The sequence below is a fragment of the Lolium perenne genome, chromosome 3 (genome assembly GCF_019359855.2).
Source record: "Lolium perenne isolate Kyuss_39 chromosome 3, Kyuss_2.0, whole genome shotgun sequence".
NCBI lineage: Eukaryota > Viridiplantae > Streptophyta > Magnoliopsida > Poales > Poaceae > Lolium > Lolium perenne.
In genome coordinates, this window is record NC_067246.2 from 145,677,281 (window position 1) to 145,748,509 (window position 71,229).

The window sequence follows — 71,229 nt, forward strand, 5'->3', positions numbered from 1 at the left end:
GTTTGTGCCTGCGTAGCCCTGGTGGTTGTAGTCGACAGATCTTCTGTGCTTACTTGTTCTCAACTGGAAACGCGCTCTTATCATGCTAGTAAAAAACTCAAAAACCTTGCAACACCTTTATTTAGGGGATTAATGGAACATACCTAGGATGATGGTCTATTTGTACAAAGCAACAAATTCCCTCAAATTCGATCCTCGCTCTCATGCACACTCGAAATAAGATAGGCAAGATTCACCAGCTTCCTAATTCCACTGACTTATGAACTCTTTTCTTTTCGAGGGTACGTACCACATTTTTATAGAAGGCAGATGTTTATGTACAAAAAACTACCATTACTAACGCGAACTTCACACCGTCTAGTCCGAGACAGCCACTATAGACAAAACAACAACACGAAAGAGCATATTCTAAGCTAAGCAACAAAAACACATCTCGAACGACGTTGAACGCCTCCGGAGAACAACAACTCCTAAAGGACTATCCTTGTCGACGCACCATCAAAGGGAGCCATGGCCTCCGACACGACTGGGAGAACCTCCAACTCCAATCTCGACATAGAACAACAACTTTTCAACACCACTGGCAAGGACCAGGACGTCTGCGTTGGTACACTTCTCCAGACAACAACCATCAGATGGCACAACCCTCAAAAGTCCATATTTGGCCCGAGAAGGCCCGAATTGAGCCGCCCAACCTCCAGCTCTCATGTCAGCACCATCGGGAAGCTCGGGAAGAGCACGTGGAAGGCCTGATACTGACGTATAAACTCAATGCATAAAGCCAAACCAACTTTCATGTGAAGATCCTCTCGTCAAGACAATATACACTATATAAGAGGCAAACAAGTTACCCATCCCATATTAATTTGAGCACTGTAGATGACATATTTATCATATTGTTCCTCTGTTCATTTGTCGACGGGTTGCTATATTTTTTATCGACTCATTTGTTCCCTATGTCGATTGGTTTGCCTTTCTTTTTTTTAGGCTGATGGGTAACCGGCAAACGGTTTGTTAGGTTTCCTTGCTCTCTCCCACTTAGGATAGGCTTCCTTCGGAAATATCTAGTAAATAACTTAAACAGTGGCAAACTAGATTTTTTACCCCGCATATGCCACATTTTGCATACACAATTGTATTGTTGTGTATGAACATTGCCAATATAATATAAGTTTTATATTATTCAAATTTACTACAATGTAGATGTTCTAATATTTTTGAGTACTAAACCTTTCTATCCTCGCTTAGATAAATGATTTTTTTTGAAAGTTTTATATTGCTTCTTACAAAATTTGACCAAGTTTCCATTATTTTTTTCACCTTAATAGGTAGTTTAAACCTATAATCCACACCATTTAGCGAATTGCTAAAAAAGTATTTGCAACGTTGCGTCGTGGGTATAAGTTAGAACCTATCTACATGACTGGACATATAGATCTAGTAAAATTGCAATCGAAGAATAAGTGTTTGATAGTATCATCCTAATTAAAGAAGATACACTTATTACTTCCATACGACTTGAGTTTCGCAAGGTTGTCCTTAGCAAGGATTACTTCCTGACGAAGATACCACGCAAACACTTTATCTTTCAATGGAATCTTCATCTTCCATATTTTTTGTTACTATCCACGGCACATCTGGTTGAATTAAACCTTTATACATGAAAGAATTTAACATTCTCATTCAACTTAGATCGAAACTCGTCGGACCCTTGCGCAAATGGACCAAAGCCAAGCGCGGGGGCCAATGAGATCTCTCCTGAACGTCACATTTGGTGGGGAAGTCTCCAACACCTTAGCTAGTGTATCTCCTTTATGACGGACAATATTGTACAAAGCTGGATATTGTTTTCGGTTTGTGGCGTTTCCTAGCCATTTATCCTCAAACCTTATTTCCGAACCACCCCTGATAGAGAAAGAACGATATGGAAGAAGAATTTTGCTGTCGCCATTAGGCTAGCCCAAAAGTGTGAGTCTCCGGTTTCTAATAAACTTGTCATAATGCACATGAGTCTATGTACCTTCTCCTTACGAGAGCTTGCCACACTCCATCTTCGGTACGAAGTTTAAAAAGTCATTTACCTAGAAAGGCTTTATTCTTGACCTCTAGGTCGTGAATCCCTATCTCTCCTTGATCTTTAGGGCGGCACACTACATTCCATCTAGCTAGTCAATATTTATTTTTCTCATTATATCCTTGCTAAAAGAATCTTGATCAGAAATAATTCAATCGATGTAAGACTTCTTTGGGTAACTAGAAGAAAGAAATCATATACAATATAGGGCTCAATTAATGAAAACAAATCTTCCACCCAAGGATAAGAATTTTCCTTTCCAGGTACTTAATCTCTTTTGTATCATTTTCTCAACATATTTCCGTTCAGCGTTCGTGTGTTTTCGATAATGAATCAGAATGCCTAAATAACTGATTGGAAATTGGCCTTTCCCGCAACCAAATAACTCAACATAAGGGTAGCTCATCTTGAGCCCCAGTGAAGCAAAATAATTCCCTTTTATAAAAAAAACCTAAGAGTTGTTGGAAAGCTGATAATATTAATTTTAGATTTCTTGCTTTCTCAAGGTCGTGTTCCATAAGAGAACCGTGACATCGGCATATTGAAGAATAGATAGTACACCATCCATGAGGTGCGGGACTATCCTTTCAATTTGACCATTTCTTCGTGCACGCTGTATTATAAAGAACGCTCTATTGTTATTGCTAACATATCAGCCAATATAGTAAATACCATTGATGATAGAGGATTGTCTTGCCTTAATCATTTTTCCATTTGGAAATATCTAACGATGTCATCATTGACTTTGATAGTTACACTTTCTCTGAAAACAAATTTTTTTCATTCCGAGAGTTTGATGAAGGAAAGACCACCTAACTTTATCATAAACCTTCTCAAAGTCAATCTTTAATATAACTCCATTCAGCTTTTTCGATGCTACTTATGACTTTTTTCATGCAGGGTCAAATACTAATAAAATGGCTTAATAAATATATAATGTAATTAGGAGGGTGTATCCTAAAGCATCAATGCCGAATTCAGATAAAAATAAAGTTATTTTTTTATTTAAGATACGATAAGCTTAATTTGAATGAGCCTCCTCAAAATAAACTTTATGTAATGAAAATGTAGAGTTTGGTTGGGGAAAGTTGCCGAGAGCAGAACAATGTCACTCGCAATCATAATCCTATTTGCATTCGATGGAAAATCCTTATAATGCCGAGCTCTAGAGGAATAACCAAGATAATACCAACACTTGTACCGGTTTACTGATTTTGCTTACCATATTCCCAGTTACAAATGCTGAATATGCATGTATATCATTAAATATTGTGGTATGAGCCAATTAGATTCAGTATTAACAGAACAAAAGGGTCTACTATATCTAAGATGTAATGCACGGTGATGGTTATTCCTAAAAATCTAACTTGCACTAAGACTAGTACCAGTGGTGCTTTGGTCAATTTCGAAGGTAGAGAACGTCAATTTTCATCAGGCTTGTGTAAGTTCGCATATGGAGTATTCGTGTATGTAAAGAAGTGGCAACATGGATAATGAAGCAGCGGATCCAAAGGTTCCGGTGGGTGAAGACGAGGTCCGCTCCAGCTGCTCCTTGGATTGCCGTCCTGGATTAGTTTAGTCTTTGTTTAACTAGCCGGAGCATGTTGACAGGTTATTGGCAGATCGAGCCAAGCATCGGTATTTTCATAGCCGAAAAAGGGGTAAAGTCGGTGTCGTTCTCTGTTCAAGAACGTGCACCATCCACAAACGGAAACTTCTTTCTTTCTTCTCTCTTGTCCATGTTCTGTTCTATTGACTTTAATTAGTGTACTTATTATTTTTAAAGGATTTTTTATTTTCAAGAGTTTTATTCCATCGAGGATACTTCTTTTTCTAGGAGAATTTATCTAACTCGGATGTGTACATGCGGTTGCTAAGAGCAAGTACAATAAGTCCTAGTCAGCTGACTATAAAGATTAAAATAATATATTGTTGTCTAGTTAGAGGAGAGAGATGAGGAGAGAGAAGAGGAGTGGGCTCTTATGCAAAAGTCAGCTCTAGCACGTGCTCCTAGACACTTTGTGAGAGTGAATGGTGGGCCATGCACTATTATACATGTTGGCTATATGTTAGCTACAGATGATATGGCACATAACCGTTGGCTCTACTATTGGATTTGCTCTAAAAAGGGTCGATTGGCCCAAACATGTGATTCCATAACTTTATTGATGGGCTTGTGCAACGAGATGTAATTAGGAAGAATTTGCATCTAAATTTCAGTCCAAGCTAGAGAAAATAAAACTAGACTGAGCTACAACAATTTGGCAACTGCCACCAAGATAGGCTTTAGCTAGATTGTAATGCTTTACAAACATATATGTGGAACAGTTGTGTTCAAAATTTAGTAAGTGTCGACGAGATTAATCGTGAGATAATGAAGTGCGCATGCATGTAGGTTTGACGGGGTTTACAATTGCTATATTACCATATCCATCGCCGCAATTTTTTGTACACCACTTCTAATTAAGTATTGAAGGAAGGATGACTTGGAAACAACGTTGGTGTTTGTGCTACAATAACTAATGTTTCTTGTCTATGTTAGTTCCAAATATATGCTTAATTTGTGTGATGGTACATTGTCCCTAGAGGCTTTCAACTAGGTAAGCCGACCTGAACATAGAAATCTGCAATAAGCCTTGTTTTCTGAGAGACACAGGTATGCATGAGCCTGTTTCCGCTTAACTTAAATAGACGTTGAAACAACTGAGTGAGTACAATAGTACATGTATGTTAAACTCACGACTCAAAGCACACATCTTACGAACACGCCAAGACAAGTTTGGAACCGGCGAAGAGAAACAAGAGTATATTCCACATTTTACTATTGTGATTGCTTTGTCCTATTAAAATGTTTGCAACTTTAACTGTTCCTTTTTAGGGCCATTTTTTAATGTTCCGTTAGTGACTTTGTGATCACTTTTACCCCATTTATTTGTTTTTTTCCTCGGACTAACAGGTTGGATCCAATACTTGTACAGTGTTGCGGCTGACTGGTCTAAAAACCTAGACATGTATCATCCGGATCGTATCGAAGTATTTCAAATTCGCCAAAATTCTACCAGAATCTCCGATATGATTAGCTGCACCACTCTATTCTAGCGCCACATGGATAATGAGTCAGCTCCCGTGTCATTCTGACATTGTGTGGGTGGACTTGTCCGAATAATAATGAAATAGGGCAAATATAGTTTCAAAGTCACTAAAGGATAGTAAAACATAGTATCACGGTTCTTTTAATAATGTGGAAGTTCTCGCAAGGTCACAGTTGGGAGATAAAAGGTTAAATATACTTAAAATAAAATTAGCTTGGAACTTAACAAGATGTCAAATGCCCCATCTTGGCGAGAGCAAAAGATTTAAAGTCTTCCATTTTTGTTACTACCTTTGTCCACAAAAGAATGTCGCAAGTTTGTCTAAATCTAGATATATCTAACACTCTTTAGTGTCGATACATCCAAATTTAGATAAATTTCCGACATTTTTTATAGGCGAAGGAAGTAAAATAGTTATTTAAGGTTGACATAGCGATGTACGCTGATAACAGCAAGATCTACTAAGTACTCACACTAACAAGAAGGAGAGGAGGCTACACACCACTGGTAGAAAAATGGCCTTTAGTCGCGGTTCGCAACTGCCATTAGTCGCGGTTGCGCAACCGCGACCAATTAAGCGCGACTAAAGGCCCCCCATTTAGTCGCGGTTGCTTACGAACCGCGACTAAAGGCCCGTCCACGTGGGCGGCTACCGTGCGCCTGGGCGAAGGACCTTTAGTCGCGGTTGGTGTCCCCAACCGGGACTAAAAGCTATTTCGTTAATTTTTTTTAATTCATTTGGATTTCTAATTTTTTTTCACTCCGTTTTTTTTTCTTTTTTTTTCAGAATTTCTCTTATTTCAGTTATTTGCATAGCTTAGTCTCTATCTACACTTATCTCTAACTACACTTATCTCTAACTACACTTATCTCTAGTCAAATTACTTACTCGTGGTCAAACTTCCCGCTCGGTCACCCATCCTCCCACTACTCCACCTCTAGCACGCTTAACTTCAGAGTTCCATTCCGTTCCGCATCCAAGTGCTTCGCGCGCATGTATGTGATAGTACTATCATATCAATCCTATTAACATGTTGATCGATGTCACATTTCTTTATTGTTTGAATTTCAAATAATTATTTTAATAAACAAAAGTAATGATGTAATAATAATATTGAATAAATAAATAAACATTAACTTTTTAATTTGTATTATTTTTAATTTTATTAATTAATTAAATATTTTTTTTGCCAAACCTAAAATCTAAAAATTTAAAAATCTAAAAATTGGGTAAAAATGATAGTAATGTTTATGCAGAATGAAATTATTAATTTTAGGTTTTAAAAAATTTAAAAAATATAAATTCCATAATTTATAGAAAAAACTAAAATCTTCCTGCTTTTGTATTTCCATTTGGAATTTTGAGAATCTAAAAATTGGCTAACCGGGTAAACCCTGGTGAATTCGGATGTAACTTTTTCCCAGGATTTTTTTGATATATTATACGTTTTTTTTCGACGTCGTATGCAAAAGTTATTGCGGTTTTACCATTTTTTAAACTTTTTTTGCAAAAAAAGTGAAAATTCGAATTTCTTAATTTCTCCGAATAGTAGGTTGCATAACATACAAGAATCTGAAAACAATTTTTTTTTGAATTTTCTATCATTTTCTTTTGTATTTTACAAACCAAAAAAAGGCGATCCACAAGGGGGGGGTGCAGGGTGCGTGGGAGTAAAAAAACTCGGAAAAACCTTTAGTCGCGGCTGGGGACACCAACCGCGACTAAATGGTACCCTTTAGTCGCGGTTGGTGTCCCCAACCGCGACTAAAGGTTTTTCCGCCGGCCGCATCCCTCCATAGCCCTTTAGTCCCGGTTGGTGTTACCAACCGCGACTAAAGGGGTACCCTTTCGTCGCGGTTGGAGCATTAGTCGCGGGTTGCCTCCCGAACCGCGACTAAAGCCCCCTTTAGTCGCGGTTCGAATATTTCCGCTACTAATGGGGCTGGACGGAAGCCCTTTTTTCTACCAGTGCACTGACACGAGGTGGCTCGGGTTCCACACCGGTTTATGATTTGGTTTACAAAATCACCTATATAAGTAACCTTTTACCCGCAAAAAAAGTTGCAGAGCACTGACCAGATCGGTCAAAACCCCCTACTTCCTTGTGACGGGCGGTGGCAAGGTTGGCGACGAGGCGAGCACGACGAATAGATGGCCCAAAATGATTAAGTGTAAAAGGACCCTATTTAAAAACCTAGTCTTGTTACGGTGTTTTTTTTTATTTTGTCGCAGACCAAACTCAAACAATTTTTGTTTTAACAAAGACAAAAAAAAAAGACCCTATTTAAAACCCTAGTCTCAGCAAGATCTACTAAGCACTCACACTAACAAGAAGGAGAGGAGGCTACACACTGACACGAGGTGGCTCAGGTTTCACACCGGTTTATGATTTGGTTTTAAAAAAATCACCTATATAAGTAACCTTTTACCCGAAAAAAAAGTAACCAAGTTGCAGAGCACTGACCAAACCGGCCAAAATCCCCTACTTCCTTATGGCTAGCGACGGCAGGATCAGCGACAAGGCGAGCACAGCGAATAGGTGGCCCACAATAATTAAGCGTAAAAGGACCCTATTTAAAACCCCAGTCTTGTTGCGGTGTTTTTTTGTAATTTTATCGCATGTCTACTTGGACCAAGCTTAAACTATTTATTAACAAAGACAAAAGTTTTATCTTATTCATTAAATAAGAAGAAGATGCTCAGTTAACTGGTGGAAAATGGGACAAAAACCAAAGTTAAACTATTATTCTGCTCGTGGTGATCCTTTTCTCAAGGATTGATCTTCACGTTTGTCTATAGCTCGTACGTGCCCCTCTGCTTGTACGTTGGACTTGGTTGGTAGTGGTGACCCCTCGACCAATCATCCTCCACGTGGATGGGCTAACTTTGCTGGGCAAAAAGCGCCGGCAGTTTGCAACTCTCTCCTCGTGGCCGGGCAAGTTACGACGTACGAGAATTTCTATCTGAAATGAAACTCTTAAAATTTGTTGGCAATTGCTACGCATTCATAGTCATCTTTTGCATTCTAGGGCACACTTCTGCCTTTTTCACTTTGATGTGTTAGCGTGACTTTCTCTTCCTCTTACACGCATTGTTCTATTCTCAACAAATGGAACAGCCCGAAAAAAGACCATAAATTCATGGGAAATCTAGGATATACTGAACTTTCTCTAAAAATGCATATTATCTTGTTTAAGTACGGTATATTCAGTTGCTATGAAAAGATATGATAGAGGCAGGTTTTGTGTCCATGACCATTATTTTACTCCAACTTGATCCCTACATATATATCTTTTTCGAAATGGGGGAAAATTACTCCGGTCTCTGCATCAAAATGATGCACACAACCATTTATTGAAATAATTTCTCATTCTCAAATTATTACAAACTCAAGGATTGCATAAAGTGGCAACATGGAATCAGCCAACGAAATAAAAGATACATATATGTCTATGCATTTTGGATTCTATTAGTACGTTGGTATCCACATTGGCTGAAAATACCCCGTACGACAGCCATCAAACAAGTACTCTAGACTCCATATATATCCGCTGATCCTCGAGCTAAAGATAAGACCACATTTGGATCCAGTACATAGCGTTGTGAATAACCTATAAAAAGAAAAAACTTTCCGCTCTGTTAAAACCTACCTCATTTCGACAATTCCAAATTTCATAAACTAAAGCACACACGTATAAGTGTATCCTAGACTTTGTTTTTTTTATCAATTCCATGTAACCAATTACCAAACATATTTTTGATAATTCCAGATGGAGATATATTTAAAGTAAAGTGAACTACTCTCCAAATCAACTTGGCGAAAGGGCATTCAATAAAAAAAAAATGTTCCACCGATTCTTCAGTTACAAAAAATATATTTCTTGGACACTGTCCAATTTATTTTTGCAAAGTTATCTTTAGTGAATAGCTTTTTTGTTTAAGAACCACAATAATTATTATAATCTTCAGTGGAACTTTTGACTGTTATATGCATTTTCTTAGAAACCTAGTATGGTCATTCACCAAGTCAGCATATAAAGATTTCACATATGATATGCCAAGTGAATCTCTCCGGCTCATCAGTTAGCTGGATCCTCGTGAGGCACCCAATCATATGTACCCACACCATCCATTTATCGTGAGACAGCACAGCACCCGAGAAAACTTAATATTTAAGGCTGCTCATAGTGGGGAGTAACTTAGACTAGTAATACAGTATATGTCATGTTACTAGTCTAGGTTACTACCTTCATAGTGGGTAGTAAGTTATATATGGTGTCATGCATGGTATCATTTATTATATTGTAGACTCATCTTACCTTGAGGTGTGTGATATTTTTTTATGGTAACATAGCTAGTTACCACATCACTCTCTTTCTTTATTTATTAGCATGCCATATCACCAAAATGACTTTAGGCTGGTCATAGTGCATAGTATCATATTGTAGTATCATGCATATGATACTTATCTATGATACTAACACTACAGTGAGTGGTATTATATAGTAGTATCATAATCTTCTAAATTTATTATTTTGTAGAATCCCAATACAAAATATGTGTACAAGATCTATTTAGCATTAGCTTTTCTCGTGACGTGCGCTATGATACAGTATCCACCTATGTTACTCTAATCTTGTCTCTCCTCATTAATTAGATGTCACATCAGCATTTTTGTGGGCCTAAGATGCATGATACTACCTATGATACTAGCGCTATGGGCAGCCTTAGATGTGTGATGTTACTAGCTATGTTACTCCCACTATGAGGCTGGTCATAGTGGGGAGTAACTTAGACTAGTAACATATGACATGTTACTAGCCTAGTTTACTACCTTCATAGTGGGTAGTAACTTATATGTGGTATTATGCATTGTATCATTTATTATGTTGTAGACTCATCTTGTCTTGAGGTGTGTGATGTTATGGTAAAACATAGCTAGTTACTACCTCACTTTTTTTCTTTATTATTAGCATGCCATGTCACTAAAATGTATTAAGATGTGTGATATTATTAGCTATGTTACTCTCACTATGAGCAGTCTGAGCAGTCTAATGTATTTGTGACCTTAGCGACAATCACATTTTTCTGACTTGCTATGTTAAATAAAGATGGATATTGGACAGCTAATGGTTGTCCTCCCAGAATCTAACCGTTTTGTCCATCAAATGAAACCACGCTGAAAGAATTCATGCTTCACATGCCTTAATCACTTCCGAAACGGAGATTCACTAGGCTTAGCTTGAATCTGGGACAAAGTTTTGGTACAAAGATACTTATTTTGCAACTCCTACCACACACCTTCTTAGTTAAGTATTTTAACTAGCCATTTACTATGTAAACACTTATTTTTAATATCAATAAACCTTAATCCCCGGTTTATTTTGGTCTTTAGGACGATAAATAGTATTCCATTTAGTCAGCCGATATTTTCCTTTTGTTCGATCACTTTGCCAAAAGAAACGTGATCTATAATAATTAATCCAATATTTTCTGCACCCATCTGGGTGTAAGAAATAATAATAATGATGATGATAAAAACATCGACAAACTAGTAAGAACTAAATTATTAGAACTAGTCGACTTCCATATGAAATCAACTTTCCAGCCAAACAACCCAATTTGCGCTCAAATCGTCTTCTACTAGTTTCCACTCCTTATTCCACAAATGTCTATAGTGAATAGGAATTCCCAAATATTTAAACGGCATGGAGCCCACTTCATAGCCAGAGATATGCCTATAATCATCCCACGCCTCCTTCTGCCTTACCAAAACAATATATTTCACTCTTGTGAAAATCTATTTTTAGCCCCGATAATTGTTCAAAGGTGCATAAAATCAATTTCATATTAACCCTATTTGCCACATCATGCTCCAAGAACAAGATTGTATCATCGGTGTATTGGAGGATATAAAGACCCCCTCACGAGATGCGGAATCGGCCCACCAACTTGACCATCCTCCTTTGCCCTCGCAATAAGGATTCCCAACATATCAGCCACAATATTAAAAAAAACGGAGACAACAAATCCCCCAGCCACGGCCCCTTAAGAGTTTTAAAATAATGGCCAATGTCATTCTTCACATGGATATCAACACTCCCCCTTGCACAACCCTAGATAACTATTCACACCACATAGGTGGGAACCCCTTCATTCGCAAAGCTAGTTGCAAAGAGGACCACTTAACCTTGTCATAAGCTTTTTCAAAATCTATTTTAAATAAAACCTATCCATCTGCTTCCTATGAAGCTCATGGATAGTTTCATGGATCACAACCACACATTCTAAAATATTACTCCTTGGAATAAATGCATATTGTGTTCGTCTGATAACCTTGTGAGGAATCTCACTCGCTCTATTCGTTCCCAGCTTTGTGAAAAAATTAAAGCTCACATTCAGCAAGAAAATCGGCCTATATTGATCTATTCTACTTGCATCCTATTTTTGGGTAATATAGTAATCACCCCGAAGTTTAACTTGCAAATAGGTAGATCACAATTCAGCAGTTGTGCAAACATGGTCTTTAACACTTCCCATAATGTTTTGTAAAACTCCTCATGAAATCCATCAGGCATGGGGGCTTTATTTTGTTATATTACTTGTCGAGGGGCTCGATACAATACACAAGTGTCACTCTAATTATCATACTCTGCATGAACTTAATAGTGATCTTCCTCTTTTTCTTCATTCGTACTTTCATAGATTGCACTATTGACTGATAGATGTTTTGAAGTTTCGTAGTAAATAAAAAAATTATTGCCTAAAGGGCATAGGTGTATCTATATTGATATGAATATTCCTCTATAAGCCTTAGTCCAGAAAGTCCTACGAGGTATCCATGTGGCAAATGTGAGCCAAGTAGTAAGTCGACACTTTAAAAAGAGTCGACAACTCAAGAAAATATCAAAGATACAAATGAGAATATTAAAGGACCAAGCCCAAGAAAAAGAACATCGGCCACACTATCTAGTTGAACTAGGTCTGGAGTACTTTCAGATGACACAAGCACGACGACAACAATGAGCACTACGATAGCTTATTCTACGTTCTTGACAAAGATGTCAAATCCGAAGAGGAGCTGCTAGGCCTTTCAACCTCTGTAGAAAAAAGCGGGCCGAAAGAAGCAGGTCATTGGCACTCGCCATTGGCACGCAAAGACGGTGACCCAACCTACAGCCCCAACAATGCTAAGACGGGAGGTCATGACGTCCGAAGACGCCATCATCGTCTGATCCGGCAAGTCAAAATAGTGTCAGACATTTGTACGGGCGTCACAATAGTGGGCAACGTTGGGGGCTGCATACAGCTTTATCATGGGTGGCAGGGGATATGCTCTTATATACCGCCTCTATACTTTATCGTTGGTTTGTGGACTTAAATTGTATGACTATGTAGTTGTACATGTATCATTTATAATGTGTTGTTGTTTATGGGACATTGATGTTGTATACGAGAATGTGTTGTTGTTTACGATATGTTGTTGTTGTTCATCGGTATTTCTCAATGTTTACAATGTGTTGTTCTTATAAACTAAGGTTACATGTTGTTAATTAGAAGTATTTATTTTGCTTTATTTAATGTTTTGCGTTATAAACGCATACATTTTTACCCTTGATACCGATTACCTTGTCAGGTGGCGGGAATGAAACATACCCATTGACGGATATGGAGAGGGGTAAGTGGTAAACTTTGGGTAGAGGGATCGGTATAGGGTGGCTCCATCCAAACTAGTTTCTAGCTTCGGCGGTGCTTCTTGAGATGTACGAGAAGGTCGTATCTACTAAAACAAATAATACCAGTAACGTGGTATTGTTCCTAGAATGATATTATCCTTGTAATAAAATAGAAAATGGGTTTGTTTGAGGGGAAATAAAGAAATTAGGTGCAGTACATGGGCCCACAATGCCCGGCCTGTCTTGCAATCCGCTGTTGGCAGCAGTGGGCTCTCTTTGGAGCGGGCTCCACTCTTGAAGGCGGATTGATGAATTGGGCTGATATTTATATGTACCAAGTAGATGGCCGGCTCACCTCCCCTTAAAAAAAAAGTAGAGGGCGCATGTAGCCAAATCTCAACTGGAAAATGGTCAGGCTCGCTATTTGATGAATAACGATCAAAATCAAGCGCAAGACACTGAGTTTCTGAAGTTGGGAGACTGCAAACACGTACGGTGCCATCGATTTCAAATAAATAATGATTGCTTGCGCTCTATGATTATCCTACTTTACTTGATGGATCCGGGTGAGCGTGTCAGTGTTTAGTCAGTCAAGGCAAGCTGCCAAAGGCCGCACACACATACGCCAACAACGCGCAGACGCATGCCGGCAGAAGATGCCCTCGGCAAGGCTGCGGCGCGCGGCACACAGCAAAATAAAATCGTTATCCTTTTGTTCACATGCAGCCACCTCCAGCTCCTCCTTCCTGTGAGCCTTATGGGTCTGAGCTCTCCCTCCCTTTTCACATGATCTATTGATCTCACTCTCACACACATTGAGCTCTCCCTGCAAGCTCTTGTTGTCCTCCTACCCGGATTTTCACTCTCGCATTTATAGATTCGCATGGCCACAGCAGCGAGATGGCTTCTTCCCCAGTCCAAACACAAGCCTCTCATCCCTGCTCTTGTTCTCCTCGTCTTCGCCTCCCAGAGCTTGTGCTGCTACTCCGCAGGTTCCAGTGAGCAAGAACGTGATAGGGTGGCATTCCTCCCCGGCCAGCCAAGGAGCCCGCAGGTATCTCACTTCTCCGGCCACGTCACCGTGAACGAGAAGAACGGGAGGGCGCTCTTCTACTGGTTCTTTGAGGCTCAGGAACAGCCCGCGCATAAGCCTCTCCTGCTCTGGCTCAATGGAGGTTCTTACTTACCTCTTTCACCTTTATTTTGTTATTACTTCACTTTTCAGAAAAAATACCCTTTTTCTAAATAATAACTTATCTCAGAAAAAGGTTTTGTTACAAACTATCTCTGGTGCTCCAGCAGTTCAAACATTTCCCTTGCTACTTGGGGATGCATTACATTTTTCAAAGAAAACATAAACATTTATGTTGTACATATGCATATACATGATTGCAGGACCAGGTTGCTCATCAGTTGGATATGGAGCTGCCTCTGAGCTAGGACCTCTCAGGGTTAGCACATTCGCGGCAGGGCTTGAGTTCAACAAGTTTGCCTGGAACAAAGGTGCAACCATCAGTGTTGCACTTGCGCTGAATATGATTCTTGCAACGTAATTTTTTTTATAACATCTGTATTTGTTATATGTTGGTTCTTGCCAGAGGCCAACTTGCTCTTCTTGGAGTCTCCTGTTGGGGTTGGCTTTTCCTACACAAACACGTCCTCTGACCTCACCAGCCTCAGTGACGATTTTGTAGGTAATTAACTGAGGAGTGCTACTTTTTGCAAGGGTTCTTGTTTGTAATGTTTTCGTATGTTTTGTTGCATCAACTTCTTCTCTTTACTTCTCTGTATAGCCGAGGATGCATATAATTTCCTGGTTAACTGGTTCAAGAGGTTTCCGCAGTACAAGGACCGGGAATTCTACATCTCAGGAGAGAGCTATGCAGGTGAATGTTTACATGAACAAGACCTTTGGTTTTCTAGAGTTTTTGTGGAGTGGCTCTTTACATTGGCTCTGATATTCCTGACGTGTCCAGTGGCCATACTAGACTAGACTTTTTTTTTTTGAGATAGTACTAGACTAGACTTGTGTGACGTTGCAGACATGGTGAACCAAAAGATGCCCTGCAATTCCTTTTCCTCTGGACATGACTCGACGAGAATTTTAATTTTGATGCAGGTCATTATGTGCCACAGCTAGCTGACCTTGTGTATGAGAGGAACAAAGACAGAAAGGCCAACACATACATCAACTTTAAAGGGTTCATTGTGAGAATATATCCTTTGACAGCTTAATTTGTTTGTTCTCCTGGTTTTGCCTTGTTCGTTGTTGTTCGAAAGTGGGATGGTAACGTTTCAATTTTATAGTTAACAAGTCCAGAAGGATTTCTGTACTTACTGATATGGATTGGATGTGAAACATTACGTATTTTTGTAGAAATTAGAGCAATCTTGAGATTTGTTAACCTTCTAGTGAACTGCCATTTTTTCATGTGTTCACATTGAGTTCTGCAACATCATAACATTCAGATTGGCCCAAATGTAGGTTGGCAATCCAATAACTGATGATTACTACGACTCGAAGGGGCTGGCTGAATATGCTTGGAGCCACGCAGTTGTATCAGATGAACTCTACGATCAAATAAAAAAGGTTTGCGACTTTAGAGCCTCAAACTGGACCGATGATTGCGACAAAGCCATGAGCACCATCTTCAGACAGTACCACGAGATTGACATCTACAACATTTATGCGCCCAAGTGCAACCTTGCGCAAACATCAGTATCATCTAGTGCTGATGAAGCACTCAAATATAGTGACCATGTAAGGGGCAGATAGTTCAAATTAGAGCTTTTGCTTCTGAATTTCTAAGGCTTTCGATTTCTTTGGCATGGTAGGAACCATTCAGGAGGAGGATTAGGATGTTTTCGGGATACGATGAGTGCTACTCGTCGTATGCTCAGAAGTACTTCAATAAGGCAGATGTCCAAATAGCACTTCATGCAAATCTCAATGGGATGCATCCTGGGAAATGGCAAGTTTGCAGGTGGTTTCTGCAGAGAACTCTTTGTTGCATAATATATCATGTACTAGGACATAGTTCGATCGGATGCATCCATGGGAAATGGCAAGTAATTATATGATTCTACTTTGTGTCACTAAAATTTTCTCAAAGCTAATGTCAAATGGACAAAGACCGAGTAAAATTTAGGCACTTGTTCAAAAGAGTTCTTTATTTTTGGAGAAGAACTCCTGCATGTAAATATGAATTTGAGTTCTTTCATTTTTCATGTACCATGCAGTGACTCCATTCTGAGGTCGTACAACTTTTCGGTAGTTTCGGTTCTACCAATCTACGCCAAGCTCATCAAAGCAGGACTGAGAGTCTGGCTCTACAGGTGTATTTCTGCACCATGTGCCCTAACACCAGTTTTCAGTTCTCATGGCTTTGTCGCAATCATTCAGAGTGGAACTTATTTGTTACTGATGCATGCACGGATATTTCCCCTGAAAAGACTTGTTACACAATTTTGTTGTTCTCTCATACCTTAAACCTCTTATAAATTATAATACTCTCTCCGGTTCAAAGTAATTTCCCCAAAATAGATGTATCTACACACTAAAACATACTAGTATCTAGATACATCTATATTTTGACAATTATTTTGAACCGGAGGGAGTAGATGTTTTGTTATTTGAATCTTCAATTTTTGTGAATGCAGTGGAGATGCAGATGGCAGGGTACCCGTGATTGGGTCGCGGTATTGCGTAGAAGCACTTGCCTTGCCTATCAAGACACAGTGGCAACCATGGTACCTCAACCAACAGGTCTGAAATTCTGAACTATAAGCTCAACATTTTCTGGAGCTACAATGTTACTGCTTTCTGAATGCAATCTAGATCTCATTGTGCTGATGAGAGGCCATTTGCAATTTAGGTTGCTGGAAGATTTGTGGAGTACCATGGCATGACCATGGTGACAATCAGAGGGGCTGGCCACCTGGTACCCCTCAACAAGCCTGCAGAAGGGCTCACGCTGATCGACACATTCCTTCTCGGTAAACAGCTTCCAACACATCGGTGACGGTTGAAATTGGGGTTCAGGTGAAGGCTACTTATGACCCAAAAAGGGAGTTAAAGGAGAGCTTATGTGGGAAACTGATACATAATTTCTTGAAAGATGGAATATTCCGAAATTTGGGCTGGACCTTTTTCGAGGATGACATTTTATTTTGCTGATGTCTCCTTTAAAGCTGCTTGGTAAAATTCCATTGATCAGCTAGACAAGGTATTGATTAAACTGTGCTAACGGTCAACAAATGATAAGACTATTTTTTGTTGACAATCATGGATTAAATATATCTCCTCATAATTAAGAATAAAATATAAAAAAACATCTAAGAATTACCATTAGCCAGTTCATCTGTATGGCACTCTGAAGAGTATAAATGATTGTCTATATGCTGCTCTAAACTAAACATTATCCAATTCATATTTTGTCATTGTGGCAATCCAAAGTTGATTTTCTCAAATAATAGACAACTGGAAACGATTATTTCGTTACATGTGGAACCTAGCTTGTGAGCATCAATTATTCTTTTATCTTTATCATCAGATTTTCGCTCCCTCAGTAGCCCTCAGTTCTTTCTTGTTGGCAGTTGTCTGTGTGAAAGAAAGGAACTGATTACCACGAGTGACTCGGCTGGCTTGTCTTGAGGCACTGCATGCCCTGCTCCTCTCACAGTAGCCATCGTCAGTCCTTCGTACTCCACAAACCTTCCAGCGACCTAAATTGGATATTTCCACCGTCATCCGAGGAAAATTGACCGGCAGACTTGGTTTCATGTAAAGATTTGCTACCGAGAAGATACAATCAAACATAGGGATGTGATAACCTGATTGTTTAGGTACCACGGTTGCCACTGTGACTTTACAGGAAGGCCAAGGGCTTCTACGCAGTAACGGGACCCAATAAACGGAACCCTTCCATCCACGTCTCCACTGTATAAAAAGTAAAAATTTAGAATATATATTTGTTCTCTAGTAATGTAGTTACTTCAAGGCTGAGAGAACTGGAAATAAAGTTCGGTTAAAAGCTAAAAGATGAAGGAAGCATAAGAGGTAGGAATAAAGAAAATTGCATTGGTTAACTGTGACTCTTATTCTGACTACAAAACAATTACTCCTTTCCATTTCAAAAGGCATTTTCTGCAGTTTAATTTCAAAATATACCATGTAGAATTAACGACTCGTCTCTATCTTTTGCCATCTTCTATGGTTAAACACACATATAGTTAGGTTTTTCATGACATACTACCTACTGATACTATATTTGTCCCATTCCGGAGAAATGAAAAGATGGCTACCATGGTAATTTACATCTACTCTTGTCAGATTTGTTCACTGTCAATGACAAAAGTATGCCTTATAAAATGAAATTAAGTAATTATTAAGGAGCCAAACCTGTAGACCCAAATTCTTAGTCCTGCCTTGACAAGCTTGGAGTAAATAGGAAGAACAGAAAAAACCACGTCCTTGTAGTTGTCAAAAATAGAATAACTGCAGTGAAACGTTTCAAACAAAAAATGGAGGACGGTTATATCTACGAAATTAGCACAATGAATGATGCATCATTGGGAAGCTCGTGCATATGTCACCTGCAGAGACTCCACCTTCTATCCTTAATCCATCCACTGATATTTGCATGAAGTGATTTCTGCACATCCATCCTGTTCATATAATCTTCGATATAGGTTGAGTAGCATGGATCATAACCTGAGTACATCCTTGCTCTTGTTAACCTCTTCTGAAATGCACATTCAGTTTCTCACCTTGGTATTCATTTCATTTCATTCTCGAATTTGATACAGTACCAAAAAGAAATTGTCAAGCACTGCGGTTACCATGGTATTCATTTCAGGCATGCTGTCAGAGGTAGAGAACAGTCCTGATTCTTGAGTGTTGCACTTAGGTGCATATACATTGTAGATGTCAATCTTATCGTACTGGGCATAGACAGTAGCCATTACATGTCTACACCCTTTGGTCCAGGATGAAAGCCTGAAGTCACAAACACTATTAACATGCTCATAAAGTTGATCTGAAATCACCGAGTGGCTCCAAGCGAATTCAACTTGTCCCTTGTAGTCATAGTAATCGTTAGTCTCTGCGTTGCCAACCTGCAAATGTTATGTGCATCAGCGCATATTGTGATCAAATTATTACAGTTCATTCTATGGAAAATATGCTTCAGCTGTCACTGTTGACAGAAAAAGCTGCAAATTTTACAAGAAAGAAAAGGTGATGGGTTTCAAAACATGCTTACAATAAATCCTTTCAAATTGATACGTTGATTTGTTTCGAGGTGTTTGTTGCGCTCATAAACCACTTCCGTGAGCTGAGGAACATAATGGCCTGTGGTTCAAAACTTGTCAGTGTCTTATTTCCACAAGATTGTGTTTTACATGTGCGAAACACATTGGATGTTGTGGATTGCCTCACAGACCTACATGCATGTTGTGTGGCCATTAGGTAACCACCATGCTTTAAAAACTCTATGTTTTTCACCCTAGTTTTCTTATTGGACCAGCCACTCCTCTACTTTTTGACCCTTGGTGATAGAAGAAAACAAAAGGAAGTATTCCAATTTCAAGTTATATGTACTTTCTACCAGAATAAACCCATCAACTTGTTTGACGACCTAACAAAGGCAGCAGTGGGGATCCATATATTTGAGTGGACTGAAGAGTAACGACTGTAGGGAATAGGATCTACATGTATTGTAGCCTAAACCCTTTTGACTAGAGAATAGTGGGGAATGAGAAGATGGAGGATTCTGTTCCTGTTTGCATGCTTAAAGTTACACTAGTCATCAACAAAAGGCAAAAGCAGTATCTCTTTCGATCCCTTCCTTTTCGACTTATTCAGGTTTGCAAGTTTTGTGTCGGGAGAAAGGAGGGAGTTGTATGCATCTTCCTTACCTGCATAGCTCTCTCCTGAGATGTACAATTCATGGTTCTTGTACTGAGGAAACCTCTTGAACCAATTCACCAAGAAGGTGTAGCTATCCTCAGCTGCATCAGTCGAAAAGGTGGTTAACGTACACAGAAAAGTTCCTTACTTCCTAGCCAGTAAAGATTAAGAAGAAGTCAATACCAACAACATGATCGTCCAATTTGTCCAGATCAGAGGATGTATTTGTGTAAGAGAAACCAACTCCAACAGGAGACTCCAGGAACAGCAAATTGGCCTCTAACCAAACCAACGAAACAAAATGAGTAGCAATCAGTTTCTGAAACTACAATGAAGTATTGTCTTAATTAACATGTAAAAGAAACATCAACATATATTGCAAAGACCTCGGATCAAAATAAAACAAGATTTCAAAGACAGCAAAATAATAAGAATGCATGGGTTGTAAATGCATTTAAGAGTGGCAAATTGGTCTCTGGTGAAGTACAAAGATCAAAGGAACACGAAGACTTCACATTGTGGCTTACATTTCATCAGTCCACATCTACTATCTCTAAGCATTACTGATGTCACTTGGACGTGCAAATAATACAGTTATTAGTAGATAAAGAATGAAACTGACATACCTTTATTCCATGCAAACTTGTTGAACTCCAAACCTGTTCCATTTCCATTGATCAGGAGAGGCCCCAGCTCAGAAGCTGCTCCGTATCCCACAGACGAGCAACCAGGACCTGCAGAAGGAAAATTCAGGGGTTGCACAGAGATATTGATTACACAAATGAAAAATGAAATAAGGAGAACAAAGAACTTGTAATCCATACAAGTCAAGTGTTGCGATAACTAAACACGATAATAAGATCAAGTCCTATATCTAGTTCATCTTTGATCATGGATCATGACCATGATAGATCGTGAAATCCAACACTAAAGATAGCAAAGCACAAAAAAAGAACTTGGAAGAAGAACTATATCATCTCCTACTTCCCATCATCATTATTGCATCCGGTAAGATCATCAATGAAAACAAGTTTCTACTGTGCAATGGGCAAGTTAACAACCTCCATTGAGCCATAGCAGGAGAGGCTTCTGAGAGGGTTGTTTCTGCGCTTCAAAGAACCAGTAGAAGAGTGCCCGGCCATTCTGCGAGTCCACAGTGATGTACCCGGAGAAATGAGAGACCTGTGGGTTCTTTGGCTGGCCAGGGAGGAAGTACACCCTATCAGCTTGCTGCTCATCCTGTGTTGCGACTATTTGTAGCAATGAGAGGGAAGCCAAGAAAATGAAGAGTTGATGGTGGTGTATGGATTGGAGCCTTGTTGAAGAAGAGGCCATGGTATCTGTGCAAGAGAGTGCAGAACTCCGTGTTCCCTAACACCTAGCAGCTCAGTGTGGGAGCGAGGTATTGCATCGTTTCAACATATACATATAGCAAGGTGCCTTCACTGAATTGCTGTGAACACAGAGGCCACTTCTTGCACGTGGGGAAATCACTCATGTGACTTTGACTCGCATGTTTAGAACTTCTTTTGTTATTTTTAGAATGAGTAAAATGTTGACCGGTCAGCTCTTTATTTTGTTTACTTTGGATCAAAAAGTCCACTAAGAATGCATAATTCATTCTTAGAGGACATGGATCCTATTTGAAGTTTCACTTTCATACCAGTCATGATCTGTGCCTTGTGACTCATAAGCCACATATATCACATCCTCAGTTCTTCCATAGACTCTCAACGGCGATCGTAGATACTATATCTACATATCAAATATTCTAGGGTGGGCAAAAGAATACACATGCTCTGACATTTTAAAAAAAGTGCACTCCTCTTTACTACTTTTACTACTGGTCTTCTGTGTTTTGCCATCGCCGCAAAGGAAAACCCTGAAAAAGAGTACTAGCAATTCATAGTATTTTTTGGGGGTCACCGTCTTTTCTTTTAAGAAAATTGTTCTATTTGTTGGGTCCTAAATTTGTATCAACTCTTAAAATTATGCTTCAGAGAAATTCTTGTATCATCTTACAAGGTTCATTTTTTGCAAGAAACCCGCTAAGAAAATTTCAGAACTTTTTACGACAATCAGACGCTTCTTTTTCTAGTTGTTTCCTTACGCTTTATACAATTTAAATACTAAATGGCGCCATTTTTTTGTGGGGGGTGGGGGGTGGGGGGAACCTCAGTGACCTCTTGGTATTTTTCTGTATGCGTGTGTCTAATCCGTAAGGTAGACGAGAGCAACAAGTGGCAGAAGAAAGAAAAGACATATTATTAGTTTAAGCTAGCTACTATGAGCATTTAGCTAGAAGATGGGCCAGGATCAGGAAGACAAAATTGGGCAAAATCCAGCTGGCTATCTCCACGATAGTTTACAGCCCACTAAAAGAGATTTGTAGGTGGCTTCTGACAAGACTTCTCTTTTCGGTGGCGGTATTGGTCCATAATATTGGAGTGCATAAACTGGGGAAGAACGATTTTACTCACCTTTGAGAGCAACAACGATTTGCGCCTTTGATGACCGCACCGTTGTATGGTGAACACATTTAATGCGCACACATGCAACTCGTTTTGAATCTCACCGCGTGAAGAGAAATATCCGAATGTCATTTTCGTTGGCCTTGGACGAGACAATTGATTGATATCAGACCCGTGTTGACAACTGCAAAACCGAATGCAACATCCTCATTCCTCAGCACGTGAAGTTCCGATTCAATTCACTCGTTGCAGAAATTTTCACACAAAAAGGAAAAGTTACCAAAAAGAACTAAAATAATCAAAGTTACCAGCAGGCTGCCGATTATCAGACAAGAAATGTAGTAATATCATGACACCAGGATTGAGAACAGAGCATCCACATTTCACAGAACTGAATTAGAAGCTACACAAGCATATAACAAGCCCCATATCTAATTCTCACAGAGATTCCCGGAGGCTAAATCAACATCAGCAGTATGCACTAACAACTAACATGGGTAGACTCTTCAAGTTTGAGCTGCTACACCTACCACAGATGTCCTAGAGCTACAAGCATTTACCAACAATCTTCTCCAAGCAGATTATTTTCCTTGCCCTTAGCAGAAGATTAGCCAAGGTTACTTTTACTATCGCTTTGAGGGAGGCCTCCCATCATCATCATCGTCGTCATCACCATCATCGTCGTCATCCTCATCCTCATCCTCACCACCTGACCTCTTCCTCTTTGAGGAGGATTGCGCCTTAACAGCATCATCACCATCTTCATCATCCTCATCAATCTCATCATCATCCGCACCATCACCATTTTCTTCCGGCTCGAAATCACTAGAATGCTCTTCATCTTCAGCACGGCCAAGTGGCTGCACCAGATACTCAGTTCCCAGCTCCTCCTGACAAACAACAAACAGTATTAAGTCTCACAGGTATTCTAACTGTTGACAACAGATTTTAAGATGCTAGTTTCATATTTGATAGAAACTTAGTTCAGAAAACCAAAGTTTAAATACATTTTTGGGATCAGACTGACGTGCAATTCTCATCATTCTTAGTAATCCATAAGGACATCTGACATGAATTAATCATCACTTCCCAATCAAAAACAAAAGCTTGTTTTTAAAATGAGTTTAGAAACATGTGTGGGATCAGACTGACGTGCAATTTTTCATCATTCTGAAAAGCCCATTAAGGACATCTGAGATGAATTAATCGTCATTTCCCAATTGACAAGTAGTACAAGGAAAGATAAGTAAGCATTGCATATATATATGATATATCCAGCTTCAACCTACAACTAAAGAAAAAACCTTGAAACAGGCATATTCAGAAAACAACTATGTTGTCACATAACAAATTGCCATCAGCAGATGACTTGCAGAATATATATCCAATGCAGCAGTGCTCATGGAATCTTTCAAGTTAGATGCCCTATACTTCTGGGACATATTCTGAAGAATCAGATAGATGCCAACATCGCAATTTTTATAAGATATGGCAACTATTTTTCTAAGAAAAAATATAAAGAGAAGGGAAACAAAAATGTTCAAATATTGTTTGGATCAGAATAGATATCAGTTAATTTGCAGCACAGGGGGAGCTCTAGGCTCATCCTCAGAAACAGCCTCTGATAATCATCACATCCCAAATTTGTTATTAACCTAAATATTTTACAGGAAAATACACCAAAAAAAAAGACAGCAAGACAAATCAGTTAATTTGCAGCACAGCAAAAGCTCTAGGCTTGTCTCTCTGAAATATTATCTGATAATCACCCTGTCCTAAATAAATCTATTTAAGAAAAAAACAAGTATTTACTAGTGCTTTGGATCAGATAGGCAATCAGTTATTTTGCAGCATAGGATGGGCTTTAGGCTCATCCTCAGAAACAGCCTCTGATATTCATCATATCCTAACATATTTGTTAATAAAAATATATACTAGTAGAAGAGAAGAACAAAATGTTTGGCTAGTGCTTTGGATCAGATAGGCAAATCAGTTACTTTGCAGCACAGGACAAGCTTTGGGCTCATCCTCAGAAACAGCCTCTGATGTTCATCATCTCCACACAAAATAATAGAGAAAAAAACCAAGTGTCTTACTAGTGGTTCGGATCAGATAGGCAAATCAGTTATTTTGCAGCAAGGGACGAGCTTTAGGCTCATCCTCAGAAACAGCCTCTGAAGTTCATCATATCCGCACACCAAAAAAAATAGATAAAATAACCAAGTGCTATGCTATTGCTCTGGATCAGACAGGCAAATCAGTTGTTTTACAGCGTAGGACATGCTCTAGGCTCATCCTCAGAAACAGCCTCTGAAAATCATCATCTCCAAAAGCAAACTACAATAAAGACAAGAACTACTTCCCAATTGGCCAGATGTACACATAATCCTTGCAGATCTAATGGATCCATGAAGAAATAATTAGATTTCTTAAAAACAAGATCTCAGATCATAATGGTCCAGAGGGGAAGTATTGGAAATACATGGAACGGGTATTCTAGGGGCTGTGGCTTCATGGAGGTCATAAACAGTTAAATTGTTTTTGTTTAAAAATAAATAAATAAGTAAACAGATGTGCCTGTGATCTGATGGGCTACACTGCAGACCACACAACAACAACAGCGCCAGGGTAGGTGGATAAGCCTATTGAATGTATGTTACCACACCAGTGAAAGGACAGGAAAGGGTAAACGGTATAGCAGAGAACAATCAAACAGATCTAAAAAAAACTATACAGGAGAAGAAAATTTTGCAAAAAAAAAAAAAAACTGACTCCTGATTTCCAGATCTGGCTGACTAGCGACCAAAAGGCAAAGAAGGATCTCTCCACACTTTTTCCAGATCTGAAAAGCATTAAAACGTCAGATGGCCTGAAAAAACGATAGTAACAATTTCCGAATCTGGCTTGGGCTTTCGGATGGGTAAGCCTCGACAAATCGCCCGAAACTAAAAAATGTCCAGCACCGGGGACTCAGGTCTCTGTTACGATATCGAGAAAAGGCCAGATCTCGATTTTCTCCGGCATAAGGGCAGATAGATGGTTAGAGAAAAAGTATCACAAGTACTCAGATCTAATAACACGGAAGGAAACGAAGAATAACTGAGAAAATTGAACAAAAAAGAGTAAATTCGGTATGGACAGCATGGCTAAAATAGAGTAAATTATACCTCGGGGTCCTCCTCCCCTTCGACTTCATCGTCATCCTCCTCATCATCTTCATCGTCGTCGTCGTCGTCATCATCGTCGCCGCCCTCCTCTTCGTCGCCGGCTTCTTCCTCCTCCTCGTCGGAGATGTCCACCACCTGCTGCCCCGCCGACCCCTTCTCCCCGTCGTCCTCCTCGTCAGCATCATCTTCGTCGTCCTCCTCCTCCTCGTCACCGTCGTCCTCGTCATCGTCGTCCTCAGCATCAACAGCCTCCTCCTCCTCCTCTTCCTCCTCCTCCACATCCACCACCTCGTCCGCCGCAGCCTTCTTTGCTGCTGCGTCGGCGGCGGCTGCCTTGATGCGGGCGATCTCCGCCGCCCGCTCGTCCCCTTCCACAGCTGGCTTCATCTCCTCTACTAGACACGAATCCTCGCAAGAAGAATTCTTGCCGTGGTTTGAGATGGCGTTGTGGTTGTGGGAAATTTAGGGGAAATTTAGGGCGAATTTGTAGCAGGCGGGGAAGAACTGAGGGCCGTGGGAGCCCCTAGGTTTGGGCAGATGGGCCAGCAGAGATCCTGGCCGTTGGGTACAAGAACAGGCACGCGGATCCATGACGTGGCGGGGGATCGGACGGCTGGCAAGGGTTGGTTCGTGGCTAGGTACAGCACGCGAGGGAGCGGAAACCGCTAGGGCTGACGTCGGCGTGAAGACAAGATTTTGTTTTCCTGCTATTTCACGGTTTCGCGCTGTGTGCCGCCCGTGCACACCACAAGCACCGCGTGCTGCTCTCGTGCTTTGACCTACTACTACCCCTTCCTTCGTGGTAAAATGAAGACGTATATAAATTTGTCCCGAATTATTAATTTGATTAAATTCACTTAGAAGTTGTTTGGAAGTCAGGCTTTCATTTCGTTTGTAGCATTTTGAAATGAATACATGTATTCATTTCATTTACATTGTAATTCCAGAAATAAACACTTGTTTGGTTGCCACAGGAATTGCAAATGACAACAGAATTCAATATTGAATTTGTAAATGTCTTCTATAGAGAAATACAAATGACAGGTCTGAGCTTGGAATTGTGTTTACCCATGGCATCATTTTGCTGGATTTCCTAAATGAAATGATGGCCCAATTTCGTGGCAACCAAACAGCCCACCTATGGAATTTCAAAATGAATTCCAGAATTCCAGGACCAAATGATGGATACCAAACGACCTCTTATATTCTTCATTCTTTTCATGCTACTCCCTTCAATCCATATTACTTGTCACCAAAATGAAATAGCATCTTTCGATAACCTATACTTTTTATTTTTAACAAGTACCATTTCCACGCTCGCCCCTGTACCTAATCTTCTCGGTTCCTATAGATCCAGGGTTGATCTGCACCTCCCCTCTTCTCTCGAGCGGTGATCGGTGACGAGAAAGATGAGGGTCACTTTCCTGTATAGTCGTAGAAGTCTAGGGTTCTGTCAACACCCGGATTTTTAAGTCCAGATGCCTATTATGCCATTCATCGCAATCCCAGGAATATTGTTTTTGCGAGACATAATAGATTAATATCACAACACATCATTTATTACAACGCATAATTGTCTTACAACACGGGATCACATGATCCAGTCTCATTACAATACTAGTTGATCTATTGATCAATTACAAAACACATAGCGGAAGCGAAGTCGCGTAGTAGTAGTCCATCTATTTCACAGGCAACTGTTGACGTCAGGAGTGATCCTAGTTGTCGTAGACGTCCTGCTGTCCTTCTTCCGTGTTCTGGTACTCCTCTTCATAGTCTGGCCATTTGAATAGCCAGGGACAAAGCCATGAGTACTTTAAAGTACTCGCAAACTAATACTAAGGTAAAAACTATCAACTATAGTAAGGGGTTCTAAGCTCTAGTTTCATTTGCATAAAGCCAGTTTTGTTTCATAAAACACTTTAATAATCAAAAACCTTCATTTGCTCAACTAACTCAAGTGGGAACATTAGTGTCATTCCCACAACTCTGTTGTGATTCAAAGTCAAAGTCACCTTTCAATTCAAATCACGAGTCACCATTCACCCTTTTCAAGTTCAAATCACCCTTCACAGGTCACATTTTGAAAATGGTCTGATGACGGAACAGTATGGCCTTTCCAACCGTCCATAACCGAGGACGCGGCTATTCGAATAGATCTACACTCTGCAGAGGTCGTACACTTGTGCCACAACATTTGCAATAATCCGTCAGGGTTAATCGGCTCGATTTACCACACTCCGTGTGCGGACTACCAACCATAACCTTTCACTTACATATCCTAGTATAGGCATCTCTCCCCATGAGCTTGGCCTCCCGGTGAAGACAAACTGTCACCTAGAACCGCACAGGGCTTGGGCCGGACATTCACCTCATTTCACGTCATTTCATATCACTTCACTTTTGTAGAGGCAGCCTCCAAAGATAACCCCGATGACGCTTGTTTAGAGGGAACCCATACTAAGATACATAAACTTCTAGTTAAGCCCTACCCATATCGTATTGTGGGGGTACTTGCAAAATTGGAAAGGTATCGCATCCAGGACTCCAACCATCAGTTTTTTTTTTTTTTGTAAAATTCACCAAGTCATTCACCAGTCATATTCACCTTCAAAAATCTTTCAATAGAATGACTCATCATTCCAAGGTTTTCAAAGTCATTTCAAAATCACAAGTTCCCATCTAGAGTAGTCACTTTTGATATTGAGCACTAGCAACTAGTCATGAGGGGTGCTAACTAGCCTATAGCCTTCTAGGCTAAGTTTGATACTCTTGTAGTATTCTATCTCTAGACCAAAGTTAACTATAAAAGCAAGTTATAAGTAATCAAAAACAAAAGCTTGTAAAGTAAAACCGGGAAATAGGATTATAAGCATAAAGTAAAAAGTAATGGTGCCTTGCTCTTGTGGAGCTTTGCACTTGGGTAGTCTTGCAAGAATATTTGCTGGCCATAATATGGTTTGCAAGGATGTTAGCTTGCCTTGAGTGGTGTACTGATCAAAGTGGTCTTCTTCTCCTTCTTCTTGGTAGAAAACCTCCTCCTCTTGATAGTCCCCGGTACTAGCGTCTAAAATACGAATACGAGGATACAATCACCAAACAATTCATTGGCTATTCCAAACATCACATATATTCACACAAACTATTCTATGCACACAATTAATACAATTTGGTGCATTGGTGGTATTGCTTTGAGGAAGAAATAATTTCCTCTTATTTTATATGTAAAAGATAGTTTCCATATAGTTCTCGAGGAATAATTTCCTCTCATTGAATCTTCTTTAAGATTTAATTTCTCAAATCATCACACATGAATTTATGTTGACCTAGGTCAACCATTCATCATCATCATTTGAGAAAAATGATTTAAATGAGGTAGGGATACCTCATACCATTTAATAGTGCCTATTATGTTTTAAATCTCCAAGTATTTCATGTGAGAGTATTGGACCAGGGGTTCAAACTTCATATGAAAGTACTTGGGACCAGATTTAAATGAAGTGAAACATCTCATATAATTTACACAAGTAAACTAGCATCACTCATTACTATTAAGTGGTTAAAGGTGTTGTTTTCTTATTTAGGAAAAATAATTTCCTCTCATTCTACATAAGGTGTTATTTTTAATTACTTAGAGAAATAACTTCTTCTCATTGTCTCATTAAGATTTAATTTCTCTTATGAATAATATATGACCTAGGTTGACCCAAGTCAACCTCTTCATACTTATCATTTGAGAAAATGATTTAAATGAGGTGAACACCCCATACCACTTAATACCAACATAGTAAAGATTTAATATCATCAAATAATTCACTATGAGAGTTAATAGACCATGGTCTCTACCTCATGTAGAATTATTTGAGACAAAGATTTAAATGAGACCAAAGCATCTCATACAATTTAATAAGTAGTTTTGAACAATTCAAAACTTACTAGGAAAGGTTTAATATTTTTCAAACAAGAACCTATGGGTCATTAATACATGTGTCAACAGTTCTCATTGAATCACTTGGATTAATGATTTAAATGAGGTGCTACACCTCATACAATTTAAATACTATTTTTGAAATAGTTTAAATGAGCTAGAAATGGCCAGATAGCCATTATTTGAATCTAGCCCATGATCATAGGAAACAACTATAGTATTTTATTACATAATAAATTAGACAACATCAAATGTGATTTTTGAGAGGTGGAACCACCTCAAAATAGTTTATGGTTGATTTTTAAGATTTATTTGAAGTTTGAAAGGTTACTGATTTGTTATTTTTACTATTCAAATTCTATAACATGTTTTGATTTGAAACCAGTGTGGTTGGATGGGGCCTTTCATGAGCTTTCTAAATATATAAATTTTGTTGAAATTGGCTCAGTAGATTTGGATCTATTAAATTTTGAATCTAGTATCAGATTGCAAAATAAATGAAAAAGATTTAAACCATTTTGAATTTAAACGTGGGCGGGAACTGAATTGGGCCGGCCCAGCTGGCGGTTCGGGCTGCTGACAGCGTGGGGTCCACTGTCGGGGCGTTTAAAACGCCGAAGCGGTAAGGAGCGATGGAGGCCGTAGGATTAAAAGGAGGATCGACGGCCAGGGTTTGTCCCCTTCGTCGACGAGCTCCGGCGAGGGTTTACCCTACCGGCGGCCAGGAGGGTGGCGACGGGCGGCTTACCGACGTCCAGCGAGGTCGGCGAGGCGGGCAAACGAGCTGGTCGACGACGGCGAGTCGAGGGAGGGTCGCGGCGGCTCCTGAGGTGGATGAATTCGACGGCTTCGTCTTCCGCGTCTCCGGCGAGCTCCGGTGTGAAATTGGGGCGGCGTGGTGGCTAATGTACAGGGGAAAAGGTGCGAGGAGAGCAAGGAGAGGTAGGGGAGCGAGGTGGTGTGGAGTATTGAGGCAGGGGCGCCCTCCTTTTATAGCGGGCGGTCGAGGCCGAGGGGTGCGGAGCCGGTCGTCGATGACGATGGCGTTACGGTGGTTTCTGGGCACTGGCGATGACGCTCCTGGCTCGGCGACGTCACGGCGGCGACGTGGGGCTTGAAGGCGATGAAAAAGAGGCAGAAACGAGGACGAGCGCGTGCGGTCTCTGTCGCGGGTACCGGCGCACGTCGTCGACGGTGGCGTCACGTACAGGGTTCCCGCGGCGAGATGGAGTTGTCTGGGAGGTTGCAGGGTCCATGGTGAGTGCGTAGGAGAGAGGGAGAGGACAGGAGGAGGTCAGCACGACGGGGGCCAGCGGCGTCCTGTCGCGTCCAGGTTTGCCAGCGTGCGCGTCCTGGCGCGCGTGGGCGTCCCTGGGCGTGGTCTGGGCGCGCAGCTGCTGGTCAATGCCGACGTCGTCTCGGGTCAGCGCGTGCAGGGTCAACATCAGGAGGGTCAGGGGAAGCTAGGGGACATGTTGATGTGGCCTGGATGGGAGAGGAGAGGGGTGAGCATGGTGAGGTGACAAGAGGCCGGCATGGTTGGGTTCTTGGGTCATGGTGACCAAGGCAAGGGCAGGCAAGTGGTGAAAAGATGTAGTGAAGTGAGAGGGAGGTCCAGGGGTGCAGAGAGGGCTCAGGCTTGGACTTGGTCCAAGGTAAAATGGAGGTATGGGCAACATTCCACACCCTGCCTGCAAGGTGTTCGAGGTAATGCCCGCAAGAAAGTTTTTGTCAAATTTTGGAAATTCTCTTGGTGGATCTCAATCATATATTCATAGAAGTGGAAAGGTGGTGGTGGGGTTCAATTTGGTGAAGAATTGCAAAATGGCAAAAGTGGGATGATCTTCTCTTTATTTCAATGTCTTCACTTGTCTCCTCTATTCTGGTCAACCTAGTCAACATGAGAGATGGTGGTCAACATGGAAGTTGTTGACCTTGACATGGTCTTGGATGACATGGTCAGAGTTGACCAAGTTTGGTTTAGGAAAGGTCAAAGCCAGGGGTGCAAAGTGGTGAAGATAAAAGAAAAGGGACATATGACCATTATCATATGTGAGATGGTTTTGAGATTTCCTTTGATTTGATTTTGGTTTCTTTGATGCAATTGTGTTTGTTTATCATATATAAGAGTTTTACAAGCAATAGATCAAGCCATGGTGGCCTTGCTTGAAGATTTGCAAATTTGGCTCTATGTGTATGTGAGTAAAAATGGGATTTTCTCCCTATTTGAATTCTCTTCATTTGGATTGACTTTGGTTGACTCTAATGTGATTCTTATTAGTTTAGAAACATTTCCAAACCATTGAATCCATTCAAAAAGGTCTTGATCCAAGATTTGCAAAATTGGCCATAACACATAAGAGGTGATGTGTTAAGTTTTATTATTTTTGAAAAGAGTTCACCTTGCTTCACTTGGACATGGGTTAGGGTCAACTTAGGGTTATATTAGGTTGAGAGAAGGTTTCACACCATTTGGTCAAGGTTTAAAGCCAAAGGTCAAAGTTTGGTGAAATGGCTATGTGTCTCATATGCCTCTATGCATATGTGGCATTTGATTTTTGATTTGAGTGTTCTTGGCCCAAAGGGTGTTGTTGAGGGTTGAAATGGTATAAGGAAGTGATCCAACCATTCACAACAAGTCCTAGGGCCAAACTTCTCAAATTCACAAATTTGCATTTTTCTCACATATGCCTCTATGGCATTTTTAGTTTCTTTTTATTTTCCTTGGAAACCACTTGGAATTGGTTTGGTAGGTACTAGGTAAGGTGTATGAAGGTTTTCTAAACCTCTAAGCAAAGTAGCAAAGCTTAGGGTAAAGTTTTATAAAAATAGCCATAGGCACATATACCTTTTTCTTATTTAATTTCTTTTTATTTCATTTTAACTAGGGTGGTGAGAAGAGGGGTGAGGTTTAGGGTTTAAGGTTTTTCTTATTTGATTTCTTTCTCCTTTGTTTTATTGGGTTGGTGATCTTCACTTGATCACTTTGGGGTTTTAGGGTTTAGCACATAAGCATAAAAACACTCATCATGGCAAAACTCAAGATTTGAACAAGATCTATTTGTATCAATCTTATTTTAATAAAAGTTTTTGTTGGTTCCAAAATTTGGAACTAGGGAAATTCATTTGTTTTGTTTTGAAATTCTTGGGATGTTACAAACCCTTCCCCCTTAAACAAATCTCGTCCCGAGATTTTAAGAAAAGTTAGGTTCCTAAGAGAGATTGAGCATTTTATTAACAGGAAGACATACTTGGCATGGTCTGGGGTGCTTCCTGAGCTTCGGTGGCAGTCATGTGGTAGAGACGGCCGTTGTGGTTGTTCTGGTTCCTTCTTCCTGCAAAGCGGCGCTGTTGCTGAGCAGGCGCTGCGGTGTTGGCGGCAATCCTGGCAAGCTTCTTGGGGCACTCATTGGAGAAGTGACCCACAACTCCACATTCATAGCAGTTGACGGTGGACTTGTCTTTGGGGTTGCCGGGAACAGCGTTGCTTCCAGTCCTTGGGGCAGTATTGGGGTTGTTGTTGTTTCCCTTGTTGTTGTTGTTGTTGGGGCGGTTGTTGTTGTTGTTGTTGTTGTTGTTGTTGTTCCCTCCGGGCTTCGGGGGTCCTCCGTTGTTGTTGTAGTTGGGGCGATAATTCTGGGCAGGGGGCTTGTTGTATCTTGGGGTGAGTCCTCCAGAGGAGTTATTGCGGTACTTCTGGTTATGGTGGGGTCCACTCTGGTTCATCATTCTTCTCTTGCGGTTCTCGTTGGCCTGATGCAGCTTTCCTTCCATCTGAATGGCTGAGTCCACGAGGGCTTCTAAGTCAGCGAACGGAATGTTCACTAACACAGTTTGCATCTCGTCGTGCAGTCCGTTCAGAAATCTTTCCTTCCGCTTCTCATTGGTGTCGGTCTCATCAGGGGCGTACCTCGACAGAGTGAGAAACCTGTCGCGGTATTCCACCACGGACATTCTTCCTTGCTTGAGTTCACGGAACTCGTCTCTCATCTTCTTGATCAGTCCTTGGGGCACATGGTATTTGCTAAACTTTAGCTTGAAGTCTTCCCAGGTCATCATCTGTCCTGCATTCATGGCACGGGTGCTGGTCCACCAAGCTCTGGCTGGTCCTGCTAAGTAGTGCGTGGCAAACAGTACTTTTTCTGCGGCTTCAACTTGCGCAACTTCGAGGTTGTTCTCCATGGTCTGGAGCCAGTCATCAGCATCAAGGGGCTCTTCAGTCTTGTTGAATATCGGAGGGTTGGTGTGCTGAAAGTTCTTCAGCTTCGACCCAGGGTGATCGTGATGGCCTTGATTGTTCTGAGCTATCTGTTGCAGTGCGGTAATGTTGGCTTGGCGTTCAGCTCTCTCGGCTTCTCGGTCTGCCATCATTGTCTGCAGTAGTTGCATCATGGCATCTGGGGTGGCGTTGCGGGTTGGTGGGGCCATCTGAACATTGGAGTAGATGATAAGATAAGAGGGAAATTTCTATGGTTGGTTTTGTTAAATTTTTAAAAGTTCACAAATTGAAATTTTGAGTAGTGTTGCAGGGGTAACACCGACAACACTTTTTCATTCATACCAAGCATCACACATTACAAGGCTAACACACCGTTGGTTTGAAGAACCATTCATCGCTCTACGATACAAGGGGGATCCTGATACAACTCACACCTATTTAAGTGCTGGGGTGATACTACTCTTCAGGGTGGATTCTTCTTCTTCACGGGTGAGGTGCTTGGCGAGAGGTGAGGGCGTTGTCCAAATCCCTGCGGGTCTTGTACTGCCTGAAGTCCTGAGATGCTTCATAGGGGTTCATCTTTGGTTGTGGTGGGGGCATGGTCATCGGTCTGCCCAAGGAGTCATGCCTTGGGTAGTAGATGAAGCGAGTGTTCTTGATCTTGTCCTCATTTTGTCCACACAGACGGGAAATTGCTTCTTGCATAGCTTTGTCTAGTCCTTCCTTCCAAGTGTTTCCTGTTACAGAAAACCATATGGTTTCCCATACTGGGGCATCAAGCTTCCTTCGTAGATCAGTAGAAACGTCCCACCGAGGTGGTTCTCCTAACTGAGCCTTGAGGGGTATTCCGAAGAACTCGGGATACGGGTGTCCTAGATAGTCCACCAGTTGCTTCAACTCCTTTTCGAACCTGGGGTCGCCTCCGGAACCAAGCTGATAGGACTCCCATTGGTACTTCATCTGTGAGCAAAGAGGAGGAGTAAATTTAGAGAAGTATTCAAGTGTGCAAAATTTTAGATAGTGCTACAAAGAAAGTAGAGCATGAATTTCTTAGTTTGAAAAAGATTTCAAGGTTAAGAGTGAGAATAAGTTTTTCACAAATATTCACTTCTTTGGTTTTGAAACTAAGTTTTTCAGACGTCCATTCTAACTAGGGTCTCCTAAGGTCAACAATGGCTCTGATACCAACTTGTCAACACCCGGATTTTTAAGTCCAGATGCCTATTATGCCATTCATCGCAATCCCAGGAATATTGTTTTTGCGAGACATAATAGATTAATATCACAACACATCATTTATTACAACGCATAATTGTCTTACAACACGGGATCACATGATCCAGTCTCATTACAATACTAGTTGATCTATTGATCAATTACAAAACACATAGCGGAAGCGAAGTCGCGTAGTAGTAGTCCATCTATTTCACAGGCAACTGTTGACGTCAGGAGTGATCCTAGTTGTCGTAGACGTCCTGCTGTCCTTCTTCCGTGTTCTGGTACTCCTCTTCATAGTCTGGCCATTTGAATAGCCAGGGACAAAGCCATGAGTACTTTAAAGTACTCGCAAACTAATACTAAGGTAAAAACTATCAACTATAGTAAGGGGTTCTAAGCTCTAGTTTCATTTGCATAAAGCCAGTTTTGTTTCATAAAACACTTTAATAATCAAAAACCTTCATTTGCTCAACTAACTCAAGTGGGAACATTAGTGTCATTCCCACAACTCTGTTGTGATTCAAAGTCAAAGTCACCTTTCAATTCAAATCACGAGTCACCATTCACCCTTTTCAAGTTCAAATCACCCTTCACAGGTCACATTTTGAAAATGGTCTGATGACGGAACAGTATGGCCTTTCCAACCGTCCATAACCGAGGACGCGGCTATTCGAATAGATCTACACTCTGCAGAGGTCGTACACTTGTGCCACAACATTTGCAATAATCCGTCAGGGTTAACTGGCCCTGATTTACCACACTCCGTGTGCGGACTACCAACCATAACCTTTCACTTACATATCCTAGTATAGGCATCTCTCCCCATGAGCTTGGCCTCCCAGTGAAGACAAACTGTCAGCCTGGGAACTGCACAGGGCTTGGGCCGGACATTCACCTCATTTCACGTCATTTCATATCACTTCACTTTTGTAGAGGCAGCCTCCAGCATAACCCCGATGACGCTTGTTTAGAGGGAACCCATACTAAGATACATAAACTTCTAGTTAAGCCCTACCCATATCAGGTATTGTGGGGGTACTTGCAAAATTGGAAAGGTATCGCATCCAGACCCAACCATCAGTTTTTTTTTTTTTTGTAAAATTCACCAAGTCATTCACCAGTCATATTCACCTTCAAAAATCTTTCAATAGAATGACTCATCATTCCAAGGTTTTCAAAGTCATTTCAAAATCACAAGTTCCCATCTAGAGTAGTCACTTTTGATATTGAGCACTAGCAACTAGTCATGAGGGGTGCTAACTAGCCTATAGCCTTCTAGGCTAAGTTTGATACTCTTGTAGTATTCTATCTCTAGACCAAAGTTAACTATAAAAGCAAGTTATAAGTAATCAAAAACAAAAGCTTGTAAAGTAAAACTGGGAAATAGGATTATAAGCATAAAGTAAAAAGTAATGGTGCCTTGCTCTTGTGGAGCTTTGCACTTGGGTAGTCTTGCAAGAATATTTGCTGGCCATAATATGGTTTGCAAGGATGTTAGCTTGCCTTGAGTGGTGTACTGATCAAAGTGGTCTTCTTCTCCTTCTTCTTGGTAGAAAACCTCCTCCTCTTGATAGTCCCCGGTACTAGCGTCTAAAATACGAATACGAGGATACAATCACCAAACAATTCATTGGCTATTCCAAACATCACATATATTCACACAAACTATTCTATGCACACAATTAATACAATTTGGTGCATTGGTGGTATTGCTTTGAGGAAGAAATAATTTCCTCTTATTTTATATGTAAAAGATAGTTTCCATATAGTTCTCGAGGAATAATTTCCTCTCATTGAATCTTCTTTAAGATTTAATTTCTCAAATCATCACACATGAATTTATGTTGACCTAGGTCAACCATTCATCATCATCATTTGAGAAAAATGATTTAAATGAGGTAGGGATACCTCATACCATTTAATAGTGCCTATTATGTTTTAAATCTCCAAGTATTTCATGTGAGAGTATTGGACCAGGGGTTCAAACTTCATATGAAAGTACTTGGGACCAGATTTAAATGAAGTGAAACATCTCATATAATTTACACAAGTAAACTAGCATCACTCATTACTATTAAGTGGTTAAAGGTGTTGTTTTCTTATTTAGGAAAAATAATTTCCTCTCATTCTACATAAGGTGTTATTTTTAATTACTTAGAGAAATAACTTCTTCTCATTGTCTCATTAAGATTTAATTTCTCTTATGAATAATATATGACCTAGGTTGACCCAAGTCAACCTCTTCATACTTATCATTTGAGAAAATGATTTAAATGAGGTGAACACCCCATACCACTTAATACCAACATAGTAAAGATTTAATATCATCAAATAATTCACTATGAGAGTTAATAGACCATGGTCTCTACCTCATGTAGAATTATTTGAGACAAAGATTTAAATGAGACCAAAGCATCTCATACAATTTAATAAGTAGTTTTGAACAATTCAAAACTTACTAGGAAAGGTTTAATATTTTTCAAACAAGAACCTATGGGTCATTAATACATGTGTCAACAGTTCTCATTGAATCACTTGGATTAATGATTTAAATGAGGTGCTACACCTCATACAATTTAAATACTATTTTTGAAATAGTTTAAATGAGCTAGAAATGGCCAGATAGCCATTATTTGAATCTAGCCCATGATCATAGGAAACAACTATAGTATTTTATTACATAATAAATTAGACAACATCAAATGTGATTTTTGAGAGGTGGAACCACCTCAAAATAGTTTATGGTTGATTTTTAAGATTTATTTGAAGTTTGAAAGGTTACTGATTTGTTATTTTTACTATTCAAATTCTATAACATGTTTTGATTTGAAACCAGTGTGGTTGGATGGGGCCTTTCATGAGCTTTCTAAATATATAAATTTTGTTGAAATTGGCTCAGTAGATTTGGATCTATTAAATTTTGAATCTAGTATCAGATTGCAAAATAAATGAAAAAGATTTAAACCATTTTGAATTTAAACGTGGGCGGGAACTGAATTGGGCCGGCCCGGTGGCGGTTCGGGCTGCGACAGCGTGGGGTCCACCGTCGGGCGTTTAAAACGCCCGAAGCGGTAAGGAGCGATGGAGGCCGTAGGATTAAAAGGAGGATCGACGGCCAGGGTTTGTCCCCTTCGTCGACGAGCTCCGGCGAGGGTTTACCCTACGGCGGCCGGGAGGGTGGCGACGGGCGGCTTACCGACGTCCAGCCGAGGTCGGCGAGGCGGGCAAACGAGCTGGTCGACGACGGCGAGTCGAGGAGGGTCGCGGCGGCTCCCGAGGTGGATGAATTCGACGGCCGTCTTCGCGTCTCCGGCGAGCTCCGGTGTGAAATTGGGGCGGCGTGGTGGCTAATGTACAGGGGAAAAGGTGCGAGGAGAGCAAGGAGAGGTAGGGGAGCGAGGTGGTGTGGAGTATTGAGGCAGGGGCGCCCTCCTTTTATAGCGGGCGGTCGAGGCCGAGGGGTGCGGAGCCGGTCGTCGATGACGATGGCGTTACGGTGGTTTCTGGGCACTGGCGATGACGCTCCTGGCTCGGCGACGTCACGGCGGCGACGTGGGGCTTGAAGGCGATGAAAAAGAGGCAGAAACGAGGACGAGCGCGTGCGGTCTCTGTCGCGGGTACCGGCGCACGTCGTCGACGGTGGCGTCACGTACAGGGTTCCCGCGGCGAGATGGAGTTGTCTGGGAGGTTGCAGGGTCCATGGTGAGTGCGTAGGAGAGAGGGAGAGGACAGGAGGAGGTCAGCACGACGGGGGCCAGCGGCGTCCTGTCGCGTCCAGGTTTGCCAGCGTGCGCGTCCTGGCGCGCGTGGGCGTCCCTGGGCGTGGTGCAGGCGCGCAGCTGCTGGTCAATGCCGACGTCGTCTCGGGTCGGCGCGTGCGGGGTCAACATCGGAGGGTCAGGGGAAGCTAGGGGACATGTTGATGTGGCCTGGATGGGAGAGGAGAGGGGTGAGCATGGTGAGGTGACAAGAGGCCGGCATGGTTGGGTTCTTGGGTCATGGTGACCAAGGCAAGGGCAGGCAAGTGGTGAAAAGATGTAGTGAAGTGAGAGGGAGGTCCAGGGTGCGAGAGAGGGCTCAGGCTTGGACTTGGTCCAAGGTAAAATGGAGGTATGGGCAACATTCCACACCCTGCCTGCAAGGTGTTCGAGGTAATGCCCGCAAGAAAGTTTTTGTCAAATTTTGGAAATTCTCTTGGTGGATCTCAATCATATATTCATAGAAGTGGAAAGGTGGTGGTGGGGTTCAATTTGGTGAAGAATTGCAAAATGGCAAAAGTGGGATGATCTTCTCTTTATTTCAATGTCTTCACTTGTCTCCTCTATTCTGGTCAACCTAGTCAACATGAGAGATGGTGGTCAACATGGAAGTTGTTGACCTTGACATGGTCTTGGATGACATGGTCAGAGTTGACCAAGTTTGGTTTAGGAAAGGTCAAAGCCAGGGGTGCAAAGTGGTGAAGATAAAAGAAAAGGGACATATGACCATTATCATATGTGAGATGGTTTTGAGATTTCCTTTGATTTGATTTTGGTTTCTTTGATGCAATTGTGTTTGTTTATCATATATAAGAGTTTTACAAGCAATAGATCAAGCCATGGTGGCCTTGCTTGAAGATTTGCAAATTTGGCTCTATGTGTATGTGAGTAAAAATGGGATTTTCTCCCTATTTGAATTCTCTTCATTTGGATTGACTTTGGTTGACTCTAATGTGATTCTTATTAGTTTAGAAACATTTCCAAACCATTGAATCCATTCAAAAAGGTCTTGATCCAAGATTTGCAAAATTGGCCATAACACATAAGAGGTGATGTGTTAAGTTTTATTATTTTTGAAAAGAGTTCACCTTGCTTCACTTGGACATGGGTTAGGGTCAACTTAGGGTTATATTAGGTTGAGAGAAGGTTTCACACCATTTGGTCAAGGTTTAAAGCCAAAGGTCAAAGTTTGGTGAAATGGCTATGTGTCTCATATGCCTCTATGCATATGTGGCATTTGATTTTTGATTTGAGTGTTCTTGGCCCAAAGGGTGTTGTTGAGGGTTGAAATGGTATAAGGAAGTGATCCAACCATTCACAACAAGTCCTAGGGCCAAACTTCTCAAATTCACAAATTTGCATTTTTCTCACATATGCCTCTATGGCATTTTTAGTTTCTTTTTATTTTCCTTGGAAACCACTTGGAATTGGTTTGGTAGGTACTAGGTAAGGTGTATGAAGGTTTTCTAAACCTCTAAGCAAAGTAGCAAAGCTTAGGGTAAAGTTTTATAAAAATAGCCATAGGCACATATACCTTTTTCTTATTTAATTTCTTTTTATTTCATTTTAACTAGGGTGGTGAGAAGAGGGGTGAGGTTTAGGGTTTAAGGTTTTTCTTATTTGATTTCTTTCTCCTTTGTTTTATTGGGTTGGTGATCTTCACTTGATCACTTTGGGGTTTTAGGGTTTAGCACATAAGCATAAAAACACTCATCATGGCAAAACTCAAGATTTGAACAAGATCTATTTGTATCAATCTTATTTTAATAAAAGTTTTTGTTGGTTCCAAAATTTGGAACTAGGGAAATTCATTTGTTTTGTTTTGAAATTCTTGGGATGTTACAGGTTCGATCTAGTGCTAGGTGCTGGCGATATGACATCTCCAGCAACCCGGCGCGTTCCAGTCACCAAAAGTGATTGTACGTCCGTTTGGGTCAGGTCACGAACATGAAATTGGCTTCCTTTTATGATACGTCCGTTTGGGCCGGGTAGCCTAGCGGCCCGACGCGTTTTGCCAAAAAAACATTTATAATATAACCCTTTACATAGTGCCAAAAATAAAAATACAAGAAAATAGGCCTAGATAACAATGGTGCCCATAGCTGCCTAGTTGTCGTCGTAGTCGATGAGGTTGATATAGACCGGAGGTGCCCAAGGCCACGGCCAAATGCAAAGGTTGCTGAGGCGCCGAAGGTGGTGCTGGCGCGGCCAGAGGCGGTGCTGGTTGGGAGGAGGCGGCGGAGGGGTCGGTGGCTTCCCTTGGGCAAACACGAATGTCGTGGTATCGTCACGGCATATGCCATGGGGTGGCTAAAGTCGAGTGGTTCCGGCCTGTGGCCTACGGCGGTCTCCGGATGCGGGTATGAGCACGAGCGACACAGCGTCGTACCCAGGTTCGGGGCTCTCATATGGAGGTAACACCCCTACTCCTGCTCTAGAGATGTATATGATGTAGAGACAGTACAATGGTGCTCCTTGAGCTGTGGCCGGCTTGAGAGAGGGCTCGAGGTAGACGAAGGCCTCTCTCCCGAGCGGTTCTAAGTATGAAAGTGTATAGTGGATCGATCGGTCCCCCCAACGGGGGGTGCTACTGAGGCTTATATAGTGCCTGCAACATTACAGAGAAGTCCCTAGAAGCTATGGCGCCGGCTCCACCGGCTCCGGCTTGGTCGCGTGGTCCCAAGGCGCCCGGGGGCCCCCGGCTGCCGCCCATGTCTTGTCCTTCCTGTCGCGGCCGGCGGGGACATGACGGAGCGAGCGACGGGCCGTAGGCCGGATCTAGCTTCCGGCCATAGCCTGCGGCCCCTAGGTAGCGCTGCCCGTAGCTTGCGCCGCCCCGATAAGTCGGGCCATGATGGACTGTCACCATGCGGATCCCTGTTGCTCTGCAGTGTTCCGGGATCCGCGAGATTGAATGTCCCCGTGGACTCTGGCACCCGGATGACCTTTCTGGAGCCTTCTCCTGCAAGGATCACCAACTCCTGGAGCCGACCAGGGGAAAGATGAACCAAGCCGGATATGGCATGTTGAAGCCGGCCCAAACCATGGCTTGGCCGGCCATGGCCAAGCCAGCGTAGACCTGGTTCCAGTCGACCCCAAGGCGGCCGACCACGGCTCCAACCGGCTGCTCCTCAGCCGGCCTTGCTCGCGGGCCAGCCGGCCCTGAGCCAACTATTTCCAGTCTTTTGCCATACCCGGGGTCTTCCCCCTAACATTAGCCCCTGAAGCTGGCGAGCCCCTACGTAGAGAAGGGACTGGGCAGATTTCTCCCCGAAGCATGTTCGTTATTGATCTCATGGATCTGGCTGAAAAGCCTTTGAAGGGGTCGGCCGTGAATTTCTTCCCAGCCAGTTGCACCCTTTCTGACTTGCGCCGTCTAATTGTCTTCGAGCCGGAAATCCGGCTTGTATTGTGAGTCTTTTTTGCGTGAAATGTTGGAGAAGTTTCCAGGTGCGTGGAGGAGGTGTCGGCTTGTTCCTGAGTAACGTGGCCGGCTTGGACTCGTGGGCTTCGAATTCGGCACCACCTCGGGGGTCGTGCCTTGACGCGACCGGCTCCTCCCAGATTCCCTGGGCTTGGCCCAGTGCGTGGTCGAATCGCTGCCGGCCCAGGATCTTTTGTGGCCAGGGCTGACGCGGCTCCGCGAAATCCGCCGGCAGCCGGTTGGTTACCCAAAACGCACGGGAGTTATGGGGATCGTGGGCGTAGTTAATCCCACGTCATCGCCCATGATCTCCATTTGCTTGCCGCTATAAATAGGGGAGAGGGGAAGGCTCGAGGCCCTCCTCACTCACTTCGTCTTATCCACCACGTCGGCGCCTCGTCTCTCCTTCTCCTTCCTTGCGATTTTCCTCACCGAGCTCGATTCCTCCAGCGATCTATGGCGGGATCTCGCATCCGGACGCGGCGGAGCTTCCTTACGCCACGCCGCCGCCGCGCAGCCGGTTTCGGTACCACGGGAGGCCGCAGTTCAGCGTCTCGCTTGTCACCGCCGCCCACAACGCCGTCGCCCTCGCTGCCGGCAATGGAGGAGATGGCGCATGCGAGCGGCTCCTGGGAGGGAGCCAGCATGACATTGGCGAACATCCAGCGCCTCCACCGGACTCACCGCATCCCGGCGGGGGTGGCCACCCACCAGCTGGGGGAGGAGATCGTGCCGGTGATAGAGCCCGGCGAGTGCGTCGTCTTTGTCGCGCACTTCGACTGCGGCTTCGGCCTCCCCGCAAGTAACTTCTTCCGCGCTTTCCTCGAATTCTTCAGCCTCCAACCGCACCACCTGCCGGCGAACGCGATGTCACGCTTTCGTGATACGCCACCTTCTGCGAGGGCTACGCCGGCTTGTGACCGGACATGGACTTCTGGAGCCGGCTCTTCTAATCAAGGCCCAGACCACCGACGACGAGTTGCGTGCGTGCGGGGCGACTTCGCTCTACCGGCGCCGTGATGTGCCATTCCCGAAGATCCCGAATGTGGACTTAGTGAAGAAGTGGCAGACCACATTCTTCTACGTGAAGAACGAGGACTCGGCAAACGACCTCCTCAACCTGCCGGCTTTCACGTCGTCTCCGCCTGCCAAGACGAACTGGGGCTACTGCCTGAGGACCACCGACCCAGCAGCCGAAGTGAACATGCTGCTGGAGTTCATGCGGACCTGCGTCACGCGGGACCGCCTGACGGGGACGGACCTCCTCTACACCTTCACCAGCCGGCAGGTGCTGCTGCTGCAGCAGCATGTCCACAAGATCTGCTACATGACCGTCTGGCTCGACCCGACCCGGACTTCCAAGGTCCAGCTCACCCTCGAGGGCGTGGCCCGCCGGGTGAACCACATCTCCCAGGCGAAGCTGCCAAACAACTGGCAGTGGGGGATGGAGCCCTTCAGCCGGAACGACCCTCCGGCTCTTGTAAGTCGGTGATCCTCTGCCGGCTCGCACTTGTTTTTCATTTGTTGTTTTTATGTTATAACTTTGTTTTTCCTGCTGACTCGCAGAACTTCCCGCGGATGGCCGATGAAGACGGTGACCTTGCGGAGAAGGAGTGGGCATCCGACCTTCCCGGCCCTGAGGACGAGAGGGATCGGGCAGCCGGCGAAGAAGTGAACCCGGACGCCGCCCCCAAGCCGGCGGGGAGCAAGGTGAGTCCGCCTCGCCGCACCCTTCAGCCGATTTGCCGGATGACGACGAGGTCATGGTTCTGAAGCCGCTCCATGTGACTCCTCTAGCCTCAGTGCCTCCAGCAGCCGGCGTTGTGCCGCTGCTCCGGGTGCGGAAGAGGACCACCGAGTAGCTGGAAGCTACGGCGAAGAAGCGCCGGTTGCAGAAGCAGGTCCCGGAGGCAGCTGGGTGAGTTCTTTTCTCTTTCGTGTTTGATTCCTTTTCTTTCCTTCCACTTTGTCATCTTAGTGGGTATCTTATCTTGTTTTCTTTTTTGCTTTCTTGGTGTAGCTCCGCCATTAAGTTCACCAAGGGTGCGGGAGCTGGCTCGGCTTCCGGCACAATCTCGTCGCCGCTTGCTCCACCGCGGACGAGGAGGGTGGCGACTCCGTAGCCTCCAACGAGGGAGCGGGCACGCACGCCACCAACTTTCCCGCTGCCCTAGTGGGAGCGTGGAATTTTTCTTCTGCGCCGCCCACGGCTGGTTCCGACTCCCAGGATGAGCCGGCTCGCCGAACCGTCCATCCGATGATCGCGGATCTTCTGCGGCGCAGCCGGCCGGAGGTGCCACCGACAGGAGGAGATGGGGGCATGCCCGGGGACGCTGTCGGCTCGGGCCAGACGGTGGTCCGCCGCCGGAGCCCATGCACACATCCGACCCGGCGGGTCAGGCCGTGTCGCCTCCAGCTTCTGAGCCGACATCTGAGGAGCCGGCGCGGATGCTAGGGCCCTGTTCAAGGCCAAGGGCCTAGCTGTGGAGCGCCAGGAGCCTTCGCAGCCGCTAGTGAGCCTGCACGTGGGTCCGGTTGCCAAGCAGCTAGCTAACGTTGCCTCCGCCGCCGACTCAAGCTTGGGCTCCGTTGGCACCATGGAGAAGGAATGGCTCGACGCCGACGCCAGCGAGGTGACAAGCCGGGATGGCCGAAAGGGAGTGGCTCCCATGGAGCTATTCTTTTCCGACTTCCACACCCTCCTGGCCGCCTCCGCCTCTAAAGCCGACAACCGCCTCAAGCGGTGCGATAAGGTTGCCAAGGTACGTTTTCTGGTTGAGTTTTCTTTTTGCAATTGTTATTGTACTAGTAGCCCTCCGAGGCACGGGCCGGCTACCGTGGAGCCGGCCTGGGTTTCGCCCTTTACTTATTTGTCTCTTTTTCTTCAGTCGGTCAACGACAAGCGGGACGGCTTGTACAACAAGCTCGTGGCCAGCTACCACAAGGCCAAGACTGAGCGCGCCGCCTTGGTGCGTGAGCTGGAAATCGCCCGAGGTATGTTTTGTTTTTTGGCCATCTTGCGGATATTTTTTGTTTTTTTGCTTTGTCCAGCTGGCGGCTTGACTTTGCCGGCTTGCAGTTGCTGCCGCCGAAGTCCCCAGCTGCGGGAAGAGCTCCGTCTCTCACGCGAGCACTGCACCACCAGCCAGGAGACCGCCAAGGCTCTGGCTGCCAAGGTGAAGGAGACCGAGGGGGAGCCGGCGCGCCTGCGCCGCCTAGAGGCCAACCACCTAACCGAGCTCAACGTTGTCAAGCAAGTTGAGCAAGAGAAGGTGGACAATTTGAACCGGTGCCTGGTCGAGGTGGATGAGAAGTGTCAGAAGCTTAGCAGCGAAATGGCCACTTAGTGCAAGGTGCTGTTGGACACGGCCAAACGTTGGGTGAACGAGATCAGCGTGCTGGACTGCGGCTTGGCATGTACTTTTACTTGTTGCATTTTCCCTTTCCTCTTGCCGGCTTCTAGCTGGCGGCAAGGATTTTGTCGGCAGCCGGCAGCTGGATTACTTCGAATATCCCCGGCTTTTGGCTGGCGGCTGGCGGCAAGTGCTTTGCCGGCTGGTGGTTGGCTGACTTCGAAAATTTTGCTTTTTTCTGTCCTTTCCCCGGCTTCCGGCTGATGTTGGTGGCAGCGCTCTGTTGGCTGTTGTCAGCCGGATTATGCAAGCTTCTCATACTTGTTTCTTTTTGTTGTTTCAGCTGCCTTCCCCGAGACTCAGAAGGTCGTGCTGGTGGCTGCGCAAGGAGCGGGAGTGCGTCGGGCAGCCGGCGAGGCCAGCTCGTCCTACTTCAGCATGGATGATCATCTAGCTACTATGCACGCCCGGATCACTCCAATCACCAAGCTGGGGCATGAGCTCCGGCTTGCGGCTGAGGATCTCTACCGGCTGTTGTGGCCGACTGAGACGCTGCCAGTGAACTCGCCAACTTGGTGAAGTGGCTCGAGAATGCTCCCGATCGCCTGCTGGACTGGAAGGAGTCTGCCACCCGCGATGGCGCCGACATGGCCCTCTCCTTCGTGCTTTCTTGGTATGAGGAGGTTTCCTTGGATCAGCTGGAGACTCGTCGAGCTGACGTGGAAGACACGCTGAGTGCGGAGAACAAGACCCGCCGGCTTGCGAGGGACTATGCCATCGCCGACTACATCAATCACGACGTCTTCGTCAATGACCCCATCCTGCCTGGGGAGGGGCCGGGAGAGGAAGAAGAAGCAGATGATGTGGAGGAGACGGTCGCGCCCGAAGTTGATCCGGCTTAGGGGTTCCCCCGGCTGGTCCTTCTCCAGCTGACGCTTAAATATTTACCTATCTTTTCTTTTGCTTCACCAAAACAATGGTTAAATCCCCGGAATGCCGGGTGTAGGTGTAAAGACGCTTGCTATATTTTTATTATGAGGCACTTTAATGTGTTCACTTAATCGTTTTATTCTCCGGCTTGCTTTTCCTCCGCGCCACTTGCTTTTTCTCCTCTTCCCCACCCTTTGGCTTCTCCCCCGCCAGCCGGACGGCCGGGTTGCGGTCCGCGGCTGGGCAAGGGAGGGGCCGCTGAGTGAGGCTGATGATATTTCATCCAAGGGAGTGGAGTTGGAGCAAACCGGTGCTTTTATGAAAGTTTTATACGAGAGACGACTCGCCTTGCTCTTTCCCTTAGTCGTTTTTCGCATGCCGGCTCCTTGAGCTTTTGCTCCCGCCAGCCGAACAATCGGGTTGCGATCTGTGGTTGGGTCGGGAGTTTGCTGCCGGGTGCCAGGTCACGGTACTAAGCCGGCCGCGTGAGAGGGATTGGGCCAGTAGGCGAAAGCAGTAAGGTACTTGAAAAAATCATTGGTACGGGGGCACTTGGGTGCAAGCTTTTTCATTATAGCACAGATTACAAAAGGGATACAAGGGATACATATATTGCACTCCTCAAGTGTAAAATGGGCGGAGTAGGTTGACATTTCAAGGACGTTTAGTCTCCTCGTCATCCCTGTTTGGCTTGTTTTTCTTAGCCTCTTGGGCATCTATGAGATAGTAGGAATCATTGGACAAGGCTTTGCTCACGATGAAGGGACCTTCCCATGGGGAGGATTGCTTGTGCTGGCTGTCTGTCAGTTGGATCAGCCGGAGCACTAGGTCACCTTCACGGAATGCCAAGGGTTGAACCTTCTGGCTGTGATAGCGAGGGAGGCTTTGCTGGTATACAGCGGATCTAGACACGGCCAGCAGCCGGGCCTCTTCGACCAAGTCGACTCCATCTTCGCGGGCTTCTTTGGCATCCGCCTCAGTGTACAGCTTGATCCTTGGCGCGTCGTGCTCGATATCAATCGGCAGGACGGCTTCGGCCCCGTAGACGAGGAAGAAGGGCGTGAAGCCGATGGATCGGTTTGGCATGGTGTGCAAGCTCCACAATACGGGGCGCCTCTTCGATCCAGCAGCCGGCAGCTTGCTCCAGTGGCTCAACCAACCGGGGCCAGATGCCGGCTAGGATCAAGCCATTGGCTTTTCCACCTGCCCGTTAGACTCCGGGTGTGCCATAGACGCTAGGCTAGATTCCTTTTTCACTGCATAAGCGAGAGAAGACGCCTTGGTTGAAGTTGGTGCCGTTATCAGTGATGATTATGTGGGGATAGCCATATCGCACGATGATGTCCTTGAGGAAGGTGACGGCTGTGGAGCCATATAGTTTCTTGATTGGCTTGGCCTCTATCCACTTAGTGAATTTGTCAATCATCACGAGGATATGTGTCATGCCGCCTCGGGCAGTTTTGAATGGGCCGACCATGTCAAGGCCCCATATGGCAAATGGCCAAGTGATGGGGATGGTTTTCAAGGCGGAAGCTGGCGCGTGCCTCTTCTTGGCGAAGCGCTGGCAACCGTTGCATGTTTTGACCATTTCTTCAGCATCTTTCAATGCAGTTGGCCAGTAGAAGCCATGCCGGAAGGCTTTGCCCACGATGGCCCTAGAGGAGGCATGATGTCCGCACTCTCCCTGGTGGATCTCTCTGAGGAGTTCTATCCCTTCAGCCGGCTCGACGCACGCTGGAACACCCCACTTACGTTGCGTTTGTACAGCTGGTGGTTGATGATTGTATAGGCCTTGGCCCTTCTCTCGATTTGCCTGGCCCGGACTCGGTCCTCGGGCAGCTTGCCATCTGCTAGGTATGAGAGGAATTGTTGTGCCCACGATGGTACACATTTTATTTCAAACAAGCTTGCCACCGTGGTCTCCGGCTTGGGAGCTTCCGGGTTCGGGTTTGGCTGAAGAGCCCCCGGATTCGGCTGAGAAGCCTCCAGGTTCGGCTGAGAAGCCCCAGGGTCAGCCGACAGGAATATGGAGTCGGAATTCGGCGATGGTGTGATGGACGGCTTCCGCAGATGCTCCAGGGCAACGCCTGGTGGGATAGCCTGCCGGGTTGAGCCTATCTTGGATAGGGCGTCAGACGCCTCATTGTTGGCACGGGGCACATGGTAGAATTCGCACCCGTCAAAGTAGCCGGTTAGCTGCTGAACATGGAAGCGGTATGATGCCATGTTGGCATCCTTCGCATCCCACTCGCCAGAAGCTTGTTGTATAACCAAGTCGGAGTCGCCAAAGCAAAGGATGCGATGCACACCCATCTCCTTGGCCAGCTTGAGCCCGTGGATGAGCGCCTCGTGCTCCGCCACATTGTTAGATGCAGCGAAGTGGATCTACAGGACGTAGTCCAGTCGGCCCCCCTTTGGAGAGGTGATGACGATACCGGCTCCCAAGCCACCGTGCATCTTGGAGCCGTCGAAGTGCATCTTCCAGTGCGTGGAGTCAGGTACAGGCGGTAGGTATTGCACCTCAGCCCAGTCGACGAAGAAGCCGGCGAGGATCTGTGATTTGATGGCGGTTCTTGGCTCGTACAGGATTGGGAGAGCACCTCGCTGAGGTAGTATACTGGGCGTTGGACCGCCTGCTCCTTACCCTCTTCCTTGCGTTCCACCACCAGGACAATGCTAACCACGCGATTGGTGGCTGCGATGTACATTAGCATGGGCTCTTTCGAAGCCAGCAATGCTAAGATGGGCGCGGTTGATAACACACGCGTCAGGTCGCGGAAAGTCGTGTCCGCCTGCGGCGACCAAACAAAAGTGTCTGATTTCTTGAGAAACTGGTATAAGGGCAGTGCCTTCTCCCCCAGCCGGCTGACGAAGCGGCTCAAGGAGGCCAGGCAAACCGTGAACTTCTGGACGTCCTTGAGGCACTGCGGAAGCTCCATCTTCTCTAGGGCACTGATCTTCTCCAGGTTGGCTTTGATCCCTCTCTGAGAGACGAGGTATCCAAGGAGTTGGCCGGCTGGCACGCCGAAAGTGCACTTGGCCGGGTTGAGCTTCATCCGGAATCTTCTCAGATTGGTGAAGGTCTCTCTCAGATCATCAAGGAGGGTATGCTTCTCCTTGGTTTTTACAACGACATCATCCACTTATGCATGAACGTTTCTGCCGATTTGCTCTTGTAAGCATTTTTGCATGCACCTTTGGTAGGTGGCGCCTGCATCTTTAAACCCGAATGGCATAGTCGTATAGCAATAAGCCCCGTACGGGGTAATGAACGAAGTCTTTATTTGATCAGCCGGATTCAAAGGAACCTGGTGGTAGCCTGAATAGGCATCTAGGAAAGACAGCAGTTCTTATCTAGCAGTATAGTCTATGACTTGATCTATGCGTGGCAGGGGAAGGGGTCCTTCGGGCACGCCTTGTTCAGGATGGTGTAGTCGATACACATGCGCCAGGAGCCGTTCTTCTACAAAACCAGGACTGGGTTTGCTAACCAGTCCGGGTGGAGCACTTCCATGATGAAGCCGGCTGTGAGCAGTCGGGCGATCTCTTCACTGATGGCCTTTCTCCTATCTCCGGCGAAGCGGTGGAGGGGTTGCTTCACCGGCTTGGCCTCTGGCCTGACGTTGAGGTGGTGCTCAGCCAACTCCCTCGGCACACCCGGCATGTCTCGAGGAGACCATGTGAAGATGTGCTGATTCTCACGGAGGAAGCTGGTGAGCTCGCTTTCCTATTTGCTGTCCAAGCCGGCACCGATGGTGACAAACTTGTCCGGCTGGGCCGGGTCCAGCAGGATCTTCTTGGTGTCATTGGCCGACTGGAAGTGGGTGGTCCCAGCCGGGTTGCCCACAGCCGGAATGTTGGTTTGCGCGGCCTTGGCCAGGGCGACCGCGTCCTCGATCTGCTGCTTCTTTGAAGTGATGACCAGCGTTTAAGCCATCTTGGAGCACTGGGTGGAGCATTCCATGGACCGACTATAGTCGCCAGCGATGATGATGACCCCTTTAGGGCCCAGAATTTTCATCTTCAGGTACCCATAGTGGGGCACCGCCATGAACCTAGCCAGAGCTGGCCTTCCTAGGAGCGCGTGGTAGGGACTGACCAGGTCCACCACCTCGAACTCGATCTTCTCTATGCGGAAGTGCTCCGGCTTGCCGAACATGACGTCCAACTTGATCCGGCCGATTGGCTGGCAGGAGTGTCCCGGCAGGATGCCGTGGAAGATGGTGGGAGTGGGGCTCAGCTGGCTCTTGGGGATGCCCAGCTTCCGAGCGGTGTCGTGGTACAGTATGTTGATGCTGCTGCCGCCGTCGATGAGCACCCGCGAGAAGCGGATGTTGCGTGACCCGTGCCGAAAGTCAGGTCGAGGACCATGGCATAGTCCCCGGGCCTGGGCAAGATAGCCGGCTGATCTCGGCGATCAAAAGTGATGGCCTGCTCGGACCAGTTGAGGTACTGGGGAACCGGCGGCATGACCGCGTTCACCTCGAGGGAGCGGCAATGCTGACTGGTCTTGTCCTCGGGCACCATGGTGAAGATGATGTAGGTGGCCTCTTCGGCCAGGTAGGGTCCATGGTGAACTTGGTTCACCTGGTGTTGCTGCTCCGGGTTGGCGTTCTCCGCGCCGGCTTGTCCACCCGGCCCACCCGCTAGCGGAGGCGGAGGCGGCAGGGGCTCACCACTGTTCAAGCGCTTGGTGAAGTTGCACTCCCGGTTCGTGTGGTTGGCCGGCTTCGCACCGCTGTGGTACTTGCACGGCGAGTCGAGCATTTTCTCAAAGCTAAACGTCGGCTTCTTGGGCCTGTCCTGCTTCTGGCGTCGGCTTCCGCCAGCCACCGCGTGATTGGATACAGCCGCCACGTGAGCGGTGCCATACCGGCGATCCGGCTGGTCACTGTTACTCTTGCCGCGGTAGTTGTCGCGGCGGCTCCCATGGGAGCTTCCATTGGCCTGCTTGTGCTTGGCCGGCTCGGTGTGGTTGCACCTTGGCGCAACCGGCGGTCCTTCAGCTGGCTTCTTCAGCCAGCACGTACTTGTGTGCGATGGCCATCAGGGCCGCCATGGTCTTGGGCTCACTGCGGCGCAGCTTGTGCCACGGCAAGGTGTTGGGCCGGCAGCCGGCCATGAAGAAGCTGATGGCCTGGATCTCATGGACGCCCTCACAGGAGTTGTGCATCTCGCACCACCGCGTCAGGTACTCCCGATCCATCTCGGCCGGGCCCTGCTTGCACATCTCCAGCTGTTGCGGCCGACCCGGCCGGTGATAGATGTCGGTGAAGTTGCTGATGAAGGCCTCCTTGAAGTCCAGCCAGTCGTTGATGCTGCTGGCTGGCAGGTTGTTGAGCCAGGTGCGGGTGGAGCGACCAGCATCAGGGGTGAGTAGCGCACGGCCCAGCGCTTGTTGCCGCGGGCGATGCCGACTGCGGTGGTGTAGTCCAGCAGACAGTCCTCCATCTTGGCGGTGCCGTCGTACTTGGGGGTATCGCGGGGGAGCTGGAACCCGTCGATGACCGGCTCGCTCAGGATGCGAGGGACGAAGCACTTGGGGCTGGTTGGGCCCTCTTCTTCTGCGATGCGGGATTCCACGAGCCGGTCGATGCGGTCTCGGGCATCAGCCGGCTCGACACGTGGTCCCAGCTGGGAATGAGCCGGCTGGCGTTGGCCGCTGGCCTCTGGAGCTGGCCAGTATGGACTCCTTTGCGCCGGCTGCTCGGAAGTGTACTCCGGCTGCTCTCTGCTGGGTGGAGGCCGGCTTTGGCTGCTCCGGCCACTTGGGTCAGTGGAGTGTCTCTGCCGGCTGCGCCGGCTTGGGTTGGCTTGGGCCCTCCAAGGGAACCTCTGTGCCGGCTCGGGTGCGGTGATGACTGATACGTCGCAAACGTATCTATCATTTTTGATGCTCCATGCTTGTTTTACACCAATTCCAATATGTTTTGTTTACACTTCATGGCACTTTTATGCATTTTCTGACACTAACCTATTGACAAGATGCCACAATGCCAGTTCCATGTTTTCTGTTATTTTGTATTTCAGAAAAGTTGTACAGAACATATTCTCGAAATTGGACGAAACAAAAGCCGAAGTTGATATTTTACCGAAACGAAGACGAAGTCCAGAGGAGAGACGGAGGGGGCGGCCAGCATGCCTAGGCGGGGCCTGGCCTTGGCCCACACCTAGGGATGTTGTGGGCCCACCTGGCGCCCACCGACCTCGCCCTTCCACCTATAAATTCCCTTCGACGAGAAAACCCTGAAACAATCGAGCCTCCGTCCACGAAAAGTTCCGGTTCCGGCACCCTGCCGGGACGGGATTGACCCCCGGAGCCATCTCCATCGACTCCATCGTCTCCACTTCGACTCCATGATGGTTCGTCAGCAGTTCCCCCTGGACTACGGGTTCTCGACTGTAGCTAGTTGGTACTCTCTCTCCCATGTAATTCATTATAATGATCTCATGAGCTGCCTTACATGATTGAGATCCATATGACGTAATCGATGTTGTGTTTGTTGGGATCCGATAATGTGGAATTGTGATCAGATTGTTCATCATATTATCATACTACTGTTATTTAAGATCTTGCATGCTCTCCGGTACTTGTAGTTACCTTAATCAAGTAGTTGCATGTATCTTCAACAGAGAGTATTTATGCTCGATAGTGGGTTCATGCCTCTAGTTTTCTGGAAGAGTGACAATAACTTCTAAGATTGTAGATGTGTTGTCGCTACTAGGGAGAAAACAACAATGTTTTTCTAAGGATGATTCTATTGTTTACTTTACACACATTGCTTAATATGATAGTCTGTTGCTTGCAACTTAATACTGGAAGGGGTTCGGATGATAACCTGAAGGTGGATTATTAGTCATAAATGCAGTTGGATTACGGTCTATGTATTATGTTGTAGTGCCCAATTAAATACTACAGTAAACTTTATCTTATCATAGCATGCATGGTCATGCCCTCACAATTATCAATTGCCCAACTGTAATTTGTTTACCCAACACATGTTACTTGGAGAGTTACCACTAGTGTAGATAGCTGGGAACCCCGGTCCTTCTGTCATCATCATTTCTCTATAGTCAACTAAGCACTGGAATATTTTCCGGTGCCATCTCATCTGTGCTATTGCTGATGTGTTACTACTACCATTGCTCTCATATTATTGTTGCTTTCACATTACCCATGTTACTAGTGCTTTTCCAGGTGCAGCTGAATTGACAACTCCGCTGTTAAGGCTTATAAGTATTCTTTACCTCCCCTTGTGTCAAATCAATAAATTTGGGTTTTACTTCCCTCGAAGATTGTTGCGAACCCCTATCTTTGTGGGTCATCAAGACTATTTCTGGCGCCGTTGTCGGGGAGGCATGGCTCTACTCATAAGTTCACCTGGGGAGTACACTTTACCTGTCTCTCTGTTTTATTTTATTTTGTGTTGTCTAGTTTATTTGTGCTTAGTTTGTTTCTGTTTAGTTGTGTTTTGTTTAGTTTACTTTTGTCTAGTTTATTTTTGTCTTGTCTTTTTTTTCTTATATACCCAAAAATCCATAAAAATTTGAAAAACCAAAAATCTAAAAAAAAATTTGTTATGGAAGAACATGCTAGACCCTCTATGGAACATTTTATAAAATATAGAGAATCATATAAGGGTAAAGTCACGAGAGGCACGTTAAAAAGGTTGGATCAAATTGCTAAATTTTTTCTTAAACGCCATGATATAAATTGTTGCTCTGAACATGATACTAAACATCTTAAATTCCAATGTGGCTTTAGTAAAGAACTTTTAATTATGAACTATCATTGGAATAACTACATTCATCTTGGGTTTGAAGAAGTAGAACAATTTGTCTTATTTATGGGAGCTTCTGAAATAGAATCCTTCATGTCTAAAAATTATGAAACTTGTGTTGCTTGTTTTACCTTAAAGATATTTTCTCTTCTATCCTTGATTATTGCATAGAAAAATTCAGCAATAATTGTTATATCATTGATTATAAAGAGAGACTCAGTCATGCAGAAAAATGTATCCACAATTTGCAGGAACCTGTGGAAGAAGAAATGGCTGAACCTGAAAGCTCATTAGATGAAAAAGAGGAGGAGAGTGATGAACAAAAGGAGGAAGAATGGATTAGCTACCCATGCCTACCTTCTAATGAGAGTAACTCTTTATCCCTTACATTATTTGATTGTCCCACATTCTTACCAAAGGAGGATGAATGTTATGTTCCTATGGATTCTATTGAAATATTTACTATGAGTAAAACTTGTGATAATAATTATGCTCCTGTTATCTATGATAATCCATGCTATTTTGATAAATCTTATGATAATCCTTTATTTGTACCTAACTTTGAAATGCATGGTACTAAAGATTTTTTCTTAGGAAATGTGTATGATAAAGCTCTAGATGATGGTTCTATATTGGTTGATATTATTAATTTTACTACTAATGAAAATAAGTTTGGAGGGGTCTTGACTTTATCTTGGAGCCCCATACCTCTTGAGAATGATCAATCGTCTTGTTATAAAATTGTTAAAAGTGGGTTTGAATGTTTTAATCCCACTATTTTTGAGCTTAATAAAAATTATGTGTTTGTGTGATAGTTATATTGTTGAGTTTATTCATGATGCTACTGAAAATTATTATGAGAGAGGAAAATATGGTTGTATAAGTTTTCATGGTACTAAAACACCTCTCTATATGTTGAAAGTTTTTGAAGTTACTCTTGTTTTATCTTCCTATGCTTATCACTTTGTTCTTTGTGAATTTATTTGTGTATAAGATTCCTATGCATAGGAAGTGGGTTAGACTTAAATGTGTTTCATATTTTCTTCTTGATGCTCTCTTTTGCTTCAATTCATATTTCTTATGTGAGGATCTTCTCAAATTAGTAAGCCTAGCGAAAAGGCATTAAAGGAAAGCGCTTATGGGAGACAACACATTGTTTTATTTCTGTAATTTTTCTTTTATGTTGAGTTTTTGGAAGTTGTTACCTCTGTAATAACCTCCACTACAAGAAAAGTTGCCATGGCCGATGAAGTTGAAGTCGCGCCGTGGTTGCTGGTGCACCATGGCCGACGATTTTTGGTCTCACCGTGGTGCATGTCAAAACTTTTTTTTCTCGTTTTTGAGGCCACCTAGCCCGACGAAAACGGCCAAAACGTCGCGTATGGTGGCCCGGGACGTGGTGCATCTCGAATTCTCGGGTTCACCGGCCGAGTCAACGCAAATCCGCACCGCCTAGGGATGTAGGGCCCAGATGGCAGCCTCTCTAGCATTGTTTTTTTTCTCGATCGCGCCATCTCGTTCAACGCTCTCCGATCGAGCCGTTTACGATGCAGGATCATGGGTCCCGCATGTCATCCTCTATGAACCAAAATTCTTTCTTTTCTTGGATTTTTTTGACCCCCTGATTTCTGGCTACTTCCTTTTTCTTTTGATCCCGTGCCGCCTTGGAAACGTTGAGACCGCTGCTGCTAAATGGGACCTGCATGTCATCCTCTATGAGCAATCAACTTTCTTTTCTTGGAGTTTTTTTTGGCACCTCATATTTGGTCACTTGCCTTTTTCTTTCGATCCCCTGCCGCCTCTCAAACGGTGATACCGCTGTTGCTAAATGGGACCCGCATGTCATCCTCTATGTACGATAAAACTTTCTTTTCTAGGATTTTTTGGCACCTCATATTTGGTCACTTGCCTTTTTCTTTCGATCACGTGCCGCCTCTCAAACGGTGAGACCGCTGCTGCTAAATGGGACCCGCATGCCATCCTCTATGTACTATAAAACTTTCTTTTCTAAAATTATTTTTGGCTCCTCATATTTGGTCACTTGCCTTTTTCTTTCGATCCCGTGCAGCCTCTCAAACGGTGATACCGCTGCTGCTAAATGGGGCCCGCATGTCATCCTCTATGTACAATCAAGTTTCTTTTCTTGAATTATTTTGGCTCCTGATATTTGGTCACTTGCCTTTTTCTTTCGATCTCATGCCACGTTTGAAACATTGAGGAACCTACAGGCTCATGGGACCCGCATGTCATCCTTTATGTACTATACAACTTTCTTTTCTTGGATTTTTTTTGGCACCTCATATTTGGTCACTTGCCTTTTTCTTTCGATCCCCTCCAGCCTCTCAAACGGTGATACCGCTGCTGCTAAATGGGACCCGCATGTCATCCTCTATGTACAATCAAGTTTCTTTTCTTGAATTATTTTTGGATCCTGATATTTGGTCACTTGCCTTTTTCTTTCGATCTCATGCCACGTTTGAAACGTTGAGGAACCTCCTGGCTCATGGGACCCACATGTCATCCTCTATGTGCTATAAAAGATTATTTTCTTGGACTTTTTTTCACCCTCTGATTTTTTGCTATTTCCTTTTTCTTTTGATCCCCTGCCGCCTTGGAAACGTTGAGTAAGCTGCTGACTCATGGGACCCGCATGTCATCCTCTATGTACAATCAACTTTCTTTTACTTTTGATCTCAAGCCGCATTTGAAACGTTGAAACCGCTGCTGCTAAATGGGACCCGCATGTCATCCTCTATGTACAATAAAGTTTCTTTTCTTGGATTATCTTTGGCTCCTGATATTTTGTCACTGGCCTTTTTCTTTCGATCTCATGCCGCCTTTGAAACGTTGAGTAAGCTGCTGGCTCATGGGTCCCGCATGTCATCCTCTACGAACAATAAAAGTTTTCTTTCTTGGAGTTATTTTTTTGACCCCTAATTTCTGGCTATTTGGGTTTTTCTTTTGATCTCCTGCCCCCTTTGAAACGATGAGGACGCTGTTGGCAGGTCGGTCCCACATGTCATCCTCTATGAACAATAAAGGTTTCCTTTGATAGATTTATTTTTGACCCTAATTAATTTCTGGCTATTTCCTTTTTTATTTTGATCCCCTGCCGCCTTGGAATAGTTGAGGATGCTGCTGCCTCATGGGTCCCGCATGTCATCCTCTCAGAAAGGTAAATGTTTCATTTCTTGGATTTTGTTTACCAACTGATTTTTGGCTTATTTTTTTGTTTCGATCTCCTGCCGCCTTTAAAACGTTGACGACGCTGCTGGCTCATGGGTCCCCAATGTCAGCCTCCCCGTACTGCAAATCCTCTTTCTGCAAAGGTTGTATTTCTAGCTAGATAGCTAAGGTGGATTCGAATCTGCCGTGGTTCAGGCAGCTCAGGTAAGCCTTCTTGCACTGATTAATGGAACTAGTGTATAGCAAGTTCAAGACATGTGGCTCGGTGTAATGAATCTATTTGAATCATGTTGTGGATTCAATCTGATAATTCTCTAACAGGTCAGCCAAAATAGAAATTAAGTTTTTTTCTAAAACGGAAATGCAAATTAAGATGAACACAAACATTAGTTATCATAATAGCTGATCATACATACATACTTTCTAAGAGCAAAAGCTTGCCAGAGTTTTACCACCCATACAATTAATTAGCAGTTCAGATAAGATAACCTTATATAAGTATAACTACAAATGCATTTGCTAAGGGCTCATGGGACAACAGAACTAGACAACCGCAAACTTTATGACCAGCATGTCACAGCGGCATCGAAAGATCTTGACCTTCAACTTTGATCCAATGCGAAGTTTGGCACCGTCAATGAACTTTTTCCACCTAGAAGTAACAGCCAAGCGGCCATCTGTGGGACTGACGGAGTACCGTCCCTCCACGGTGAGACCTTCACTCTCCATGACGAGTGATATCTTGCCCCTTCGGCCAGCATTGAGATCCTTGGAGATAATTTTAGGCAATTTATGATTCAAAGCAAGAGATACCACCAAAAAATAGTCAATGGCACCAATGCACTGAAGACTGAACCATGTGAGACTTTGAGCAGAGAAGACATCAAGATAAAAGCAGTTATGCTGTCATATACTCACGAACATAGCCTTCAGATGCGTCCTGGTCACCACACGGGTGGCCAGAGTAATGAGCTGAGACCTCGGTGATCTGGTTTACAGTGGCGAGGTGCGAGGAACTGAGGCTGGTACAGTAGTCTTGATACGAGAGGCTCGCTGAGGCGGAGTGCAATAAACGGTGCCTCTAGAGAAACCGGTGCTGATGCAGAGACTGTGGGCAGGTGCGATAAATGGTGCAGCTAGAGGAACCAAAGGTCCGATGCGGGGAGCTCTTTGAGGCGTAGGTGTAGTATATGGGGCCTCTACAGAACCAATGCTGATGTAGGGGCCTGCTTGGGTAGATGCGATTAATGGAGCTGGTACAGAACCGGTGCCGATGCAGAGAGTGGGAAGCCGGTGCCGGTGCCGGTGTGGGTGCCCTTTGTGACATCCGCTCTCGTTCCATCGTGGATCTGCAGCTTTGATCATGTTAAACCCGACAAGCTAGAACAGAGGGAATGGTTTAGAACAACTGCTCGTAATGCACGATAATCAAAGGATATGAGTACAAAAAAGTTACATAGTATATATTTGGAAGTGTCTCCAACTCTGTAAGCAGTTACGTATATCTGCCCGTTTGAGTTTCTGATCCTCAGCTCGTCGCCCTTCTTTAGACCGTAGTCAAAAGCAAACTTTCCCCAATCATGTCCATACAAATATGTGATGGCCTGCGTCTTGTAGACATACACCTCATAGACCGTGTAGGTGTTCATCAATTTGCCATTGTCATGCATAGTGAAAGACCCTTCATGCGGACACATCTGGTAAATCATTGGACGAAGTTCACAAGGTACAGTCTGCAGGTGAAAATTGATACTAATGTAAGAAGCAGGAAGACTAAAAACAAGACTTTACTATATGCCAATTCATGCTAAACCACTGAGAATACATACCTGTAACTCTGTGAAGGAGTTATTAGAAAGGTAGATAGAGCCATAGGAGGTGTTATATGCGGGGTATGTACATGGGCCCGCCATATTTCCGCAAGTTTGGCATCGGGATGGTGAAGGAAACATGGGAGGTACTACTGGTGCGTAGCGCTGAATGTAAGTGAAAGAATTAGGTTGTGTAAAGTGCATAGTTCAGAGCAATGCAAATGTTGACAAGCGAGTGCATAACACTATGTTACAAACTGAACAGTCAAAATTTAGTGTACGATGAATATAAGCATGCTAATTTGGCGTTTCCGAATTCCAAAAAGCATTAGACAAAGCCGGTGATAATATCAGACATAAATCATGGCATGTATATGTGGCTTAAGAAAATATACCCGAACCCTTGGATGGTTACGGCCCGGCTGGTCCTTGGACTTGAGCTTATATAAGCATCCAGAAGGTGGCAACCTCTGCAGATGGCTCATCAGCAGTAGTTGCAATCCTTTTGACCAATGAAGGCTTAGCAGTTTCAGTCTGCATATGAAAATTGAAGAGCAACAGACATCAGCAGTGATATATAAAATGAATCTATGAGACAATGATGCATATAGTGCTGGATGTAAGTGGAAGAATAGGGTTGTGTGTGTTTCTGAACTATTGGTAAGCATTAGACAAAGCCGGCAATAAAAAGACAAATCAAATCATGTATGAGGATTAAGAAAATATACCTGCTTACTGAAAAGGATACCACCCAGCTGGCCCGTGGCCTTGTGCTTGAGGAGGTTTTCAGAAGATGGTGGCGGCACCATCGTCTTCACAACAGCCTCATCAGGATCATTTTTTATCCATTTGAGTAGAGGCACAGAAGCTTCATCCTGCATATGAATAGCAACAGAACTCATCATTGATATTTAATAAATCTATGAGATAGACTGATGCAAATAGTGCGGGATGTAAGTGGAAGAATAGGGTTGTGCATAGACAACAGTTGACAACAATGCAAATGATTACAAAAGAAGCCAACGGAACTCAACAATTTATATACTGGATGAGACAGACTGAAAAGTGAAAAATTAGTGTATGATGATTGTAAGCAAACGCAGTGTTTCTGAACTTTTGGTAAGCATTAGGCAAAGCCAACAGTAATTAAACAGATAATAATAAAATCATGTATGTGGATTAAGAAAATATACCAGATTCATTAAAAGGTCACCACCTAGCTGGCCCATGGCCTCGTGCTTGTAGAGGTTTTCGGAAGATGGTGCCGGCACCATCATCCTCACAGCAGCCTCATCAGCCTCATTTTGCATCCACTCGAGTAATGGCGCAGCTGTTTCAGCCTGCATAAGAATGGGAACAGATCTCAGCAGTGATATTGAATGACTCTGAGACAGACTGATGCATATAGTGCTGGATGTAAGTGGAAGGGTATGGCTGTGTATGGACAACATTTCACAACAATGCAAGGGTGTGTTCGGTTCTGAAACAGCGTGGAATGGAATGGAATGGTTCCATTTCAGAGGAATTGAATGGTTACATTTTTGTTCGGTTGGGAAAAATGGAGAGCAGAACAGATCGAGGTTAAACTAATCATTTGTCTCAAAATTGTAATTAGCAATTGGAAATGGCATTTTAATCTCAAAGTCGTAATTAACAGCGCCTAATGGTGCTCTTTTAATCTAAAAATCGTAATTAACATCATTTTTTGTTGGGTTAGGGGAACTGGAGAGTAGATGAACATTACTGTATGATGATTGTAAGCAAACGAATTTGGTGTTTCTAAACTATTGGCTTCGAGATCTTATGGATTTCAACTCTAGCCTACCCCAACTTGTTTGGGACTGAAAGGCTTGGTTGTTGTTGTTGTAAACTTTTGGCAAGCATTAGAAAAAACAGACAATAAACAGACAAAAATCAAGGCATGTTTTGTGGATTAAGAAAATATACCATATTCATTAAAAGATCACCACCCAGCTGGCGCGTGGCCTTGTGCTTGTAGAGGCATTTAGAAGATGGGGCGGCATCAACATACTGGCAGCCTGATCAGCCGCAGTTTTGATCTTCCTTTTGAGTGAAGGCCCTAAAGTTTCAGTCTGCATATGAATAGCAAAACAAAAGGCAAACCTCAGCAGTGATATTGAATTACTGTATGAGATAGACTGATGCATATAGTGGATGCTCTTAGCCTTTTGCACCTGATGGCGTGTAACTCACACGTTCGTTGGGAACCCCAAGAGGAAGGTATGATGCGCACAGCAGCAAGTTTTCCCTCAGAAAGAAACCAAGGTTTATCGAACCAGGAGGAGCCAAGAAGCACGTTGAAGGTTGATGGCGGCGGGATGTAGTGCGGCGCAACACCAGGGATTCCGGCGCCAACGTGGAACCTGCACAACACAACCAAAGTACTTTGCCCCAATGAAACAGTGAGGTTGTCAATCTCACCGCTTGTCTGTAACAAAGGATTAACCGTATTGTGTGGAAGATGATTGTTTACGAGAAAACAAGAGAACAGGTATTGCAAAGAGATTGTATTTCAAGATAGAGAATTGGACCGGGGTCCACAGTTCACTAGAGGTGTCTCTCCCATAAGATAAACAGCATGTTGGGTGAACAAATTACAGTTGGGCAATTGACAAATAAAGAGGGCATGACCATGCACATACATATTATGATGAGTATAGTGAGATTTAATTGGGCATTATGACAAAGTACATAGACCGCCATCCAACTGCATCTATGCCTAAAAAGTCCACCTTCAGGTTATCATCCGAACCCCCTCCAGTATTAAGTTGCAAGCAACAGACAATTGCATTAAGTATGGTGCGTAATGTAATCAACAACTACATCCTTAGACATAGCATCAATGTTTTATCCCTAGTGGCAACAGCACAACACAACCTTAGAACTTTCTCACATGTCCTGTGTCAATGCAGGCATGAACCCACTATCGAGCATAAATACTCCCTCTTGGAGTTACAAGCATCTACTTGGCCAGAGCATCTACTAGTAACGGAGAGCATGCAAGATCATAAACAACACATAGACATAACTTTGATAATCAACATAACAAGTATTCTCTATTCATCGGATCCCAACAAACGCAACATATAGAATTACAGATAGATGATCTTGATCATGTTAGGCAGCTCACAAGATCCGACAATGAAGCACAATGGGGAGAAGACAACCATCTAGCTACTGCTATGGACCCATAGTCCAGGGGTAGACTACTCACACATCACTCCGGAGGCGACCATGGCGGCGTAGAGTCCTCCGGGAGATGAATCCCCTCTCCGGCAGGGTGCCGGAGGCGATCTCCTGGATCCCCCGAGATGGGATCGGCGGCGGCGGCGTCTCTGGAAGGTTTTCCGTATCGTGGCTCTCGGTACTGGGGGTTTCGCGACGGAGGCTTTAAGTAGGCGGAAGGGCAGGTCAGGAGGCGGCACGAGGGCCCCACACCACAGGGCCGCGCGGCCAAGGGGGGGGCCGCTCCGCCCTATGGTTTGGGCACCTCGTGGCCCCACTTCGTCTCCTCTTCGGACTTCTGGAAGCTTCGTGGTAAAATAGGCCCCTGGGCGTTGATTTCGTCCAATTCCGAGAATATTTCGTTACTAGGATTTCTGAAACCAAAAACAGCAAAAACAAAGAATCGGCACTTCGGCATCTTGTTAATAGGTTAGTTCCAGAAAATGCACGAATATGACATAAAGTGTGCATAAAACATGTAGATAACATCAATAATATGGCATGGAACATAAGAAATTATCGATACGTCGGAGACGTATCAGCACCATGAACACTAGCTATGGACAGACAAAAAAACTAGTTGACTCAGCTTTGTCTAGATACCTCCATCCCAAAGCTTAAGGCTTATTTATTTTTGAAAAATCAAAACAAGTAAAGTTTGACCAAAATTTTAGAACATTCTATCAACAAATATAATATTGTGTAGATACCGTAGGAAAATATATTTCACAACCTATTTAATGATATTAATTTTATATTTTGCATGTTAATGATTTTTGGTAAAAGCTTAGTCAAACATGGTATAGTTTGACTTTCTAAAAATAATATAAGCCCTAAGCTTTGGGATGGAGGTAGTAGTATCTAGATCTAAAACACATCTAGATACATCCGTATCTACAGATAGTTGAGTCAATTAATTTGGATCTGAGGGAGTATCAGATTCAGACTACATCATGGTAAGTTTGGTTTTAAAAAATACCCCTGGGCGGTCCCTGCCCAGCTCGGCAGTGGCATTTCGCTTCTTGTGCTGCAGATATGGCCATGCTCCTGCAGCAGGTGGGGCGCTATCGTTCCCTATAGCCTTATCACGGAACCTGGAGGTACCAACCTGATACAGAGAATATAGAGCATGGTGTCACAGAGGCTTTACGCACAAACAGCTGAAGACATGTGCTACTTTAAGCATTTTCCAGAACAGGAACAGATTGAGGATGCAGACAGACAGAGTGGATAAGCAGACGGAGTACCTGATTTGCGGGGCTGGGGACGCAGCTCAGGCTCAGCCAACTGCCCACATGCGTGGTGGCCTTACGCTCCATTGCCCCCCACCACCACCGAGGTCTTTCCTTTCCTGTACAAGCTGACAAAAGATACAGTGAGGATCAGCAGAAACTACAAAGGTTGCAAATGTCGACAAATAAAGGAAGAACACCCCAATCCAAGCAAAGGTAGCCCCCGCCCCCCACCCCCATCAATCACTCGCAGCGCGAGGGTGACCAGAAAGACACCCCTTCGCCCAGAATAGGAAATAGATGCGCAAGATATCGAGGTGAGGAAAAAAGAACCGATCTCGAGAAAGGAAAGAACATTACTAGTACTACCTAATCCGCTTGGTCTAGATGCAGCTTGCCCCTCCAAACTGGATGCCTGGACGGTGGAGGCGAAAGGAGGGGATCGAGCTAGCGGCTTGCATCCATCGGCTGTCGGCACTCGATCGGGAGAGACAAGGGGGGCTACATAAAGGGGAGGGGTAACATATTATATTACACAGTGAACTTACTGATGTGACTAGTCATTACATGTCTCACTGAAACTGGGGCCCATAGTGTGGCACCCCAAATTCACTTGAAGCTGCCCGGCGGGACGCATTGGCGCGTCAAGAAAACCCCCGAATTGTAGCGGGGAAATGAAACATTTCACAAAAATTCGAAATTCAAGCACACCGCCACGCCCCAAGCACGCGGGCTGTTCCTTCCTCTTCCTCGGTTCCTCCTCCCCTATCCGAAAAACCCCAAATCCCAAGCTCAAACAACAACAAAAAAAAACCCAAATCCCCTGGCCGCCATGCATGTCCTCGTTAACCCGCTGGAGATCGTTCCCGGACGAGGCGGACCCCCCGCCCTAAGATCCCGAGTTCATCCGTTCCGTCAACCTCGAGGCACTGCGTGCTGTCTCGCAGCGGCGGCTTGAGGGCGCTGCAGAGGAAGCTCCGCCAGAAAGTGCTCATGGAAACCGTGCAAGATCACCGGCGTGCTGTATCCCGAGAGGAACTGGTCAAAGCTTTGCTATTCGCAAAAAAAATACGGGCCAAGATCTGGTCAAAGCTTCGTCGATGGTTTGCCGCGAGAGGCTTGGAGTCCAGAGTCAATAAACTAGCTGCTCGAGGACTTGGGCGGTTTACACCGATTCATATTAAGTGACTCAAGTTTGTTAGTCTAGTTAACAAATGCATATAGATACATCCATATCTAGACAAAATTGAGTCAATTAATATGAATTAGAGGGGAGTGCCTGAAAGTGTTTCATGCTACCAATTAATGCGCTGGCAGGACTGGCTGTAGAAGTAATTGTGCTACTACTCATACGATGAACTGATTGTGTGGGTGTCAAATTTTGCACCGCGATCATCCACTGAATGCTTAATTATAGTTCTAGTGCCAAAGGCGTACAAATCATAACAAAGATAGTACATACTATAGCACTAGAACATAAGAGTACGAATCATAAAGTAGCTCAACATTTTGCATCAGGGCTGGGTGGTCCTGAGACTACCGGGACGCCCCTGATGATCTCCGGGTGTGCATCCACTTCAACGCAAAGCTGTGTACTCGGTCCACGGCCTCCTTCTGTAGGCTAGATAATCTCAGGTGCAGGACCTTCGTCTATGAAAGGCTCGTCATCAGTACCATCCACAGGTGCATCAGGGCTGGGTGGTCTTGAGACTACCCGGACGCCCCTGATGATCTCTGGGCGTGCATCCACTTCAACGCAAAGCTGTGTACTCGGTCCACGGCCTCCTTCTGTAGGCTGGATAATCTCAGGTGTAGGACCTTCGTCTATGAAAGGCTCGTCATCAGTACCATCCACAGGTGCATCAAACTGAGATTCATCTTCAAATCTCCCATCAAACTGAGAGACCTCTTCAACTCTATGCTTCTGCAATTAGTACATCAACAGATTAGACAAACATCTAAGGGATGCAACCTGAACAAATGCCGTTTTACATATTTACCTTCTCATCTGGCACAGCACATGTCCCAGAGCTGAAACCCGTTTCCTGAAGCAAGCGCTTTTTCTCTCCTTCCCGTCCATCCATCTGCAACAAGTTAAATTTGAGTACAGAACCTTGCACAGCAATGCAAACTATTGATCGAAACAACGGCAACATCAATATAAATAATTAACTACATATGCCAGCACACATACAGTGTGAGCAAGATCTGCTTCTCCCGCTGAAGGATCATTATATGGTTCACCATGATAAACCCACCTAACATATGTGCGGTCCATCCCAAAAATGTGTAAATGATCTTCCACTACATGGTGAGGCCTCTTCTCACCATTCATACATGTGCAGCGCGGGCAATAAGTGTTTAATAAACCCCATAAAGGGTTGAACACCATTTATATATGAAGGGGAACATAAGTGTCCATGCAGTATCCAAGTTCTGTCCATCTGTTTAATTATGAGATACAATGGTTGGTGATTAATTTAAGGCGAAGTAGGAAATGTATATCCATCGAGTACAAAACTATACAACATGATTATGCATTTCAACATTCATGTCGAGTACAAAACAAAAAATGCCCATCGACATTTTAGCAAACAAATCGTGTACAAAACTCTGCCATGGCATTTCAGCAAAATTAACGGATCGAGTGCAGAACTGACTCTATATGCCCACACAAATGAACAAATTGATCGAGGACAAATCGAGCGGAAAACTATAAAGTGCCAATTAGTTCGAGCATACTGACGATTTTTTTAGCAGCATCAAGAAAATATAAATCGTTAGGCCGTCTTGCCCGATGCATGATTGAGCTAGAGATAGCAGCCCTACCGTGGATCAACTTGACCGCCGGTGCGTCTCGAGAAGAACGACGGGGAGGGGAAGCTTCTTCTTCGCACGGACGAGACGGGGAGGGGAAGCTCTTCGCACGGACGGCGATAAGTTGTGTAGGGGTGGGTGGGGGGTCATGCGGCCGGGCGGCCGGGGTAATAATTAAGGTTGGTAGGTGGTGTTTAATGGAGTTGCGTGTGTAATTTGTCGTGCACAAGGTTGAGGAATAGGCGGTTCCATTTGTCGCGCGCACAATTCAAACTATCCCGCCCATGTAGTTTAAATTCGCCCTATTTTCGTTAAATCGACATAAAGTCATGTGAGTGGGGGGAAATTATCAAAGTTGCTTGAAAAATAGTAAAACTCTGGAATTATCCTTTAAATATGTGATGACCCACAAGTATAGGGGATCGCAACAGTCTTCGAGGGAAGTAAAACCCAATTTATTGATTCGACACAAGGGGAGCCAAAGAATATTTGTAAGCCTTAACAGCGGAGTTGTCAATTCAGCTGCACATGGAAACAGACTTGCTCGCAATAATTTATCAGTAGCAACAATTTTATAGCAGTAGCAGTAATGAAATATAAGCAACAGTGTAATAAAGACAGCAATAGTGATTATAGTAAACAGCAGGATTAAAATACTGTAGGCATAGGGATGGATGAACGGGCGCTGCATGGATAAGATAACTCATGTAATAATCAAGACAAGGCATTTGCAGATAATAATAAAATAGTATCCAAGTACTAAACAACCATATGCATGTGTTCCGTATATAGTCGTACGTGCTCGCAATGAGAAACTTGCACAACATCTTTTGTCCTACCAGCCGGTGGCAGCCAGGCCTGTAGGGAAACTACTGGTAATTAAGGTACTCCTTTTAATAGAGTACCGGAGCAAAGCATTAACACTCCGTGAACACATGTGATCTTCATATCACAGCCTTCCCCTCCGGTTGTCCCAATTTCTGTCACTTTGGGGCCTCGGGTTTCGGACAGCAATATGTGTATACAACTTGCAGGTAAGATCATAAAACAATGAATATCATCATGAATCAATAACATGTTCAGATCTGAAATCATGGCACTCGGGCCCTAGTGACAAGCATTAAGCATAACAAGTTGCAACAATATCATAAAAGTACCAACAACGGATACTAGGCACTATGCCCTAACAATCTTATGGCTATTACATGAACAATCTCATCCAATCCCTACCATCCCCTTCAGCCTACAGCGGGGGAATTACTCACACATGGATGGGGGAAACATGGATGGTCGATGGAGAGGCATCGGTGGTGATGATGGCGATGATCTCCTCCAATTCCCCGTCCCGGCATGGTGCCAGAACGGAGTTTCTGATCCCGAGATTGAGTTTCGCGATGGCGGTGGAGTTCTGGATGTCTTCTGGAAAAGTGGTCGAACCCCCTCGCGTTTTTAGGTCAGGGGCTTTAAGTAGTACAGAGGGGAGCGTCGGGGGCTGGCCGAGGCGGCGTCACCATAGGGCGGCGCGTTCCAGGGGCCCACCGCGCCGCCATATGGTGTGCGCACCTCGTGGCCCCCCTCCGTATAATCTTCTGGCTCCGTAAGTCTTCTGTGAAAATAGGCCCTTCGCAATTATTTCCGGGGATTTTCCTGAAAGTTGATTTTCTGCACAAAAATAAGACACCAGGGCAATTCTGCTGAAAACAGCGCTTGTCCGTGTTAGTTGTATCCAAAATACACAAATTAGAGGCAAAACAATAGCAAAAGTGTTCGGGAAAGTAGATACGTTTTGGACGTATCAACTCCCCCCAAGCTTAGCTTATTGCTTGTCCTCAAGCAATTCAGTTAACAACTGAGTGCGATAAAAGAACTTTCATAAACACATTTGCTCATATGATGTAAATATTCAATGTATATGACATGAGTAAACAAGTGAATCATAAAGCAAAGACTTTTCATGAATAGCACTTCAAGACAAGCATCAATAAGTCTTGCATAAAAGTTAACTCATAAAGCAATAATTCATAGTAGAAGCATTGAAGCAACACAAAGGAAGATTAAGTTTCAGCGGTTGCTTTCAACTTGTAACATGTATATCTCATGGATAGTTGTCAATGCAAAGCAATATAACAAGTGCAATATGCAAGTATGTAGGAATCAATGCACAGTTCACACAAGTGTTTGCTTCTTGAGGTAGAGAGATAGGTGAACTGACTCAACATTGAAAGTAAAAGAATGGTCCTCCATAGAGGAAAAGCATCGATTGCTATATTTGTGCTAGAGCTTTGATTTTGAAAACATGAAACAATTTTGTCAACGGTAGTAATAAAGCATATGTATCATGTAAATTATATCTTACAAGTTGCAAGCCTCATGCATAGTATACTAATAGTGCCCGCACCTTGTCCTAATTAGCTTGGACTACCGGATCATCACAATGCACATGTTTTAACCAAGTGTCACAAAGGGGTACCTCTATGCCACTTTGTACAAAGGTCTAAGGAGAAAGCTCGCATTGGATTTCTCGCTATTGATTATTCTCAACTTAGACATCCATACCGGGACAACATAGACAACAGATAATGGACTCCTCTTTTATGCATAAGCATGTAACAACAATTAATAATTTTCTCATATGAGATTGAGGATATATGTCCAAAACTGAAACTTCCACCATGGATCATGGCTTTAGTTAGCGGCCCAATGTTCTTCTCTAACAATATGCATGCTTAACCATAGGGTGGTAGATCTCTCTTACTTCAGACAAGACGGACATGCATAGCAACTCACATGAAATTCAACAATGAATAGTTGATGGCGTCCCCAGTGAACATGGTTATCGCACAACAAGCAACTTAATAAGAGATAAAGTGCATAATTACATATTCAATACCACAATAGTTTTTAAGCTATTTGTCCCATGAGCTATATATTGCAAAGGTGAATGATGGAATTTTAAAGGTAGCACTCAAGCAATTTACTTTGGAATGGCGGAAAATACCATGTAGTAGGTAGGTATGGTGGACACAAATGGCATAGTGGTTGGCTCAAGGATTTTGGATGCATGAGAAGTATTCCCTCTCGATACAAGGTTTAGGCTAGCAAGGTTGTTTGAAGCAAACACAAGGATGAACCGGTGCAGCAAAACTCACATAAAAGACATATTGTAAACATTATAAGACTCTACACCGTCTTCCTTGTTGTTCAAACTCAATACTAGAAATTATCTAGACTTTAGAGAAACCAAATATGCAAACCAAATTTTAGCATGCTCTATGTATTTCTTCATTAATGGGTGCAAAGCATATGATGCAAGAGCTTAATCATGAGCACAACAATTGCCAAGTATCACATTACCCAAAACATTTATAGCAATTACTACATGTATCATTTTCCAATTCCAACCATATAACAATTTAACGAAGGAGAAACTTCGCCATGAATACTATGAGTAGAAACCAAGGACATACTTGTCCATATGCTACAGCGGAGCGTGTCTCTCTCCCACACAAGCATGATGTAATCCAATTTATTCAAACACAAACAAAAACAAAAACAAACAGACGCTCCAAGTAAAGTACATAAGATGTGACTGAATAAAAATATAGTTTCAAGAGAAGGAACCTGATAATTTGTCGATGAAGAAGGGGATGCCTTGGGCATCCCCAAGCTTAGATGCTTGAGTCTTCTTGAAATATGCAGGGATGAACCACCGGGGCATCCCCAAGCTTAGACTCTTCACTCTTCTTGATCATAGTATATCATCCTCCTCTCTTGACCCTTGAAAACTTCCTCCACACCAAACTCGAAACAACTCATTAGAGGGTTAATGCACAATAAAAATTAACATATTCAGAGGTGACACAATCATTCTTAACACTTCTGGACATTGCATAATGCTACTGGACATTAGTGGATCAAAGAAATTCATCCAACATAGCAAAAGAGGCAATGCGAAATAAAAGGCAGAATCTGTCAAAACAGAACAGTACGTATTGACGAATTTTAAAATGGCACCAGACTTGCTCAAATGAAAATGCTCAAATTGAATGAAAGTTGCGTACATATCTGAGGATCACGCACGTAAATTGGCTTAATTTTCTGAGTTACCTACAGGGAGGTGGACCCAGATTCGTGACAGCAAAGAAATCTGAAACTGCGCAGTAATCCAAATCTAGTATTGACTTTACTATCAAAGACTTTACTTGGCACAACAAAACACAAAACTAAGATAAGGAGAGGTTGCTACAGTAGTAAACAACTTCCAAGACACAAATATAAAACAAAGTACTGTAGCAAAATAACACATGGGTTATCTCCCAAGAAATTCTTTCTTTATAGCCATTAAGATGGGCTCAGCAGTTTTAATGATGCACTCGCAAGAAATTGTATTTGAAGCAAAAGAGAGCATCAAGAAGCAAATTAAAAACACATTTAAGCCTAACATGCTTCCTATGCATAAGAATCTTGTAAATAAACAAGTTCATGAAGAGCAAAGTAACAAGCATAGGAAGATAAAACAAGTGCAGCTTCAAAAATTTCAGCACATAGAGAGGTGTTTTAGTAACATGAAAATTTCTACAACCATATTTTCCTCTCTCATAATAACTTTCAGTAGCATCATGAGCAAACTCAACAATATAACCATCACATAAAGCATTCTTATCATGAGTCTCATGCATAAAATTATTACTCTCCACATAAGCATAATTATTCTTATTAATTGTAGTAGGAGCAAATTCAACAAAGTAGCTATCATTATTATTCTCATCATCAAATATAGGAGGCATATTGTAATCATAATCAAATTCACTCTCCATAGTAGGTGGCACTAAAAGACCACTATCATTATAATCATCATAAATAGGAGGCAAAGTATCATCAAAGAAAATTTTCTCCTCAATGCTTGGGGGACTAAAAATATCATGCAAACCAGCT

The 71,229-nt window shown here is 44.0% G+C and overlaps 3 protein-coding genes and 7 non-coding genes across 10 annotated transcripts; 1 reads left to right on the forward strand and 9 right to left on the reverse strand.

Moving 5' to 3' along the window:
• Positions 1–13,558: 13,558 nt before the first annotated feature.
• LOC127327019 (serine carboxypeptidase-like 26) lies at positions 13,559–17,119 on the forward strand. Its single transcript, XM_051353795.2, has 10 exons — positions 13,559–14,018; positions 14,239–14,346; positions 14,442–14,537; positions 14,637–14,729; positions 14,963–15,051; positions 15,329–15,604; positions 15,679–15,827; positions 16,084–16,179; positions 16,504–16,609; positions 16,719–17,119. The coding sequence occupies exons 1-10, from the start codon at positions 13,727–13,729 to the stop codon at positions 16,863–16,865; spliced, it is 1,452 nt and encodes a 483-aa protein (XP_051209755.1). The 5' UTR covers positions 13,559–13,726; the 3' UTR covers positions 16,866–17,119.
• Positions 17,120–17,261: 142 nt separating this feature from the next.
• On the reverse strand, positions 17,262–21,133 carry LOC127327020 (serine carboxypeptidase-like 26). The gene is made up of 10 exons (XM_051353796.2): positions 20,815–21,133; positions 20,380–20,487; positions 19,937–20,032; positions 19,762–19,854; positions 19,107–19,195; positions 18,685–18,960; positions 18,439–18,587; positions 18,245–18,340; positions 17,677–17,782; positions 17,262–17,568 (listed from the first exon to the last, which is right to left on the reverse strand). The coding sequence occupies exons 1-10, from the start codon at positions 21,086–21,088 to the stop codon at positions 17,419–17,421; spliced, it is 1,437 nt and encodes a 478-aa protein (XP_051209756.1). The 5' UTR covers positions 21,089–21,133; the 3' UTR covers positions 17,262–17,418.
• A 1,452-nt stretch (positions 21,134–22,585) lies between these two features.
• Positions 22,586–25,874, reverse strand: LOC127327021 (uncharacterized). The gene is made up of 2 exons (XM_051353799.1): positions 25,392–25,874; positions 22,586–23,114 (listed from the first exon to the last, which is right to left on the reverse strand). Exons 1-2 carry the CDS (start codon positions 25,776–25,778, stop codon positions 22,851–22,853), a joined length of 651 nt encoding a protein of 216 aa, XP_051209759.1. The 5' UTR covers positions 25,779–25,874; the 3' UTR covers positions 22,586–22,850.
• Positions 23,235–23,318, reverse strand: LOC127327172 (small nucleolar RNA Z122). The gene has a single exon (XR_007868423.1). It is a non-coding gene; the product is annotated as a small nucleolar RNA Z122 (small nucleolar RNA).
• Positions 23,360–23,445, reverse strand: LOC127327170 (small nucleolar RNA Z122). Its single transcript, XR_007868422.1, has one exon. It is a non-coding gene; the product is annotated as a small nucleolar RNA Z122 (small nucleolar RNA).
• LOC127327167 (small nucleolar RNA Z119) lies at positions 23,774–23,867 on the reverse strand. The gene has a single exon (XR_007868419.1). It is a non-coding gene; the product is annotated as a small nucleolar RNA Z119 (small nucleolar RNA).
• LOC127327166 (small nucleolar RNA Z119) lies at positions 24,042–24,135 on the reverse strand. The gene has a single exon (XR_007868418.1). It is a non-coding gene; the product is annotated as a small nucleolar RNA Z119 (small nucleolar RNA).
• On the reverse strand, positions 24,194–24,288 carry LOC127327173 (small nucleolar RNA Z119). The gene has a single exon (XR_007868424.1). It is a non-coding gene; the product is annotated as a small nucleolar RNA Z119 (small nucleolar RNA).
• LOC127327164 (small nucleolar RNA Z119) lies at positions 24,326–24,420 on the reverse strand. Its single transcript, XR_007868416.1, has one exon. It is a non-coding gene; the product is annotated as a small nucleolar RNA Z119 (small nucleolar RNA).
• Positions 24,462–24,556, reverse strand: LOC127327165 (small nucleolar RNA Z119). The gene has a single exon (XR_007868417.1). It is a non-coding gene; the product is annotated as a small nucleolar RNA Z119 (small nucleolar RNA).
• Positions 25,875–71,229: the final 45,355 nt, after the last annotated feature.

Coding starts and splice junctions, on each gene's coding strand:
- LOC127327019 (XM_051353795.2), top strand. CDS start 13,727: ATGGCCACAGCAGCGAGATGGCTTCTTCCCCAGTCCAAACACAAGCCT. Junction 15,052..15,328: donor TCAACTTTAAAGGGTTCATT/GTGAGAATATAT, acceptor GCCCAAATGTAG/GTTGGCAATCCAATAACTGA. Junction 15,605..15,678: donor CACTCAAATATAGTGACCAT/GTAAGGGGCAGA, acceptor TTGGCATGGTAG/GAACCATTCAGGAGGAGGAT.
- LOC127327020 (XM_051353796.2), bottom strand. CDS start 21,088: ATGGCCTCTTCTTCAACAAGGCTCCAATCCATACACCACCATCAACTC. Junction 19,196..19,761: donor CTCAGGAGAGAGCTATGCAG/GTAAGGAAGATG, acceptor TTTGAACCACAG/GCCATTATGTTCCTCAGCTC. Junction 18,961..19,106: donor TCAATTTGAAAGGATTTATT/GTAAGCATGTTT, acceptor TAACATTTGCAG/GTTGGCAACGCAGAGACTAA.
- LOC127327021 (XM_051353799.1), bottom strand. CDS start 25,778: ATGAAGCCAGCTGTGGAAGGGGACGAGCGGGCGGCGGAGATCGCCCGC. Junction 23,115..25,391: donor AAGGGGAGGAGGACCCCGAG/GTATAATTTACT, acceptor GTTGTTTGTCAG/GAGGAGCTGGGAACTGAGTA.